This window comes from Garra rufa, chromosome 8 (genome assembly GCF_049309525.1).
Source record: "Garra rufa chromosome 8, GarRuf1.0, whole genome shotgun sequence".
Classification (NCBI taxonomy): domain Eukaryota; kingdom Metazoa; phylum Chordata; class Actinopteri; order Cypriniformes; family Cyprinidae; genus Garra; species Garra rufa.
In genome coordinates this window covers 14,926,107-14,988,050 of record NC_133368.1, presented here as the reverse complement: position 1 = coordinate 14,988,050, position 61,944 = coordinate 14,926,107, and the positions used below count along the sequence as shown (strand labels likewise).

The following is a 61,944-nucleotide window of genomic DNA, read 5'->3' as shown; positions in this document are numbered from 1 at the left end:
CTCAGATCAAGTACACTGAGTCTACATTGATGGAATACAAAGTTGTTTTCATTGCTGCTCTTGGTATTTATTTATCATGTAAGTGTTGCTGAATAGTAAAGCAAATATTGTATGAATATTGTTGCTACACGGCAGTGTGAAAGTTTTTGTGTGTGTGTGTGTGTGTGTGTGTGTGTGTGTGTGTGTGTGTGTGTGTGTGTGTAGCTCAGTGTGTCCAACTGTGTTCTGAACAAGTATGCATCAACTACTAGTATGCATCAGTGCCAAGTTGAATGTATAATGGGTTAATGTATTCTATGATTTTTTCATCGTTATAATGAATACAGTAACACTATATATAAAAGTACATATTTATCATTAAGTATGAAAAGAAGCCATATATTCATAGAATGCATTACAAAGGAATGGACAAAGCACAGTAAAATGGAGTAAAATCAAACACTGAGCAATAGATTTTTTTCATTTGTCATGTATTGTTATTTTACATTTTGTATACAAATGTGTGATTTATGTTTGTGTAAGCAATATGTTTATTATAATTTATTTTGGTGCCATGAATATATGTACTGTGGTAAAGTGAGTGATATCAAGTGAACTCATAATGAAGTGATTGTTGTCATAATGCATGAACGCTATATTGAAAATATGTATGTGAACACTTGCTTCATGAAATAAACCTTGATGTGGTATAAATGAATAATGATGCTGATAGTAATCAAATATAATTGTGCTTCTCATTAATTGTGCCTACTCATTAGTAGTAAGTTGCTAAGTCAGACAATAAAGGGGGGGGGGGGCATTTTCTGCTTTGTAAACAAAATATAAACAAAGTACTTAAACAAATTACTTGCAAACCAATGATTTTAATATTAATTATTTTGGTAAAAGTAATATAATTAGCACATAATACGATTAATATATATATTTTTTAAATATAGCATAATATTTTGCATGCATCAAGATGTCTGAGGATATCTTTTAGGGACTAATTAGCTGTCTTAAAATGTTTAACTGCAGAGAGTATTGGAGCCTTCACAAAGCAAGCATCAATTATCGTTTAACGACTAGTTTCCCAGGTGAACAATATTTGATGTAATTAGTCATTTGCTCTAATTGGACTGGTGAAGGCCTATAAAAAACACTTACTCCCAGCTACATGTATGCTTGGATTTGTAGATTCTCTGTGGTGGTTTGAGTATCTGAACATTGGGGTTTTAGAGCACTTTTGGATTTCTGCCATGGATCAAGGGTGGAAAAGGTGAGTTCATTCATTCAATCTGTGTTTATAAGTGACTTTGCAAACACTTGCTAATGTGTTTTTAAAACTTGTAGGTTACCCTTGCTAGTGATCTTCTTGCTTTTTTGGAGAAGTGCTGATGGATTTAATGGTGAGTTGTATTTTCTTTTCTTGATTTGCAAGGAAGCTTGTTTATTGGGGCTTGTATTAAGTGTTTTTTTTTTTTTTTTGTAGGTGGATCTTATTTCAATGCCCATAATCGATGGGATCTGCCTTCTGACACATTCTCACCTCGTGCCGCCCAGTCTTCTATGTCAGAGGCCCCTGTAACTGGGACTTGGCCTGTTGAAGAAGTGGGCTCCAGTTTCTCTAACAGACCACTGAGAACAGGATCAAAGCTGAATCTGTACCAGTCTGTCAAAGGTGGTCACAGTATCTCCCAGTCGGCATCCCCTGCCCAATCTGCCCTAAGCAGCTCTGTCTCTGCTTCCTTGCCTTTGCCTGTAGTTGCTCAACCTTCAAGCAGGTTGACTGCCTCTGGATCAACCCTTCAAGGTGCTGCTAGTTTGCAACCCCAGTGTACTGCAAGTGGTTCTGGACCTGTCGTTTCTACCCAAGGAGAGAGTAGTAGCTACCCTGCCGAGCTTGTTGTTGTTTCTGGCCAGTCCACAAGTGGTCAAAGTTCACCTAGTGTGTCTGTGTCAACTACTCAATTAGCATCTAGTAGTTATGTCCCTGTACAAGGAGGTAGTAGCTCTCCTAGTTTATCTCAGGGTACTCTCAGTGCTCCTATGTCTGCACCCCAAGCTATTTATAGCCAGTCCTCAGGTAGTGGGTCTTCTAGAGCAGTTTCAAGGTTTGGTTCTCTGTCTCAAACCGGAGCTTCTGGTCAGTTTACATCTCAGGGAGGGACCCGTTACGTAAAGCCCATTTCCTCACCCCAAAGCACTTCCGGTCAGGCCACTAGTGTCTTGAGTTCGCGTAAGCAATATACCTCTGCCTCCCAGGGTAGCTCTGGGGCTCAGTTTGGGGCCTCTTCTGGTTTGGCCTCACAGGGAATAAGCAGCTCCTACAGTGGTTCTGCCCAGTCTCAAGGTACTGCAAGTCAGTTTGCCCCTGGATATGCAAGTGGATCTCTGTCCTCACCCCAAGCTGGTCCATCCACTTCTGTCCTGGGTTCTTGGAAATGGCCTACTTCTACCTACATGGGCAGCTCTGGCACCCAGTCAGGATCCTCTGCTCTCTTTACCCTGCAGGGAGGCACTGCTTATGGTGGATCAATTCAGCCTCAACGTACTGCAAGTCAGTTTGCCCCTGGATATGCAAGTGTGTCACTGTCCTCACCCCAAGCTGGCCCTTCTACTGTTAAGAGTTCACGGAAGCAGCTTACTTCTACCTTTACAGGCAGCTCTGGGGCTCAGTTTGGGACCTCTACTGGACTTGCATCAGAAGGAGTGAGTAGCCATTACAGTGGCTCTGTCCAGTCTCAAGGTACCGCAAGTCAGTTTGCCCCTGGATATGCAAGTGTGTCACTGTCCTCACCCCAAGCTGGCCCTTCTACTGTTAAGAGTTCACGGAAGCAGCTTACTTCTACCTTTACAGGCAGCTCTGGGGCTCAGTTTGGGACCTCTACTGGACTTGCATCAGAAGGAGTGAGTAGCCATTACAGTGGCTCTGTCCAGTCTCAAGGTACCGCAAGTCAGTTTGCCCCTGGATATGCAAGTGTGTCACTGTCCTCACCCCAAGCTGGCCCTTCTACTGTTAAGAGTTCACGGAAGCAGCTTACTTCTACCTTTACAGGCAGCTCTGGGGCTCAGTTTGGGACCTCTACTGGACTTGCATCAGAAGGAGTGAGTAGCCATTACAGTGGCTCTGTCCAGTCTCAAGGTACTGCAAGTCAGTTTGCCCCTGGCTATGCAAGTGGATCTCTGTCCTCACCCCAAGCTGGTCCATCCACTTCTGTCCTGGGTTCTTGGAAATGGCCTACTTCTACCTACATGGGCAGCTCTGGCACCCAGAAAGGATCCTCTGCTCTCTTTACCCTGCAGGGAGGCACTGCTTATGGTGGATCAATTCAGCCTCAACGTACTGCAAGTCAGTTTGCCCCTGGATATGCAAGTGTGTCACTGTCCTCACCCCAAGCTGGCCCTTCTACTGTTAAGAGTTCACGGAAGCAGCTTACTTCTACCTTTACAGGCAGCTCTGGGGCTCAGTTTGGGACCTCTACTGGACTTGCATCAGAAGGAGTGAGTAGCCATTACAGTGGCTCTGTCCAGTCTCAAGGTACCGCAAGTCAGTTTGCCCCTGGATATGCAAGTGTGTCACTGTCCTCACCCCAAGCTGGCCCTTCTACTGTTAAGAGTTCACGGAAGCAGCTTACTTCTACCTTCACAGGCAGCTCTGGCACCCAGTCAGGATCCTCTGCTCTCTTTACCCTGCAGGGAGGCACTTCTTATGGTGGATCAATTCAGCCTCAACGTACTGCAAGTCAGTTTGCCCCTGGATATGCAAGTGTGTCACTGTCCTCACCCCAAGCTGGCCCTTCTACTGTTAAGAGTTCACGGAAGCAGCTTACTTCTACCTTCACAGGCAGCTCTGGCACCCAGTCAGGATCCTCTGCTCTCTTTACCCTGCAGGGAGGCACTTCTTATGGTGGATCAATTCAGCCTCAACGTACTGCAAGTCAGTTTGCCCCTGGATATGCAAGTGTGTCACTGTCCTCACCCCAAGCTGGCCCTTCTACTGTTAAGAGTTCACGGAAGCAGCTTACTTCTACCTTTACAGGCAGCTCTGGGGCTCAGTTTGGGACCTCTACTGGACTTGCATCAGAAGGAGTGAGTAGCCATTACAGTGGCTCTGTCCAGTCTCAAGGTACTGCAAGTCAGTTTGCCCCTGGCTATGCAAGTGGATCTCTGTCCTCACCCCAAGCTGGTCCATCCACTTCTGTCCTGGGTTCTTGGAAATGGCCTACTTCTACCTACATGGGCAGCTCTGGCACCCAGAAAGGATCCTCTGCTCTCTTTACCCTGCAGGGAGGCACTGCTTATGGTGGATCAATTCAGCCTCAACGTACTGCAAGTCAGTTTGCCCCTGGATATGCAAGCGGAGCAGTGTCCTCTCCCCAAGCTGTTGCTGGTCCAACTATTCAGAGTTCCCAGAAGCAGTTTACCTCTGCCTCCCAGGGCAGCTCTGGGGCTCAGTTTGGGACCTCTACTGGACTTGCATCAGAAGGAGTGAGTAGCCATTACAGTGGCTCTGTCCAGTCTCAAGGTACTGCAAGTCAGTTTGCCCCTGGATATGCAAGTGGAGCAGTGTCCTCTCCCCAAGCTGTTGCTGGTCCAACTATTCAGAGTTCCCAGAAGCAGTTTACCTCTGCCTCACAGGGCAGTTCTGGGGCTCAGTTTGGGGCCTCTACAGGTTTTGCCTCACAAGGAATGAGTAGCTTCTACAGTGGTTCTGTCCTGTCTCAAGGTTCTGCAAGTCAGTTTGCCCCTGGATATGCAAGTGTGTCACTGTCCTCACCCCAAGCTGGCCCTTCTACTGTTAAGAGTTCACAGAAGCAGCTTACTTCTACCTTCACAGGCAGCTCTGGCACCCAGGCAGGATCCTCTTCCCCATATGCAAGTGTGTCATTGTCCTCACCCCAAGGTGTTGCTAGTCAGCCCAGCCAAGGATATCAAGGCTATTCTGTGTCCCAAAGCCAGAAGTCTCAAAGATGGCAGCCTTCAGCTGCTCGTTGGGCACAAGGTATTCAGACCTCAGATGCTGCTACATCACAGGGTAGCTCTTCAACTCAAAGCTCTCCGATGGAGTTCTCTTCCCTGTCATCTGCAGGTGGCTCCTCTTCAGGAGTTTCTGGCCCGTTTGTTTCTGCACAAGGTGGTGGTGCCAGTTATGGTGGCTCTTTCCGATCTCAAAGCCTGTCTACCAAGTATACCCCTGGCTCCCAGCTCAATGATCCAAGTGTTGCCAGTCAAGGTACATCCAGTGCTTCAACTTCTGAGGTCTTAAGTAGCTACAGTTCAATCTACACCCAGAATGCTCCTCAACCATCCCGCAGCTCATCTTCAAGCCACTTTTACTCCCCTAAAGTATTCTAGAATTGAAACCCTAATAAATGTTTGAATCAAAGCAAATTCTTTTGTATGTCTCATATTTGTTTTTGGGTTTTTCAAAACATTTAAAGCCTAGAACTCTTGCTAATTTAGTTGCTGTAGTTGTCAGGGTTAAGGTGCTCTTCATGGTTTAAATGACTCTTGATCGAAAGGTTTGGTTTAATATGCCTTAAATTACTGTGGCTCTTTGTTTCCTTTAAACTTTAAGAAAGAAGATCTTAAAGTATCTTGATACAATGGAAAAAATTGAGCTGACATTTAAATTAAGGTTTATTTTATTACATTAAAATGTACCCGTAGCTTTTACATGTTATCTATGTGATAACTGTTTAGGCAGACTATGATTGTGCAGCAGTGATGTGTCATCCAGTTGAAAATGTTATTTATACCACAGGACGAAATCATGTGCAGCCACAGGTCTGCATATCAGTTGTTATTATAGGATAGTTTCTTAAGCAACTTAAATCAGAATTTAAGTCTGAACTATTATGACTAAGTGTTGTGTGTGGGGTTTTTTTTTTTTTTTTTTTTTTTTTTTTAGACCTTACTGTAAAAGACTCAGGAAAATGTCAGGATGAAGACTACCTCCTGTGTTTGACCTAGAAGAATATTTGTTTTAGGTTTCAACTTTTGGGATCATTTTCTTAAATCTCACTCTTGAGTTTTTTTTTTTTTTTTTTTTTTTTTTTTTTCCAGTGCTTCATGTTTAAAGAGCTTGTACATGATATTGAGAATCCCACCACAGAGTGGTGCTGTGGTCATTAAAACCAAATGTTAACCTCAGTACCGCCGCTCCCTATACACAGTCTGCGTAGGGCACCAACTCCCAGGGGGGCACCATCCCAGCTGCTCCAAAAAAATCGTTTTTATATATTATAATTAATATTAATAAACATATACAGATAAACAAAAATATAAACGTATATATTGCATTTTACGGTAAACGCAGAGTAGGCTAGTAAGCACACGTGATGACGCACCCTCACCTCTGTTTACGGCTGGCTATTTGGCCAAAAATGATAATAATTGATGAACAATATGCCTGCGGTCCTGGAAAGACATCCACAGTCCGGCGCCGAGAAACGAAAGAAAAAAAAAAAGCCCAAGATGAAGTACATCACTTTCAGGAACGTTCATAATAGATACTGTGAAACTTTATTTTATTCTGTCGACGTTAATGTGTTTTAATGTCGGTAATAATTTCACGACTAACGCATCTTTCTTAATATGAATACAAGCAGATAAACAAAATGACTTAAAATGCATTATATTAAAACACAGATGCAATTATGATTATTGATTAATAATGACCATATGGTGTCATTAAATAACAGTGTTAAAATACATAATCTAATACAAAATTAACAGTTTACATTACAATTTTAATAGAAATGCCTGAAAAGGGCACCAAAGGCCTGGTTAATGCAGTTGTTACACTTACATGATCATCGAATTCCTTGTTTGACCAAACATTTAATTAAAATATCCACATAATCTTTCCTATCATTTCCTCCTCAAAAATATGTGGACATCATAACCCTTGTCTGCTTTATTGTCAAAACTGTCACATGTACAGTGCATTGAAGTTTCGTTTCTCTCACATCCTTGGTGCAAACAGGTAAAACCACAAAATAAAAATATGTTTTAAAAAAATACAGACAAATACAAATATTATATATTCTATAAAACACAATTTACAAAGATAGATAAAAAGGCAGATAACCATGGTTTTATCATAGTAAAACTGCTTAATTTCCTTTTGTATGATTCTGAGACTATTAAATCAATCAGACAACTGTATTAATAAAATCATAGCCATGTAGCCAAGTAACTCTTTGTTGTTGATAAAACTGTTTTATTACACCGATCTTGCTATTTCGCTCTTTATTTACCTTTTTGACCAAAAATAACTGTTTATTTAAAAGTGCGCTCAGTAATTCTTCGGATAATATCTTCTGCTTCATTTAATGCAGGGTCAATATTGAAATTTGTTAGGAAAGAGGATGAAGTGGTACCATCAAGCATTGATCCAGAGGGACTTAGCAGCTACACTTTTTATTTAAAGTGTCATTTTAGTTTGTATTTTTTGCTGTAGAGCTACAATTGTAATTTATAAATGAGACAATTTATTTATGTATTTAATTTTATTTGAATAAAGTTCTATTTTGGCCCCTAGTAGGTGTTTTTTTTTTTTTTTTTTTTTTTTTTCCGTAATATTTGGGGGAGGGGGCACAAAAGTAAATTTCTGCTTAGGGCACCCATTTGGCCAGCAGCGGCCCTGGTTAACCTACTGGTGACCTACTGTCACAAAAACCGTTTGACTCAATCAACCAGCCGATATAGCGTCTGCATTCCCCCAATGCCGGTTAGTGCATATTCGCTACAGACCTAGGAACCTTTTACAAGCACTTGTTTCTAGTGGGACCGTAAAGTGACGGACTTATTTCGGTCGCGAAGTTATGGATATGAGTCGGAAAAGTTTGATCTTTATGGCCTACTGTCGCTAATATGCTACAAAGCTAAATATTACAATAACTTCAAAAGTACTTGTCAAACATATTTCACCTAATTACGTCGAGTGTATAAGCACACAATAAGCAGGTTAATATTTGTATCTTAGCACAACTTACCTTATATAAATAAGTAAAAAAAGGGTGAATATATAAAACATTGTTTTTTGTCATTATGCCTGTTGTCGCAAATTTGCAACACACCAAAATTTCTATTTATTTGTTGTGCAAAAGTGAAATTGATAATCTCAACATTATTTACCATCTACTTAAAGGCAAAAACACACATAAAACATTTTTTTATATACAGCTATATAAATTCAGGCGTTAAGGGGTTAAAAAGAATCCATTTCTCATTGGGCTGTCTTGCCCCTTGAGACCGTTTCTGAGACGTATTAGTGGGCAACAGTGTGGATAAACATGGCATTGTATGTATGAAATTATGCAGCTCTGGTATTGATTTGATAAAATAACATGACAATGTTAACGCCTGACGCTATTGTGATAACTGTACAATGAACAGAGAGAACTTGAGATGATTTTAAAAGCTGAATCCTAAAGAATGCTGTGTATTTACTAGTGATTTGACTTGTGATCTGGTTCAGCCCTGTTTTCTCATATTCATGTCATGCTCTTCTGTCAAAATACTGTTTTACAGGACATGCAGTGTACTGTATGTTTTCCTTTCTGTCCAGCTGTGTGTATGAAATTGCTGGCGACTGAAATGTGTGGGTTCAATGTTTGAGGCACTTTCCTGGTAGAAATGAAATATTTCCACAAGTTTGTATCTAAATGATACATCAATGAAATGGTATGTCATAATGCACAATGCCATTTTCAGCATAACCCTAAAATGTATTACAAAAAAGCACCAACTTGATGATCAAGCATGTTGGTGGAGGGTGATGATTTAGGCTTGTTTTGCAGCCACAGGATCTGGACTGCTTCCAGTCATTGAGTCCACGATGAGCTCCTTTGTTTTTTTTTTTTTGTTTTTTTTCAACTCTTTATTTTCATTTTCATTTAGAAAAGCTACATACATACAGTACCACCTAAATCTTTACAAGAAAGAAATGGACCATATATCAAAGTTCTCTTGGAAGTAGCTTATTACAAAAAGGAACTCAAAAACCCCATCTCCCACCCCACCCTTCTAACATTGATCAAATTGTTTGTGGAAGGTTCATAAAATAAAAAATAAAATAAAAGGCATATTATACATGAATAACATTTATAATCGTAAGCTTTATTATAATCGTGGAGCTCCTTTGTATACTAAAGTATTCTAGGGACAAATTTGAGACCATCTGTCCAACATCTACAGCTTGGCTGAAATTGGTATACAACAGCAGGGTTTCCGCGGGGTCTTAAGTCTTAAATTCGCTGTTCTAGGTCTTAAATAATTTCACACAGGTCTTATTTTTCCGATGTCCATGTAACGCTACCTCTAAAGCTCATTTAAATTCTCTTTTTGTTGTTTCCGTGGTGTTGTAGTTCTTTATTTCACTATTCCAAATATAATTTGCTGTATTTAAACTACAAATGAGACCAACATGCAATAGACCTTTTTCACAGAAACCGGAAATACGCAATCGCAGGGTATGCAGACTTCCTGTGTAATGTCAACACAGCAGAAAGCCGGGTAATTTAAAATTAAAATGTAGAGAGTCTACACAACTTCCCTCACTGGTTTGCCAAAGATAACTTTTGCCGACCTGATAAGAGTCGTGGAGGAAAACTCCATCACAAAGAGGAACAAATTGGATAAAGGATATAAATAGGGTGACCAGACGTCCCGAAATCTAAGCTGCTGTCCCGAATCCCGCTCTAATTGTCCCGAAAATTAAACTGGTCCGCAGCGAAATCAAAGTAAAAATGAATTTAATGACTTGTGCAGAGTTCCATAAATACATCCTGGGAAAGACGGGAGTGCTGGCAGCAGTGAAAAGCTCTGCAAAATATGCTGATATCGACCTCCACAACCTCGGTAGGCTATATAGCTCAAGTGTGAATTTAAAGTTATATTGTTTCTATTAATTTATCTAGGCTATATGCACAAAGACAATACGACCTTTTTGCTTTATATAGAGTAGATGAAGAGAGCGCAAGTTGCAGCAGCCGTTAGGACAGTTGAAAGTGCAGGCAGAAGTCGCGTGAAGAAGTCAGACCGGTTGAGGGCGAGGCACAGTGTTCAAAATAATACTTCTATAGCCTACGTATTAGGCTATATCAATTTATGTAAATGTTAAAAATATGATTGGTTCATTAACTTCAGTTTGAAGTATAAAAATGCCTAACGTTACTTCTATATTATATGTTGGCTACTTACATTAATAAAAACATGAAATTCTTTATTATTCATGACACCCCCCCTCCGTCCCAAATTTCAACCAATCTCATCTGGTCACCCTAACTGAACCAGATCTTAAGGGAAGGGTGTCTAGAAGACCTTTTGAGAACACAAATTTTGTGAACCAAAACAGGCCCAATGGTTGATGCACCAAATGACTGAAGGTAGATTTGGAGTCACAATTGATCTTAACATGGCAAATAAACGAGCAACTTTAGGTAGCTTGGCATGAAACTCTGAGACAGTGTAAGGTTCTACATGGTTTATTAAAAGACAACTCAATCATACAACCAATCTCACTTCTCCACTGGAAACAGTTTGTCCAATAGTGGAGGTCCTCACAGTAACATCTCTTCCTAAAAAGGAGAAAAAGTAGTGAGAAAGGCCACGAAGTCACAAATCAAGTGGAAATAGTTACTGCGTACACTTACTCTTCCTGCCACAGCTTTGCTCGCAGGAGCCAGAAGAGGGATGGCACACCGCTGTACTGCAATGGATGAAGATCTGAAAGAGAAAAGGGTTAAGCCATAGAATCCATTAAAGAGTAATATTAGGGGTTCAGGAAGAGCTGAGAGCATACGGTTTCCTGCAGAGGAGCCAGTGATGCTGGATCAACAAACGTGAACATCTTGACAACGAAGCGCTTGTAGTGGGTTGGGAACTGAAGACCAGACGCTCTAGTCACTGGAACCAGTGCGGTCAGGTAACGGTCATCATAGTAAGGGCATCTGAAGAGGAAAGAGGCAGTTAGAGAGTTCCTCACAGCAGACTAGCTGGATCAAGACTGTCGGTAGACTCACCCATCAATCAGAAGATCCCACTGGGGTAGACTGAGTGGACTGGGGGTTGATGTCGCCCAACAACGTCCCAGCATCAGGACAAGGTTGGGGTCAGTCCTCTCCAGAATGCGCACCTCAACATACACAGGCTCTCGCAGGACTTTCGTGACGGGATAATCAGCAGCACCGTAGTAGGACGTGTAGGCCTCATCCCCTGAGGAACACTGGGGTTTAACCACAGTCCACTGCAACCTGGACTTTAAGACTGAAGACAAGTCTTACCTTCTGCGCAACCTTTGGTGACACATTGGCCATTCGCCAGTCTAAGCTCCACTCTGAGAGGTCCAGGAGCAGCTACTGGTGGAGGTGCAGGAACACTGTTGACCTCCACAACCAGAGCTTCCACAGCAGTACCAGAGTACCTACACTGGAAGAGAAGCCTGGACAACAAACGGTCAACTTGTAGAGTTTGTCAGAGATGGTACTTAAGATAAAGGGTATGAGTCACCTACTCAAAATGGCTGTCTCTCGTGATGGAACCAAACGGACCAACGCCTACTTCATACGAGGAGGTCATTCTGTTTTCATACACCACATATCCACTGTCCTCCTGCAAATGTGAACACTGTTGGCATCCAGCCCATCATAAGCCATGCAGAATAAAGCCAGAAGCATCTCCTCACCATCATGCTCGTGCCACATGCGGTGACAGGGAACTGGTATATAGCAAAGAAAGGTGTAGAGTCCACAGGAGCGCAAGGTGGTTCACTTCCACCCACTAGACGGACCGAATCCAGACTCAGTCGAGGCAGCGTAACATCTCTAGCCACCACTACCACAAACTGACCATCTCTAATACACTGGACAGTCACTGGAATGACATACAAGAGTAGATTAATGTAGGTAACAAACATTAACCAAATTTCATCAGATTCGAAACTCTTACCTGCTTTCCCATAGTAACACTGTTGTCCGTTAAAGCAGCAGTTGATAGCCTCACACTCAGCACCACTGATACCAGGTTGTCCACATTGGATCTGCTCATAATCAGCTACAGCACATTTGTCAACAGGCTCGGCCTTCACTGGCTGCTGAAGCTGAAACTTCTGAGGAACCTGCTGAGCAGATTGTTGTTGAGCTGACTGTTTAAACCGATGGTCAGACGGCTGGAACATCAGAGCTTGAGGATTCTGAGCTGGAAAACCCATTTGAGGAAGAGCACTGCAAAAAGAACAAGCCAAAACACATAGTGTTTGGAAATAACATAAATGCCACTTTCCTGCCATTACTAAACAACTGAGCATAGTTTCAGGAGGCCTTGGACTGCTATTTATACTCTGCAAATGAATAGTCGTTATCAACCACACCCCCTTTAATCAAGAACCATTACAGCTGCTCTGACTAATTAACTTTAACTTCACATTTGATTGGATGTTCTTGAACAACAGTGGCTGCATCTTACTTAGTATTTTTGTCTTGATTCTAGTGAAAATTTCTACAAATTCCTAAGTTAAGATGCATTTAAAATGCATCTTGATTTAAAAATATTTTACTTACCCCATTGCCAGATAATTTTAACTGTTTCCAGGGAGAAAAAACTAAATTAAGTGCATTTTGCAAAAAACAAGATCAAATATCTTAAATACATCTTACGGGCAAAAACGCTGTTTTTTCATGTGGCTGTGAAGTTTGAGATTTAGGCCTTTGTGTTTTTTTCAGAAAACAGCCAAACATCACTGATAAGTGTTTCTTTTATAGCACTTTATCTATTTGTATCAATAGATTTCAATTACAATACATATTTTTAAGGCCAAGAGTTTTTTTCTCCTACACTGAGCCATAAATCTCCACTTCAGCAGCACTTACACACACCACACTTTACATTTGTATTCTGTCTATATCCTGAAGGTTTTTACAGAGGGATTTGTTCATATTAGCTTGATTTTATACAACATTTTCTCCCCAAAATGGTAAGAAATACATGTTTTTTGTCTGTTCAAAGTTTTTTCCTGAATTATGGAGTGATGAAATGATATACCCCAAATTCCCTCTGTAAAAGCATTTGACACTGTCAAAAAATTAAACAAGAATTTTGAAACTGACTTCATCCAGTGTTTAGATTTCTGGACTAGAAATGTATGCAAATAAACACATATTTCATATTATCAATGTAATCGATTAACTGGGTCAGTAAGGCGATAACTAAGTTGTCTTTTTTACCCTATTCACTGGCAGTGTCTCGCCTTAATCGCCTTTTTTTTCTTTTTTAAAAGATAGCCATCTCATGGGGGGTGGTGCAGATGTAGCCTACATACCACTGCAGTTTCCAACAGAAATGAACACTAGAGGCAGTAAAACAGCACTTGTAATCGTTTTCATACACATGTATGATTACAGCTCCATATGTTTCACTTTCTGGAAGTAAAAAATATGCTCTGTAGCTCGTAGCGGTGCGTACGAATCCTGTGAAAAACAACTCATGATGAAAGACCTGAAAAATGAGAGTTCAAAAAACAGGCTAAAACTACATTCTTGCAATTGCGTTTTTACATCACATTCACTTTAGTTCATACTATTTTGTACTATTTAGGTGTAGTACAGGTGGTACGTTATTTTAAAACATCACGGAGCATTAGATTTACAACGGACATTTCAAGTAAGAACTGTGGTGACACATACAAAACCAAACTTAAAACGTAACATGTACATTCATCTGTTCCAGGTGAAAAACACTCTTTTAGCGCCACTCAGTGGACATATCTGTTGGAAAATGCAGTAATATACTTATTGATATGTATTTCGCGTCTAGAAAAAAGTTCCCACAGGTTAAGTGTCATTTTTTAAATTAAGATTTCATCATCTGAATAAATCAAAGTTGAATAAATACGCGTTTTATTGATGTATGGTTTGTTAGGACAGGGCAATATTTGGCCAAGAAACAACTATTTGGAAATCAGCAATCTGAGGGTGCAAAAAACTCTAAATATTGAGAAAATCGCCTTTAAATTTGTCCAAATGAAGTTCTTAGCAACGCATATTACTAATCAAAAATTTAGTTTATTTACGGTAGAACAATTACAAAATATATTCATGGAACATGATCTTTACTAAATATCCTAATGATTTTTGGCATAAAGAAATCGATAATTTTGACCCATAAAATATCCATGCTACTTATAACTGGTTTTGTGGTTTTGCTGCCAGAGAAAAAAAAAGAAGAAAAAAAGAGAAAAAAGAAAGGAAGAAAAACCTGTTAATGTTTAACAACAAAAAAAAAAAACCCCACAGCATGTGACGTAAAATGACCCCTGTCTTTTGTTGTGACTTTTATTATGAAATCTGTTTCTGCGCGTTTATTCGGTTGCTGTGTTGTTCATGTGTGCTGTCGTTAAGATATCGGAGTAACGTTAATATTATTTTGACCGTATCTGCACACAGTATATTTACTTGGTTTTTGCTATAAACGTCAGTTTTCTTAAGTTGCTTGCTGGCTAAATGCCTAATACATTAACAGTACAAATTTGACAGTACAATATGGACGAATCTAACCGAGCCTCTTCGTATCTGGACGAGCCTCCAAACAGTCGGCTGTTCCTCGTTACCAGTAAATCCATAACGGAGGAGATCATACGCGAGCATTTCACAGATTTCGGGGAGATTCAGGACATATGGGTGGTGAAAGACAAACAGACGAAAGAGTCGAAAGGAGTGTCGTTCGTGAAATTCGCCAAATCCTCGCAAGCCTGCACAGCGATGGAGGAGATGCACGGCAGATGTCTGGTTGAAGGAACCAAACCTATTAAGGTACTTTAATGCAACTCCTAATGAGCCACAATTGCAGTATTAGTATATCCATCAGTGTTGGATGTAAGTTAAGCGTTTTGTGCTCGTCTAGGTCTTCATCGCTCAGTCCAGATCCTCTGGCAGCCACAGGGATGTGGAGGACGAGGAGCTCACCAGAATATTTGTTATGATCCCAAAATCCTTCGCTGAGGACGATTTAAAAGAGACATTTAAGGTATTTTCTGATGGAAACGCATGCTGAGTATGTAAACGTAAAATGTTTGTACAAAATTAACAGAAATGCGTTGTGTATATGTGTTTTCAGGATCAACATATTATGTTTTTCTTCCAGTAATAACAATAATGTAATGCTAATAACATGGCTCGTGTACACCACCAGTCAAATGTTTTTAATGTCTTCTGCTCACCAAGCCTGCATTTATTTGATCCAAAGTACAGCAAAGGCAGTATTGTGAAATACTTTGAGTATTTAAAATAACTGTTTTCTATTTGAATGTTTAAAAATGTAATTTATTCCTGTGATCAAACTGAATTTTCAGCATCATTACTCCAGTCTTTAGTATCACATGATCCTTCAGAAATCATGCTAATATGCTGATTTGCTGCTCAAGAAACATTTATTATCAATATTTAAAACAGTTAAATACATTTTTTCAGGATCCTTTGCTGAATAGAAAGATCCAATGATCAGCATTTATCTCAAATAAAAAGCTTTTGTGACATTATACACTATACCTTGCTTGCTATCAAAAGCTGAGTCTGTATAACAAATATATTTTTAGAAATAAATACTTTTATTTAGCAAGGATGCTTTAAATTGATCAAAAGTGATGATAAAGGCATTTATAATGTTATAAAAGATTTCCATTTTTTAGATAAATGCCGTTCTATTCAAATGCTGAACTTTCTATTCATCAAAGAAACCTGAAAAATTCTAATCAGCTGTTTTCAACATAATAATAATAAATGTTTTTAGCAGTAAATCAGAATATTAAAACGATTTCTGAAGAATCATGTGACTGGAGTAATGATGCTAAAAATTCAGCTTTGAAATCTTAGGGATAAATTACATTTTAAAATATATTCAAATTGAAACAGTTTATTTTAAAAAGTAAAAATATTTCAAATTTTTACTGTTTTTGCTGTACTTTGGATCAAATAAATCCAGGCTTGGCGAGCAGAAGAGACTTCTTTAAACCACATTAAACATCTGTTGATTGGAAGTGTAAGTAAAGACAATTTGGATGTGGAACACTTAACACTTCTGATGGACAATTTGAAAGCATGTATAAAAACATGGCAGATTTGACCCCCAAATTAAAAGGAAATAAAACAAGGAAAGTAATAGCATAAAGATGAAGAAATGTATTTCCATGACAAGTATGTCAAGGGTTATTATTATTATTTTAATATGAGATTATTAATAACAGTTAAATAATGCAACATTTTACCTAAAATCAAAAGAAAATGATGTTGCAAAAATACATGTGTTTTTAGTTTGTTAACAGTAATAGAATTAGTAATTGAGGGGACAATTCAATTAGTTCTCATGAAATAATGCATGATCTTAAAAACGGGTTCAGCAAAACATCATTATTTAGTCTTTCACTTGATTTTTAGGTCAACTGTGATATTTGAGCGTGATATTTTTTGACATATTCTCTCTCTCTCTCTCTGCTGTCTTTTCAACAGGCGTATGGAGATATAGAGTACGCTATTATTATAAGAAATAAGACCACAGGTGAAAGTAAAGGTCTGGGATACGTGAGATTCCACAAACCTTCACAAGCAGCCAAAGCCATAGAAAACTGTGACAAGAGTAAGTCCGTCATTTACCCTACTTTATGACTTGTTGGTGTTTTCAGATGCATTCATAAGCAGTCTCTCTCTACAGATTTCAGAGCTATTTTAGCTGAGCCCCGAACCAAAACTGCATCAGCAGACAATGATTATTTTACCAACCCCAGGTCGGAGCACTCTGGAAACGATCCAGGCTCCAACTCGTACGCTTTTGGTGAGTATCAAACCACTTAAAGTTCACACCCATGCTTTTGTTTGAAAGTGGCAGCGCCGTTTTTGGGTGCCTGAGGTTTGACTTGATCATGGTGTGGCTTGTTGCAGCACATGAGTCTGGCAGCTACACCACAGCGGACACGTGGAGCTCTGACATCATCACCCGGTGCCTGATGGTGTCTTCACGGGTTGCGGTCACACAGGAGCAGATCTATGGTCTGTTTGACCTGATCCCAGGGATGGATTTCTGTGAGATGCAGAGAGATCAATACGGCTTCAGCAAAGGTTATATATACCACCCACTGCTCTACAATGTTTGCACAACCTTACTAAACTGTTTTAAAGGGTTATTTTTTCCCAAAATGACAATCTTATCACAGTTTATGATTTCATTTTTTGTATCATAGTTTTCATAACTGGAAATGTAATAGTTTATTTTTTTGACCAGGAACACCACAAGTTACAAGGTGGGAAAAAAATCCCCCCAAAATACTTTTTTATACCCCTTTATACCCTGTGTGAGCAAAGTCAGTAGGTGTAATAATATTTCGTTACAGTACTTAAGTATTTTTTGGCAACTGTGAGAAAGTTTTTGAAACCGTATGAAATAAATTCTCACAGAAGCATTGTGTTCGATCTAGAAAGTGCTTGCTCACAAAAATATTGCCTTTCCCTCAAAAAAATTTCGCATTTGCATTAAAACTTTTCTTTCACCTCTTCATTTCTGTTACAAAAGTTTTTGTGAGTTCATAAGTCATAAGTCAGAATTGTAAATTTTATCTCGCAATTCTGACTTTTTTTTTCTCGCAAATGCGAGTTTGTGTCTCGCAATTCTGACTTCTTTTCAGGAAATTCAGGCTTTTTTTGTCAGAATTGCATGATAGAACTCAATTCTGGCTTTTTTTCCTCAGATTTGGGTGATATAAACTTCCAACTGCGAGAAATAAAGTCAGAATTGTGAGATATAAACTCAGAATTCTGACTTTTTTTCTCAGAAATCAATATAAACTCGCAATTGTGAGAAATAATTTTCCCCACAAATGCAAGTTTTGTATCTCGCAATTGTGTTTTCTCGCAAATGCGAGTTTGTGTCTCGCAATTCTGACTTCTTTTCAGGAAATTCAGGCTTTTTTTGTCAGACTTGCATGATAGAACTCAATTCTGGCTTTTTCTCCTCAGATGTGGGTGATATAAACTTGCGATTGCGAAAAATAAAGTCAGAATTGTGAGATATAAACTCAGAATTCTGACATTTTTTCTCAGAAATTTATAGAAACTTGCAATTGTGAGAAATAAAGTCAGAATTGTGAGGAATAAACTTAGAATTCTGATTTTTTTTTTTTTTTCTCAGAAATTGAAGATATAAACTCGCAATTGTGAGAAATAATTTTCCTCACAAATGCAAGTTTGTATCTCACAACTCTGTCTTCTTTTTAGGAAATTCAGGCTTTTTTTTCAGAATTGCATGATATAAAAATTCAATTCTGGCTTTTTTTCCTCAGATGTGGGTGATATAAACTTCCAATTGCGAGAAATAAACTCAGAATTCTGACTTTTTTTCTCAGAAATTGATATAAACTCGCAATTGTGAGAAATAATTTTCCCCACAATTGCAAGTTTGTATCTCACAATTCTGACTTTGTTTCTCTGAATTGGGTGATATAAACTCACAATTGTGAGAAATAAAGTCAGAATTGCTATATAAACTGATCATTTTTCTCAGTAATGGATGATATAAACTAAAAGAAAATAGCATTTACTTGTACTTTTACTAAGATTAAAAAAAAAAAAATGTTGTACTTAAGTACAATAAATATCACATACTTTAAGACTTTTACTCAAGTAATATTCTAAATGGTGACTTCAACCTCTACCAAAGTCGTTCTGGTAAGATATTTGTACTTTTACTTAAGTATGGCTTTCAGGTACTTTATACACCACTGGTTTTAGTTCACTGTGACATTAACAAGCATTTTTGAGAAAAAAGAAAAAAGTCAAAATAACTGCAACACAATATGAGGCTTAAGAAGATATTTGACTTCTTGTTTTACTCCACTTTTGACTCTTTCCCCACTAGCTGCAGCAGGAGGTTTTGTTTTATGGCGGGACAGTGGCGTAGCTGCATACTCTTTATATGGCTTGATCCACGCCCTGATTAAACAGCATTCTTTGCTGTCTGACATGCATTCAGAGTCAGAAGCGTAAATGCGCAAAATGCGGTCAGAGGACATAGCATACAGTCAAAATGCACCTGGTGTTTTCCTTAGCCTCTAATTTAGTCATTGGCAGGTGAAATGTAGTTTAGTCAGTGGGTAATGACACATAATTTAGTTGCCTGGTGCAAAATTTGCTTACGCATGCAAACGATTTGCAGTTTAGTGGGTTGTAAAATGATCCTGTTAAAATGTGCTGTATTAGCATGTTAGAATGATTTCTGAATCATCACAATATATTAAATATATTAAAACAGAAAGCAGTTGTTTTAAATTGTAATAATTCTTCATAATATTACTGTTCTTACTGTATTTTTTAGCATAAGTTACTACTTTCAAAAACAAGTCTTACTGACCTCAGACATTTGAACAAATTTGTATACAGTGCCCTCCACTAATATTGGCACCCTTGGTAAATATTAGCAAAGGTGGATGTGAAAATAAATCTGCAAAATTTATCATTTTGTCTTTTATTCAAAAAATTCACAAAATTCTAACCTGTCATTGAGGTAAATCAATAGAACCTAAAGGTGAAATCTCATTATGAAATGTTTTTCTCTAGTTCACATTGGCCACTATTATTGGCACTATTATTGTCTATTGAGTTTGGAGAACACCTGAGCAAAGGTCAGAACCATTCCTTCATACAGCATCTCTCTAGATCAGGGGTTTTCAAACCTGTCCTGGAGCCTCCCCTGCCCTGCACATTTTGCTTGTCTCTCTCATCTAATACACCTGATTCAAATCATCAGCTCATTAGTAGAGACTGCAAGACCTGAATTGGGTGTGCCTAATAAGGGAGACATACAAAATGTGCAGGGCAGGGGAGGCTCCAGGACAGGTTTGAAAACCCCTGCTCTAGATTCTCCAGAATGTCTCTCTTCCCAGTTTCATGTTGGTGGTGCTTCTCTTCAGTTTCTATACAGGGTTCAGGTCAGGAAACTGGGACGGCCATTGTAGAAGCTTCATTCTGTGCTAAGTCACACAATTTTTGTGTTGATTTTAATGTTTGTTTGGATCGTCGTCCTGTTGGAAGATGCAACCATGGCCCATTATAAGATTCCTAACAGAGGCAGTCAGGTTTTGATTTTTTTTATCTGCTGAAATTTGATAGAATCCATGAAGCCATGTATCTAAACAAGATGTCCAGGACCTCCGGCAGAAAAATAGTTCCACAACATTAAAGACCCAGCAGTATTTATAATCGTGGGCATAGGGTACTTTTTTTTTTTTTTTTTTATCCCTGTCTGCAGGGTTAGCTGCAAAAAGCTAATTTTTAGTTTCATCTGAACATAGAAGTTCTGGACATAGAAGTACCTATTTGAAGTTCCAATCATGTCTGACAAGTGCTGAAGTTTGTTTTTGGGTGAGCCAGGAGGATTTTTTCTTGAAACCCTCTGGAACAACATGTGGTGATGTAGGGGCTGTTTGATCATTTTATTTCAGGCTTTCTGACGCCAAGACTCAACAGTTCTCTGTAATTCTCCAACTGTGATCCTTGGAGAGTCTATGACTACTCAAACTCTCCTCCTTATCGTGCATTAGGATGATATAGACACACATCCTCTTCTAGGCAGATTTGTAACATCTTTATTTGACTGGAACTTCTTAATTATTGGCCTGATGGTGGGGATGGGGATTTTCAATGCTTTAGCTCTTTTCTTACAGACACTTTCTATTTTGTGAAGCTCAACAAACTTGTTCTGCACATCAGAACTACATTCTTTGGTTTTACTTCTTGTGATGGATTATTAAGGGAATTTGGCTTTTGTGTTCCTCATATTTATAATCCTGTGGAACAGAAAGTCATGATTGGAACATTTTTTTACTCCTAGCCACTCTGATGTGCTAAAAAGAATTTAATATTAATGGGAATATACTTTAGAGATATTTTACTTCAACAAATTTCTAGGGGACTATCTATAATAGTCTTCTGACAGTATGTATATGTTTTACAGGTCATGTGGTGGTGCGGTACAATAATCTGGGCTCTGCGGTTTATGCTAAGGAGAAGCTGAATGGGTTTGAGTATCCGCCTGGAAACCGCCTCTCTGTAACTTACATAGATGATGGGGAGGACAGGACGAGGTAGAGTTTTACATTCATTCTGACTTGAAATGTAAATGGAAGTATGTACTGTACTTCTGGGGCCGGTTTCATAAACATAGCCATTATCTTAAGACTGTGTCTAAGAATAAGCCTGACCAACTAAATCAGTGGGGAAAGACTGTTGCATAAAATAAGTACATGGTTGTCTTTAGTAAGACAGTCTGATTTGCACTGCATTGTGGGAAAAGTAAGACGCTGAACAGCTTAAACAAAATGGCCGACAGTGGGCGCTCGTCGCAGTTTTCCTTTGCTGAAAATATTTGCATATTGGAGGAATACAATGCTGCAAAATCGATTTTAATGAACAAATTTAGCGATTACAATGCAAACAATGAAAAACACAAGGCTGTTGAATCGCATGTCTTGGAAATCTCAGTTTTTCAAACAGTTCCTTTTCAGAAAGAACTTCCAGTGGATTTGATCGGTCTTTGAAAAACCTTTCTCTTCTTATTGCATGTTCATAAACCCAAAGATTAAAATTTGCCATAGCACAAGACAAACAAAAGTCTACGCCGTTTAAAAATCTGTCACAGCTGACAGTTGGTTTCCATTGCAACATAGATTGTAAGGAAAAGTTAGCCATGGGGTAATCAGTCTAACACCGCAACAGCTAAAGTCTGTCTACACTGGACGAGACAAAGCGACCGTTGCAAATAGGGGTTGACTGATTATCGGCCCGACCGATTATTGGCGCCGATATTAAGCATTTTTATGATTATCGGAGTCGGTTATTTTCAAAACCGGTTTGCCGATGAAAATAATTTAATTTTGAAATGCGCTCTTTGTCAGAGCTCATCACTCTGTGCCCTAGAGCAGTCTCCGCCCACCGCGCATCTGATTTGTTGGGAGTCACGAGTCCGACCAATCAACTCGAAGGACGCATTCTGATCGGATGTTTTCCATGTTTTTTTTATTAGTAAACTCATTTGTAAAAAAAATTACTTATTTGATTAAAAGATAAATTAATGTTTTTATGCCTTCATTTGCACTGTACTGTAAATTAAAACTAAAGGAAATGTGTAGTGTCACATAGGCCTAGGTTAGGATAACAAAAAATGAGACATTTAGGCTATGGAACTGAGTGTGCCTATAATAGGCTATTAATGTTATAGTTTCATGAAAAGGTCTTCTTAATATCTTCTAAAATGAAGAATCAAATTACACATTGTGCGTTTTTAAGCTAATCAATTGATGTGCATTAGATGATGAATTGCATAGTCACCTCATTGGATTTAGCCATCAGAAAATAATTAATGAGAAATTATTATAGCTTATACTATTACATGAACATTTCTAACATGTAAATAATTTGAAGCCAAATAGTTATATTTCCCCAAGCTGTTTAGCTTTAATACAGTATGCATAGGCATATGACAAATTAAAATTTTTATTCTAGACACATATCGGTTCAAAATATTGTTTATCGGTGCATTTGATCTGTAATAATCTGCATCGGCCCTGAAAAACACATATCGGTCGACCCCCAGTTGCAAATCATTTAAACTTTGTGTGAGCACTTCTTAAATAGAACGCGGCATCAGATTACTGTCGGGGATTTGCCGTGTCGCGCAGCGCCGCCCCGCGCCGCATCCAGTGTAGACAGCATAATAGGTTCTAATGTATTTTGTTGCGTCCGGTGTAGACACGGTGTAACTTTCTGGTCTTAAATTAGACCAGTCTTAGATTTTATGCAACTGGCTTACAAAGTAAAGACCCGTCTTAAAGAAAAAAATTAGATGACTAACTTGTAAGACCAGTCTAAATGTTTTATGCAACCAGCCCCTGGTGTTGGGGAAGTACATGCTGCTTCATTAGAAATGCAGTTTGATTCTACAGATCCTCAGTTAGCCTTCACTTGTTATAATTATCTAGATACACACATATGTTATGTACACAAAAACTTTAATGTTTAATGTGATTAATCATGACTAATCATTGCCCACTACTAAGATATTCATTATTACTTAAAACAAATAGTTGACCCAAAACTGATCATTCTGTCATTATTTACTCAGCCTCAAGTTGTTTCAAACCTGTTTGAGTTTCTTGCTTCTGTTGAACATAACAGAAGATTTAGGTTGCTGTTTTTGGCAAACTTTCACTTGGACTAAACTATTATATTGTTAGAGACTGTAATTGCTCAATGATATTAAATATTGAACTGAATTGCAAGTGCAGATGTTATGTGTTATGCTGTCTGTGTTCAGTCCCGTGGGGAAGATGGCGATGCAGCTTGTTGCCGCTCAGATGATGTCTATGGTGTGGAACGGCCCCTCTGGTGCACAGCTAATGAAGACTAGCACGGTGGGTAATGTGTTCATACAATGAGACATTTCTTAAGATTGCGTAGTCATCTCTGCCATGTTTCTAAATTTGTAAATTGTTCTACTTTTTTGTGTTCTGTGAAGGACAGAAAGTCTTACAGTTATGGAACATCCTTTATAAGCCATAGTTATCACATTACAATTTTTGTACATGCTATTCTAGTTATGTGATCCTCAGTGTTAGCTCCTATAATGTATGTCAAATATACACTGTCGTTCAAAGGTTTGGTGTCAGTATGTTTCTTCAATATATAAGAATGATTTCCAAAGGATCATGCGATACTGTAGATCAAGAGTTTACTGATTATCGGCTTAGCTGATTATTGGTGCCGATATTAAGCATTTTTGATAACTGATATGCCGATAAAATAATTTAAATGGATTTAAATAAAGTTTTTGTCAGAGCCCTTGTTGTTTGTATTTTGACATTAATTGTAGGGCTGCAACGATTCGTCGACGTTGTCGACAAAAATCGATAATAGAAATAGTCGACAATGAATTTCATTGTCGATGTTGTCGCCAGACAACCGAGTGAGGCATCTTTCTGCCGAGAGTCGCACATACGCAGCTTCTATGCTGAGCGATAACATACAGAAATGGCGGCGTCCAACGCAGCAGCTGCGCGTACCAAAACACGTCCGTTTCACACATACTCCGTCTGCAGTACGTTTTTTTTTCCACACCCATGTTAACGGATTAGAACGTTCACAGTGTACGGACTGCAAATGCGTTCTGTGTGAAAGCAAAACGAGTCTGTGCTTCTTCTGCACCGCATACGTAACGCACACGGACTGTAGACGCACTGCAGACTGAGTATGTATGAAACAGGCGTAAAGTTTGGGAGCATTTTAGCCTGCTACGGCGAATTAAAATATTACCTGCATGGTTTGTAAAGCAGTCCTTGCGCATCACGGCAGCACCTCTGTGATGCACGAACATTTAAAGAGAAAGCACGTCGGACAGTTGAATGAAACGGAGTTTGGCTGGCCTCGGTAAGATTTAAATAACATGGAAGCCAATACGTTTTGTTTTGGATATACATTTTTGTTTACTGTTTTATTGCTGCTGATGGTTTACAGGAAGAAAATGTTTACTTGATTTTAATTTATTTTTTCTTATAAAACAAATGTGCCTGTCCATTAAAAAATTATAGAGTTTCTTAATTTATGCATTTATGTCTGTACTGACCGAGCACTGTGCCTAATTGGTTTTAGACAGGGCATTTTTATTTACTTTTAGTATGAATTGGCCTATCAGCAGCAAAATATGCATTTTTCATTGAAGTACCCCCTTCTTTCTTGTGTTTACTATAATTTTCCACATAATTAAAGCAATCTCATGCTAAATTTGAGAAAAATTGAATAATTATCCGATTAGTCGACTAATCGTTTCAATAGTCGGTGACTAGTCGACTATTAAAATAGTCGTTAGTTGCAGCCCTAATTAATTGTAATTTTTACCCCAGACATATATATATCGATTCAAAATATCGGTTATCAGTCTACTTGATCTGTAATAAAAAACATATCGGTTGACTCTTACTAAAGACTGGAGTAATGAAAGCTTTACAGAAATAAATTACATTTTACAATATATAAATATTGGTTTAAAATATCAGTTATTTGTCTACTTGATCTGTAATATTCGGTGTCGACATGGCCCCTGCAAAACATACTGGTCAACCCCATTGAAGACTGGAGTAATGATGCTGAAATTTCTGCTTTTGCCTGAAGAGTCAGTTTTTTTTTTGGTCTTTGCTATGATGACAGTATATACTATTTCACTAGTTTTGCAAGATACTAATCCTCAGTCTAAAGTGCAATTTAAAGGCTTAGAGCATTAATTAGGATAATCAGACAAGTTAGGTTAGATAGTAAAGTCACTGGTGGTCTGTTCCGTACCAATCAAACAGATAATTTCTTAAGGGGGCTAATAATATTGACCTTAGCAGTTTTTTTTTTAATATATATATATTTTTTATTCCAGGCAAACTGAAATAAATATGGCTTTCTCCAGATAAAAAATATAATAAGAAATACTGTGTTAAAACCCAGAACACACACCCGGAGCAATGGGCAGCCATATTGCGATTGCTGCAGTGCCTGGGGGCAGTTGGGGGTTTGGTGCCTTGCTCAAGGGACTCAGTCGTGGTATTGAGGGTGGAAAGAGCGCTGTACATTCACTCCCCCCACCTACAGTCCGTGCCGGACCTGAGACTCGAGTCCAACTCTCTAACCTTTAGGCCACAGCTGTATAATCAGTATCGACATTGGCCCTGAAAAACACATATCAGTCAACCCCTTGCGCAGACTGGAATAATGATGCTGAAAATTCAGCTTTACAGGAATAAATTACATTTTACAATATATATATAGTGGTTCAAAATATCGGTTATCGGTATATCTCTAATAAATGGCATTGACATGGCCCCTGCAAAACATATCGGTCGACCCCTAATAAAGACTGGAGTAATGATGCTGAAATGTAACTTTACAGGAATAAGTAACACTTTATAATATATATGATTTCAAATTATTTGTTATTGGCCCACTTGATCTGTAATAATCAGTATTGACATCTGCCCTTAAAAAACAAATCAGTCGACCCCTACTGAAGACTGGAGTAATGATGTTGAAAATTCAGCTTTATATAAATAAAATAGATTTATATATATATATATATATATATATATATATATATCGGTTCAAAATATCAGTTATCAGTCCACTTCATCTGTAATAATCGGTATCGACATTGGCCCAACACATATTGGTCGACCCCTACTGAAGACTGGAATAATGATGCTAAAAAATCAGTTTTACAGGAATCAATTACATTTTACTATATGTGTATATATATATATATATATTTCAAAATGTTGGTTATCTGTATACTTGATCTGTATTAATTGTATCAACACGGCCCCTGCAAAATATCTGTTGACCCCTACTGAAGACTAGAGTAATGATGCTGAAATTTTCAGCTTTACAGGAATAAATAACATTTGTACGATGTATAGCGGTTCAAAATATCAGTTGTCATTGTACTTGATCTGTAATAATCAGTATCGACATCGGATCTAAGAACATATCGGTCGACTCCTACTGAAGACTGGAGTAATTATGCTGAAAATTCAGCTTTAAATTACATTTTACAATATATATCGGTTCAAAATATCAGTTTTCTGACTACTCGATCTGTAATAATTGGTATTGACATGGCTTTACAGAAATAAATTACATTTTACAATATATTACAAAAGATGCTCTACATGTGTTTTTTTTTTTTTTTGGCTTGAGAGACGTGATGAAAACGTTGTTGTAGATCAGAAGTCAAGACAAACTCATTACTGACAAGTGTTTATTGTGTCCTGTGTTCCTGTAGGGCTATACAGTGCCCCCTGTACCTCAGAAAGCACGTGTGCAGACAGATGTAGCGCTCCCTTCTCTAAAGAAACTGGCAGCGTCTGAAAGTGTGGTCAAGGAGAGGCTCTTTGTCATCTTCAACCCCTCACCTCTACCTGTGGATGTGCTGGAGGATGTGTTCTGGTGTGTGTGTGTGTGTGTGTGTGTGTGTTTGTCTTCATGATTGATTTACACACTATCTCTGATATATGTAGTATATTATGAACTATGAAGGTATATATTTTCCTTAATTGTTGTTCCACTACTGACAATAACACATTTTTATACACTGGGTGAATATAAAATGGTATATGTATGTATAACAATACTTCCAAGTAGATTTTTTTAAAGAGTTGTTATAATTGTTAAGTAACAATGGTTTGTGAACAGTTTAGACTTATTTTTCTGTGGTATTTAACAGTGTTTGTCTTCTCCATACAGTCGTTTTGGCTCCCTGATGGAGGTTTACTTGGTTCCGGGCCGGAATGTGGGATACATAAAGTACGCAGACCGGAAACCTGCTCACGAAGCCATAGCGCTGCTGCACGGTAAAGCGATTAACGGCGTCAAGATGAAGGTTATGCTGGCAGACCCACCAAAAGAGGAATCACACAAACGCCAGAGAACCTACTGACCTTATGACAGACAAAGGTAAGTCAGCTCAGTAGGTAAGACAGACAAACTATTCACATATTTATGAATCACCACAACATTGTTCAATGTTGATTTATCAGTCATGACAAAATTTGTTACATGTTGTTGAGGGAAATTGCTCCAGAATAAGTCGATGACTTGAGACACAATGTAACACTGACAACTAAACTGACTGCTTACATACTGAATGGAGATGCATTCCTTCTCAGAAATGTTTTACAACTTCATCTCTTGCACAAATGAAAGGATTTGTTTGTCTTTCTGTACCAGTCAGACCCATAATCTCATGTCAGTCAACAGAAATAGTAAATCAAGCAAAGCATGCAATGCTTTTAACGTCATATCTGCCCTCTACCAATGAATTGAGATTCTAGAATTATGGCATGACATGGCATTTGAACTTTTTATGATTTGTTTAAACGTGCAGCGTGTCATTTGACGGACACTAGTGGCAGAAAATGGAATTACACTTGTTTTTTTAGCATCTTAAACTTATATAATCTATAATATGATAAAACAGTTTTATTGAGAATTATCATAACAATTGAAAATAACTGTTAGCCACTTTGCTCTAATGAAACAAAATGACAAGTACAGGATGCTCATTAGGAGTATAATTGATGCTTAATTTGTGTATATTATAATTCATGTGCTGCCACAGAAATTTAGCTGTCATCCCATAAACTGGCTAAATGAATAATGTTGAAGTTTTGTACTTAGTCTTCATCAAAAGCACAACAAATATGTAAAAAAAATTAGTAAACAATGTTCACAATTCAAACAATGATGGTCAATGTCTTGACTCTGATATGAAGAAATAACCTTATATAATTCATACACTACATGGCACAAGAATTATGGGTAGAATTATTACTGTAAGTACATAATGTTTAAGTTGCATTGTGTATAGTGTTTTTTTTGCGATGCAACTTGGGACTCTTTTTTTTAAATAACAAAACGAAAACCATTTTTACTTCAGATGTTATTTGGGCATGCAAATTCACATTCACATTTATAAAGCTGTTGATTTTGTAAGTGAAGTCTCAGTAGATGCTGCTTCATGCATCGTTACACTAGTGGGCAATTAAACTATTTTTTTAAACTAGTATTTTTCTAGATTTTAGCAAAGTTTTGCTAATGTAGCCGTGCCTTTATTTTGAAATTTGATACCATACTGTAGTAAAGTCGGTTTTGAGGGTAAGTCCTAAATTGACCTGTGATTCAAATTCATTTTCAGCAGTTCCTCAGATTTGTGGACGTCTATAACTGTGACTATGCTGTTTTTGTTCTTACAGAGGTTTAGATGACATGACGCATGACCCCGACATGACAGGACGGCTATTTATGATGACACGACCTCGTAACGACGGACACTGACTGCCAAAACAGCTGTTTCAGTTCTTTATTAAGTGTTTTTTTTCTTGTTAACTGTTAGCCAACTGCCAGCAATTGAGACACCTAAAGTGATAGTTCACTTACTATTTACTATTTTAATTTTTATCGACAAACTGTAAGGAATTCTTTTGTGTTGCATTGTCATACAGGTTTGGATGGACAAAAGGTTGAGTAAATGATGATGATGATGATGACAGAAACGTTTCATTTTTCAGTATCACAGTTAAAGGTGACAAACAAAACTTCAGAAGAGTTTGAGCTCATGCATGGCCTCTGTTTGTATCTGATGTGTATGGAATGAGCCAATAAAAGAGTATGACAAATGAAGCTGTCTTAAATGGCCTTTTTATTTCCTGTTGGTAGTTAAGTACTGGTGCTGTCTCAGCGTTTGAACTTATAGAACAGTTTAAAATACCATGGAGTGTATATGGAACATTCTACAGAATTGCTGCAAACTGCTGTCCCACAACCAAAAAAACACATTTAAAAAGCATTTAAGTAGATGTTTTCTATTATCTATTGATCCCCTCAATAATATTTAAAATATTAGTAAGTTAAATATATCTAAAATCATCATTTATTGCTTACTTTTTTTAGTTGGGAGGTGGCTGTCCCAAAGCCTAAACCCTACATTTCAACTTATAAAAAATTATGTTGAATTAATTTTTGCATTTTTTTATTTTTTTTATTTATCTTTTTTATACTTTTAAAAAGTGAAGTTCAAAAAATATATTTTTTAATATTTTCTTTGTAAACAAGGAAACTTTATATAAAAAAGTAACAACCGAAAGTGTTTTAGTCCGTTGGCCAATACTGATTTTTACTACATCCTTACATTTATGAGAAGGAAATATTTATGTCTTTGAGGTTTTTTCTCATAGCTACATGGTAAGTAGTAAATCACTGAAAAAACAGCTAAACTGGTTGGCTGGTTTAAACTGGAAATAGCTGGTTTTAGCTGGTGGTTTCCCAGCCTGACCAGACTGGGAAAGTGGCCAAAACCTCTCTAAAACCAGCCAACCAGCCTAGGCTGGTTTTAGCTGTATTATTTTTTATTTTATTTTTTTCACCAGGGAGGCCCCATCATTTTGAGGTAAGTGTGTTCAAAAGTATAAAAAATATGTGTGTAACTTTAAGGAACGTCATGACTAGGGTTACCACTTTTAATACAAAAAAATAAGGGACTCATACTATTTGGAGGAGGAGGGGAGGGGGGGGGGGTTGATGCCTGAAAATCTCACACTCATCCAGGCCATCCCAAAAACCCACAACAAAAACCATGAAACCATGGACTATATATATATATATATATATATATATATAGACCATAGTTACTATAGTTAAACTATGGTAACCACAAATTAACAAAGGGTTTGCTACACTTTATGGTAACCATAGTTTAACTATAATAACCATGTTTTTTGGTTTTTAGTGAAAACATGGTTAATTTTTGTAAGGGCCATATTGTTGCTAGCCATAGCTCCCTCTAAACTTGTTATAAAACAATGTGAATATTTGTCTGCTAAGTTCCAACTCTTTACAACAGTTATGTAATTTTGTTAATTTTACAGCAAACTGGCTGGTATTGATAATGTTTGCAAGCAGTTTAATGCTTAACTAAGTAAACAAATACAAAACTACAATAGTCTATTTACAAATGTATCTGACCAGTAAAGATACCCCCCTCTCCAAACAGTATGCGTCCCTTATTTTTTTTTGTATTAAAAGTGCTAACCCTAAGTATTACCCAATCAAAAGTAGTTAAACCCATCCCGTATTGAATCAAAACGGGACGCGCAATTTCATTCTCAAATACGGGACGATTCTGTATTTTAAGGGACGGGCGGCAACCCTATGACCGAACACCTTTAGGAGTTATTCCATTACATTTAGTTTTTATACGTGTATAACTGTTCAGAACTGTGCTAGCTAACCATGTGCTGATTAGCATCATTGAGCTAGCTCAAAGTCCCTTTAAGGCAAGTCATGTCACTCGGCGGCCATCTTTGAAACGCTACTCGGGCAGGCAAGTGCAGCTCCTATCTCTTTGAATGGGGAAACATCAAATTCTCCAAAACTGTTCACCAAGTTTAGGATTAAATTTCATATTTTAAATCTCCAAAGAAATCCAACAAGAACTACCTCATAAATATGGTTCCTTGTGCTCCAATAGCGTAAAAACGCTTATTTTTCTGGCTAAATGAGCCAGTGCGCATGCGCAGTACTGAGCGCATGTCTTAGAGCAGTGGTTTTCAATCCTGGTCCTGGGGACCCATTGCTCTGCACATTTTGTGTGTCTCCCTTATTTAACACACCTGATTCAATTAATCAGCTCGTTAGGAGAGAGCTCCATGTACTGAACTAAGCATGTCAGATAAGGGAGACATACAAAATGTGCAGAGCGGTGGGTCCCCAGGACCAGGATTGATCGTTTCTATAGCAACCGGGACTTCTAATGGCAGCTGCAGTGACGCGCTGACTTTACTAATCAACGATTGGCTTTTTCACTAAGAAGGCGGGGCTTCGCGGCCATAATGAACGTTGCATTTTTCTCCATTTAAAACTACACGAGTGACAAGTCATGGGTATTCTATAGTATTTGGCTAGCTTCAAAAGTATCTAAAATTACCAAAACACTCACGACCCAAACATTAGGTAGGAGTTTCAGTCACGACATATTCGATTTTTTGGGTGTATGCCATAAATTTGTAACAATAAATTCAAACAAATTATGTCATCATTGTTTCGGTAGTGATAAAAGGGAACACATAGGCTAATCCTCATATTTGGGGGAAATAAACATTTTAGTACAATGATGCATTTTATTTATTTATTTATTTTTTGTATTTCAGTAGTTTTAGAATGCAAGTTAAAAATCTGTAGCCTAATGTGATGCGATCCATAGATCGCTACCAAAAACATTTCTGTCACTACCGAAACATGGGATGTTTTGTCAAAAATAAAGTATACTGAACTAAGTTGTTAAGATAGTTTTTGGTTCAATATATATTCAAACTAATAAATAATTAACTCTTGACATCAGCATGATCAACATTTTGCCTTTCGCAAAAAAACAAAAACAAAACTTTGGATTCAAAATACAACAAATCCACTTGAAATATTGTTTTAAATGTAATTATTGTATAAAATACCAAACAATGTATACTTACAATGTAAATATAAGCTAAATCTTAATATGTCAATATTAATTCTAAATAAATTATATTACTGTTTCTGAAGTGACAAATTGGACAAACAGAGGTAATGTTAAAGGATAACTATTGCCAAAATGCAACCTGGGCTGTTTTTTTTTTTTTTACTGTAAACGATAAACTTATATCTAAAAGCATAATTACGACAAACGAGCCGTTTTTGAGATTGACCGTGATTTAGTTTTGTGGTCAATGGCCGGTGAATGGGAGTATAGGGGCATAACTTTGAGCGCATCAAAATCTATATTTTTACAGAACTAAGAAGGCTCGACACACCATGAAACTTTGCTCGAAGTATCGCCTGGGTCTCTACACATGAACTCCAGCATTGAGAACATTGTTTGTGTACACAGAGTTTACTAAAAAGAAAGGTTTTGAACAACTCACTTACACTGTTTGGGTTTCCGCTCGCAGCCGTCTTGCCAGTCAAGAAGTGTCGATCTCCGAATGTGAATGAACGGACTCCATAGGACGAAATATTAGGCTTATATGAGGCTCTTTTTACAACTAGAAGGTTAATATTGTTTTTCGCTTGCGACAAAACAACAAATTAGCCGTGCATTTATATGGAAATATGCTTTAGGAGCTATCCATCTTTACTCTCCTTGCACTCTGAGATCGACACTTCTTGACTGGCAAGACGGCCGTGAGCGGAAACTCAAACAGTGAAAGTGAGTTGTTCAAAACCTTTCTTTTTAGTACACTCTGTGTACACAAACAATGTTCTCAATACTCGAGTTCATGTGTAGAGACCCAGGCGATACTTCGAGCAAAGTTTCATGGTGTGTCGAGCCTTCTTAGTGTTGTAAAAATATAGATTTTGATGCGCTCAAAGTTATGCCCCTATACTCCCATTCACCGGCCATTGACCACAAAACGAAATCACGGTCAATCTCAAAAACGGCTCGTTTGTCGTAATTATGCTTTTAGATATAAGTTTGTCTCGTTTACAGTAAAAAATAAATAAATAAAAACAGCCCAGGTTGCATTTTGGCAGTAGTTATGCTTTAACGCTAATTTGGCCCAGTCATTGCAGCAGAATCTGCATTTTGCAAATGTCCCGCAATGGTGTTCTCTGTCCAGCAGGTGGAGGCATTCTGATGGTTTGATTAAAGCTTCAGTAATAAGCTGTCAGGCAATTTTAAACTGAATCAGATTGAATGTGCTGTTTGATCTGCTATAATTGGAGAGATTTTAAATCCATGGAATATTAGCTTTGAGGACCTTTCACAATAATCCCTCTATTTAATCATTTTACATCAGCCTGGTTTTCATTCAAGTATATTGGATTTGGACTTTTTGTGTATGACTGTTATTATTACTATTTTACATTAAAATATAATAATGATAATAGATTAGAAATCAAAAGTTAGTAATACGGTTAAATTGGATAATTCTAATAGATTTTGTCTTCAAATTAAACAACTTTCATTATTCAAAAGAGCTTGTTACAGTGCCATACCATTGTAATGTTTTCACAGAGCTCAGTATGAGAGCTTGCATGTATTATACAGTAACCATAGTGAAACTAATGCAGGTCTTGACGACTTTGCTATTTGGTTAGGCCAGCTGAAAATGAATGTTATTACACACAGTTGAACAGAAAAGATTTGTTTCTGAAACAGTAGCCGCATGGGTCATGTGACCATAGTGCACACTGTTATTTGAAACTTAATCACTGAATATTGCATCATGTTTCATATATCTTACTATTTTTAAAAATGTTACTTGGTACAATATGTACTGCACATATGCAGGAAAACAATATTCAGTTCAAGATAGCCACTGATATTTTTTAGATTTCAGATTCACATCTTATTAGATTTTTATAATACTTTAATATAAATATAAAATATAATATAAAATATTGTTTTTACTTGTGTTTTATTGTTTTATTTATATATTTAGTATTACAGTACCAGTCAAAAGTATTTGGACAGCAAGATTTTTAATGTTTTTTTTTAAAGAAGTCACTTCTGCTCACCAAACCTGCATATATTTATTCCCAAATGCAGCAAAAACACTATATTATACTAATATTTAAAATTACTGTTTTCTATTTCAATATGTTTTAAATTGTAATTTATTCCATTAAAATTTTTAGCATCAATACTCCAGTCATGATCCTTCAGAAATCATTCTAATATTCTGATTTGCCACTCAAACATTTATTATTATTATTATGTTGAAAACAGCTGATTTAAAGCAGCTCAATTTAAAGCATCCTTGCTAAAAAAATGCTGATCTTTGGATACTTCTATTCATCAAAGAATAAAAATGTCCTCAACTGTTTTAAATATTTATAATAATAATAAATCGTTCTGCAAATCAGCATATTAGAATGATTAGAAGGATCATGTGACGCTGAAGACTGGAGTAATGATCCTGAAAATTTAGCTTTGATCCCACACTGTAAAAAGTTTTCACCAGTTTCAACTTAAAAATGTAAGTTCAGCAGCTGCCTTTACATTTTAAGTTAAATCAACATAAAACTACGAGTAATTTCAACGCATAAGTTAAATCAACTTAAAAATACAAGATGTTTTAACTCATTTTATTGTTGTGAGTTGAAATAACTTGAAGTTTAAATGTTGATTTAACTTAAAATTTTAAGGCAGCTGCTGAACTCAAGTTTTTAAGTTGAAACTAGTGAAATCTTTTTAAAATATATTCACATAGAAAGCAATTATTTTTAAATAGTAAAAAGATTTCACAGTATTACAGCTTTTGCTCTATTTTGTATCAAAGAAATACAGGCTTTGTGAGCGGAACACTAAAAAGTTTTCACCAGTTTCAACTTTAAACGTGTAGCAGCTGCATTAAAATTGTAAGTTAAACCAACTTAACAGTACAAGTCATTTTAACTAATTTTATTGTCGTGAGTTGAAATAAGTAATAGTTTGAAGTTGGTTTAACTCTAACTTACTTTTTAGGCAACGGCTGAACTTATGTTTTTAAGTTGAAACTGGTAAAAACGTTTTACAGTCGAGATTAAAAAAAAAAAAACATTAAAAATCTTACCGTTCAAAATTTTGATTGGTAGTGGTACTAATAGTGTAATAACTTATTCAAGTAAAAACAAAGTTGCCAATTATTTAGAATGTATGTGATTTGCACAACATCATTTTTTGTGATAGGATGTTTGCCTTTGCTAGGTATAAAATACGGTCTGCGGTTTGCATGTTTGATTGGTCTTTTATGTTGTTGAACAAACCTTAGAAGGCTATTACATTCTTAAAACACAATTCCAGACTGAATCCATCACCGAAGTTCAGGCTCCTTGTTTTACGTCTCACCAGCGTCCAGCGTTTCGGGATGAGCTCCAGTCCAGCCTTTACCGCAGACCTCAGTCACCGTTACCGCAGCATCCGTCTAAACTGCCTTCAAATCTAGCCATACACAGCACTTTTCCTCACTTTCTTCACCTAATACACCTAACCTTGACATCCTGCTCCAATTTACCTGTGATTATCTGCGGGGACCGAGCGGGGGGAAACCTTTAACCGCGACTACAGCTTCGCTAATTCTCAGCATCGGGTTTCTGCGCCAAGAAATGATGTGGACACCGAACCGCTGGTACGTACTTGCTTCCGTTTCGTGTTTTTTGTTTTATATACACCCCCTCAATGGCTAATTTCAATCATTATCGAGAGGTCCAGTCGCCGGTGTCCTCTAGATATTGATAAGCTGATTAAAATGGATGAATGGCAGCCACGCATCTTTGCAGATGGGGAAAGTCTCCTCTAGAGTTATTCCTCCGCTTATTACGGTACATCACTCATATTCACGAAGCCTGTAGCTATTGTGAGTGTCATATGCTGTGTTTCCTCAAGACTATTTGAGAACAGCCGGTCCTATATGAGCTCATTGATCCGTCCGAAACACAAAACCCTTGCTAATCTAATCGTGCTGTACTGAAATGCTGTTATGCTGCTTGTGTTAAACACCTGTCTGCTTGAGTTTTAATGCTCCAGTCCAGGCTTTAGGACAGGAGAACAGCAGGCTGGTAATACCTGATTAGGCGTCTGGCCCGGTGAACGTCCCCTGGAAACCGGACTCTGCTGTCCACGACCGGGTGACTTTTTTGGGATCAAAAACCCAAGGTCAGGCGGTGACATTGTAGTGTGTCTTATAGAGACACTAGTACTTCCTTAAATTAAGTTGTTGTGGTCAAACTGATGTTTTGAGCAGTTGCTAAGATAATTCTAAGATGGCTAGTTTGACTTTATAGTCAGTATGGTTTGGTGAGTCCTCTAGTTTAACTCTGTGTGATCCACACTACAGCCGCAGCGTCAAAAACTCAACACACTGCTCTTTTATTAGAGTTTCTGTGTGTTCAATTTGGTAATTACTACTTCTATCCTGGTATTTAAAGACTGTAATCATATACTCAACCTCACCCAGGATGGTTCTTCTATGCAACACAAAATGAGATATTTAGTAGAATGTCCAGGCTGCTCTGTACAATGAAAGTAAATGTGACCCTGGACCACAAAACCAGTCATAAGGGTCGATTTTTTGAAACTGAGATTTATACATCATCTGAAAGCTGAATTAATAAGCCTTCCGTTGATGTATGGTTTGATAGGATATGGCAATATCTGGCGGAGATACGACTATTTGAAAATCCGGAATCTGAGGGTGAAAAAAAATCTAAATAGTGAGAAAATCACCTTTAAAGTGATCAAATGAAGTTCTTAGCAGTGCATATTAGTAAACAGACATCAAGTTTTGATATAGTTACGGTAGGACATTTACAAAAATCTTCTTGGAACATATTTACTTGATATAATGATTTTTGGCCTAAGTAAAATCAATATTTTTAACCAATACAATGTAATTTTGACTATTGCTACAAATATACCCATGTTACTTAAGACTGATTTTGGGGTCCAGGGTCACAAATAGGTGCTGTCAAGCTCAACAAATATCATAAAAAAAAAAGCACATTAAAAATGGCCCGAATGATTGTATGGTCATATACAGCTTCAATGGTAACACAATTACCATTGAATTAAACAAACAGTTTTGTGTTTATTATTTATATTTCTATTTAGCTTAAAATTTTCTTTTAATTTAGTATTTTTAGTTAGTACTTTTTTTGTACTTATGTTAGTTACCAAGACAACGTTTCATAATATTTTTTAAAAAGTTTTTCAAATTTATATTTTATTTCAGATTACCGAAACTGATTGTTATATTTTTACGTAATTTTTATGTAAAAAGTATTTTGAATTAGCTCTTATTTTTATGCTTTTCATTTTTTTTTTTTTTGTATTTTCATGTTTATTTCTTTTATATTTCTATTTTGCTTACATTTATATTTTATTTCGGTTTTAGTTTCATAAATATTTGTACTTATTGTTTATTATTGCTTTTGTACATATGTTTGTTACCAAGAGTATGTTTATACATTACATATTTTATTATATATATATTTTTAAAGTTTTTCATTTTTTTTATTTTATTTCAGATTTATTTGTTACTGAAATTAATTTTTATATTTTACATAGTACTTTGTATGTTTACATAATATTTTTATGTAAAAAGTATTTTGAATTAGCTCTAATTTTCATACTTTACATATTGTCAATTAGCTCTTATTTTTATACTCGATTGTTTGTATTTTTGTGATTTTATTTTTATAAAATATTTAGCTTACATCTTAATTTTATTTCAGTTTTAGTTTTATTATTTGTTTTTAGTGCCTATTTATTTTAGTTACCAAGACAGTGTTTATAAATGTAATTAAATTTACAAAAAAGTTTTTATATATTTTATATTATTTCAGCTTTATTTCAGTTACCGACATTACATATTTTTACATAGTATGTTTTCATACATTTTTTATGTAAATAGTATTTTGAATTAGCTCTTATTTTTATACTTGATTTTTATTTTTAGCTTATTATTTTTCAAAATATTTCCATTTAGCTTATATTTTCCAGTTTTAGTTAAAATTATTTTGTTCCTTTTTTTAGTTTTATTATTTATTTAGTAATTATTTGTTATTTACCAAGACAGTGTTTACGAATTTCATTACATTTTAAAAACAGGTTTTCATATTTATATTTTATTAATTTTTTTTTCATATATATATTTTCTTTTCTTTTTTTAATAAATAAATGAATAACAGCACTTTCAACTTCATCCCAGTTTGATGGCAAGGCAGTGGTGTCAAACTGTGCATGCTCAGATTACATTGCGAGTTCCTACAATATGTTAATTAAGAATATAAACTCTGTCATTTACATTCTGCAAGTCTTTTATTTCATAAGTGCATTATGTTGTAATAATTATGTAATTAAGGCTCCTTTTGGATGTGGTGTGCACTGCATGTAGGTGGACCTCACAGCGTTAGTCATTCAGGAAACACTGTTCCTCAGTCATCTGCACTAGTAGAGACGTGCCGACGGCATCCCGCTCGACTATTAAAAGACCCTCGAACGGTTGTAAACTGACCCAGTGGTTGATGCTGCCAATTACAGACTCCTTTAATTATGCAGGACGCTGGAAAGGAATGTTATCGTCATGGACACATGTCTGGGCGGCCAATCGCAGAAGCACCTGTAATGGTGACGGTGCAAAGTGTGGAGAGTTGTAATTCTAATCGTTTGGAGAAGTAATTGCACACCTCAACACGAGATTCTACACAAAAGGTACTTGGCAAAATGTCTATACAATGGAAGTCAGTGGGGTCCAAAACAAAGTTAGAATGCTACAAAAATAGCTTCTGTTCAACAATATTTATTTGTACATGGGATAAAGAGATTTTTCCCAAAAAAATATGAAAAATTTCATTGCATTTTTGTTTTTGTTTTCTGAGCAAAAGATAAATAAACATTTTCCCCTACTTTACAGAAGACGCCCACTAAAATTGTCTCGTCAGGCATATTTACAACAAAAATCAATTTATGACATATTAAAAGATGAATTACTTTCACCCCAAATAATAATTAGTTTTAATTCTACCTTTTTAAAATTTGAAACTATCCTAGGTTTTGCCCAAATGTCAGTAAGTATTTTTTTACTCATTTAAAACACAATAAAATTGAATATGCTCCCTAATTCTTTTATATGTTTTAATATGTACAAGTCAGAATAAGCATGTTCTTTGAATTTTACATAAAAAAATTGTTGAAATGTATGAAAATGACATTTTATTCTCAAAAAACTTATTTGAAACCTTAAAAGTACACTTTACTTATATTTAACCTGCTTTCTATAGACATGGACATCTTAACGTCTTTGACCCAAATCTTTCTGTGCTTTTATGTGCTTTTTTTTTTTTTATTATGCCTTTTTAGCTTTAATTCATTTTTACTTAAGTTTTAGTTGTAGTAATTTTAGGACTTTAACTAAAGCTGGCTGCAAACTACACTCTTAAAAGTAAAGGTGCTTTGAAGGGTTCTTCAGGCGATGCCATAGAAGAACCTTTTTTGGTTCCACAAAGAACCGTTCAGTCAAAGGTTCTTTAAAGAACCTTTTTATAATCTGACAGGGCTCTAGAGTGCGACCAATTTGGTCGCACGTGCGACCTAATTTCTCAATGGTGCGACTAAAAAAAATCAAAGGTTGCACCGGTGCGACCAGCCGTTCGAGGGAGAGAAACTCCGTCACTCTTAAAGTCTCCCTGTTGCTCAACAACAGACACACATTAGGCCCATATCGTGGTCTAAACCAATCAGAGATAAAGGACGGATCCCGCCCCCCCCCTCTGATTGGCCGTGGTCCAGATATTCCTGTACGTGTGTGTACGTTTGAAAATGCATGTGATGCAGTCAGGCTGTCTCTACTTAGTCAAGCGTTTACAATGCCTCCTCCGCAAAAACACGGACTGGATCGCGGACTCCATTCATAAAAACCGAATTTACTATGGCGCGGAATCCCACGTAATACGTCGATTTTTGGATTGATAAATCAACAGTTGGTCTGTCACTTAATTCAAATCGCGATATGGACTAGTGTCTGTGAAAACTGAAAGGCAAAAAGACCGTTTAATATTAATCCTGCATGTTCCGTTTGCCTCTATGTATGAATGCTGGAGACGTGTATTTTTTTTTTTACTACACGCTGTAACCTACTGTGCATTAAAAACCACACGAAGCCGGTTACCATTAACAAAAAGGGTTATTATTAAAAAGGAAGAAACAACAAAAGAACGATTAGGAGGAGGATTCCTCACGCATGAGCGCCGTGCAAGGGAAATTCCCCGAAAAACCCGAGCCTTAAAGGGACAGACACCCAGACCGTTACAACGCGTAGGCTACTGAAGCACGCGTGACGCTCCCGCTAATTTTTGGCATTTGCATCTCACATGAACATATAAACTCAATCTCCAAAGCTGCTGTGAGTGTCACTTTTACTGTTTCATTTGAGAAAACTAGCATAATATTATACTTTACACACAGAAACTTCACGGCAACCTGTCAAAATAAAAGTACGGTTTAACATGAAACAGAACAATATTAGTCCTGTATTACTTTTGTACAGTATAATGTAGGTGTTTATATATTCCTATTTATAAATCATATATATGTTTGCCAAAAATTAAAAAGGTTTATTTTTCATTTGATTAAAAATAAATAAATGTTTATGCTTTCATTTGATTATGAGAAAAATTAAAACAAGAATTTCTAAAAAAAAAAAAAAAAAAAAGATTGTAGAGCCCTAATGTTCAAAATGTTAAAATAGAGAGTTTTGGACTTATTTTTTCACTGAAATGTTTTCGTTATTACACAAAGTAGGGTAAAGTACCAGGGAAAAAAATATATATATTTTTAAATATTTTCTTTTTAGTTAATTATCTTGAAATTTTTTAAGTTTGAATTTCAGCTCAGTAAAGCACTTTAAGCACCAACACTTTTTCAGTAAGTTGCCTTTCTTGTAGAATTGTGCTTCAAATAAAGAACTTTATATTGACCAGATTGTTAGTTAATCATTTACAAGTCAATATTGCCTATATGGACAGGGATTAAAAAAAATAAAAAAAGTGAACTTGAAAAACTGCGGTGTTAAATGTGATGCGGTTGAAAATTTGGGTGCACCTAACTTTTGTGCTGGTGCACCTAAGAAAAAAAGTTAGGCGCACCAGTGCAACCAGTGCAAAAAGTTAGTCTAGAGCCCTGTCTGAAGAACCTTCTTTCGCCACAAAGAACCTTTTGTGAAACAGAAAGGTTCTTCAGATGTTAAAGGTTCTTTATCGAACCATTTAGACAAAAAGGTTCTTCTATGCCAGTGTTTCTCAACTCCAGTCCTCGGGACCCACTGCTCTGCACATTTTGTATGTTTCTGAGTCTGACACACTCAGTTCAGTTCATGAATCTTTCTACTAATGAGCTGATGATCAAAATCAGGTGCCTTAAATGAGGAAGACATACAAAATGTGCAGAGCAGTGGGTCCCGAGGACTGGAGTTGAGAAACACTGTTCTATGCCATCGTGAAGCACCTTTAGTTTTAAGAGTGTAGACATTTTTTAAAATCTTAACTGATTTTAAAACCATGGGAGACCACAGACATGAAGACTGTTTCTAACGATTTTTAGCCTTATAATGCTCGGAATGCGCACACTAGATGATTCGAGCAGACTGCGAGACCACACACTTGTTGACTGTAGGAACGATTTCACAGTGACAAGAGATCTCACAGAGACTTGTGAGATCAAACAAAGTATAAAGAAGAATATGGGAGATTAATTCTGCTTTCGTGGCATTTTTGTGGCTGTCAAATTTAGAAGGACATCTGGTAAGTGACACTTGCTCACTCTCATTGGCTATCATGGGTATCACGTCAGAGGCAGCCCGATGAAGACTCCTAAATATCAAACATGTTAAATATTTATGATTTGAGTTTGGGGACGCTTTGTCTTGGTCGGGAGCAGTTAAACAATCGTAATGACAGGACAAAACAGGATTTTTTAACTCAAAATCGTTTGCGACAAGCCTCGAATCAGCCTCAAAAATCGGCCTTAAAATCAAGTGTGCAGCCAGTTTTAAACTTTGAATCCTAGTTAGTACAAGAAAGTAAACATGCAGTCACATTTAAAGGGATAGTTCACTTTCAGAACAAAATTTCTCTCCATATAATGGGCTTTGGAATGGAAGCATTTTGGAAGTTCAAACTCGGGGGCACCATAGAAGTCCATTATATGGAGGGAAATCCTGAAAAGGTGTCTCAAAAAACACAATTTTTTTTATGACTGAAGAAAGAAAGACATGGACATCTTGGATGACAAGAGGTGAGTACATTATCTGTAATTTTTTGTTTTGAAAGTGAACTACTCCTTTAACATTTGTCTGCAAATTTTCATTGGTGAAATTTAGTTTGTGCCAAGTTGGTTGCACCAGTTCTCTGGACTGTTTAAAAGAAATTTGCTTGGTTTGAAAGTTACTTCTTTGCAACCTGTGTTTAACTTTTTTTGTTCGTGAAATTCCACCAACATTTTATTATTTCAAATTTTGGCTAATGTGATTGGAACAATGAACTTTGCTTTTAAAGGGTTAGTTCACCCAAAAATGAATTGCTCACTCTCATGTCCTTCCAAACCTGGAAGACCTTTGTTCTTCCATCTTTGGAACACAGATTAAGATATGTTTTAATAACATCCCAGAGCTTTTTGACCCTGAATAGACTCAATGTAACTAAAAAGCTTTGTAAAATTACAGTTGAACCACTGATGTCACATGGACTGTCTTAACCATGTCCTTTTAAGTTCCTTTGGTTGCAGTTGCATTGCTGTCTATGGGTCAGAAAGCTATCAGATTTAATCAAAAATATCTTATTTTGTGTTCTGAAGGTCTCAGAATGAAGGTCTTACAAGTTTGAAATGTCACGAGGGTGAGTAATTAATGACAGGATTTTCATTTTTAAGTGAACTATCCCTTTAATTCTTACGGTTAGGGATAATACTGTAGTATGGAGGCTTGTCTTAGCAAACACTAATTAGTTTGCTGTGTTGGACTCTGTGCGTGTATTTTAAGCTGAGCAGCAGTGGTTTTTATAAATGGGCTGCTGTAGTACTCTGGCCATCCCACGCTCAATGTTGAGGTGGGGGTGTTCCACTTAAAAGAACAAAAGCTACATCCTAATCAGTAAAAGTAATGAGTTTTATCTCCAGTGCACTGCGTGCTTGTCTGAGTGTGTGTCGTGTGTTGCCTCGCTCTAATCCAGAGTTTTCATAGAAGTGCTCGATTCTTCCTGTATCTTGGCTGGTGTCTTTCACGGGACATTATCCTGCTTTACAGAGGGCTGCACTGAGCTGGGTTCAGCAGGTTGATTAGTGTGTCCATCTGTTCACTGTCTGCTATTGTGTTTACTGGAGTTTTTACATCCTCTGCCAGTGAACTCCTCAGGCAGGTTGAAACAGTACATTAAAGGAACACTCCACTTTTTTCGGAAATAGGCAATTTTGAATTCCATTCAGCTGCTCTCCTGTTCTGGCGATATCACTTTTAGCATAGCTTAGCATAGATCATTGAATCCTATTAGACCAGTAGCATCGCATTCAAAAATGACCAAAGAGTTTCAGTATTTATCCTATTTAAAACTTGACTCTTCTGTAGTTATATCGTGTACTAAAACCGGCGGAAAATGTAAAGCTGCCATTTTCTAGGCCGATAGGATTAGGAACTACACTCCCATTCCGGCGTCATAAGGGTCAGTTTTTTGAAGTTGAGATATATACACCGCCTTTTTATAGTTGTTCGAATTAAGTTCTTAGCAATGCATATTACTAATAAAAAATAAAGTTTGATATATTTACGGTAGGAAATGCACAAAATAACTTCATTGGACATGATGTTTACTCAATATCCCAATGATTTTTGGCATAAAAGAAAAATCTATAATTTTGACCCATACAATGGCCCCATATACCCATGCTACTTAAGACTGGTTTTATGGTCCAGGTTCACAAATGATTTCACATCAATGGTTTCACTGCAAATGCTGTTTGTTACTGCCAAATTTCAATTCTTGAGTTGTTTGGGACATAGTGTTGCTACTGTCTGACAGTACTGTCTCATTGTAAAATATGTGCCAAAATTTTGCCATTTGAGAGGCCCTTAAAAGATGCTATTATTCATTATTCAGTGAGAAGACTTTCTTTCTCCTGTGTATGATAAAACAAGATATTTTGAAAAATATGAAAGATGGATTCATGATTATTTGCAGCTAGCAGGTTACATTGCCTTTGGTGCTTGCAAAAATGTGTTTGATAAATTAACAAAAATGTGAAATTGATTACCATATTAACTTTAAAAAAATCTTGTTGACCCCCAAAAGAACTGCATTTTTTGGTTACGCTTTATTTTAAGGTGTCCTTGTTATATATCTAAGTACTAAGTAATATTCAGGATTATGGTTTGTCTTAAGGTTACTTGCATGTAATTATGCATAATTTGTTGTTATAATAATGGTAAGTACATGTAACAAGGACACTGTAAAATAAAGTGTTACCCTTTTTTGTCAAATGGTTTTGTCAGGAGTGGATCTGTTGACCTCTGTTGTTCCTAATAAGCCTCCTAATCTTTGAATCCATTGAACCTCATATAAAACAGCATTAACTGAATTCATTGTGCTTAGAACATGTTCCTTTAATTCGTGAGCTTTATCCACTTGTTTATCATTGGGCTTGAAAACTGAGAAAACTGGACATGCTGAGGAAAATAACTAAATCAAATATGCACTGCACTGTAAAAAGTTTTCACCACTTTCAACTTGCAGCTGCCTTAAAATTTTAAGTTAAATCAACTTAAGTCATTTCAACTCACAAGTTAAATCAACTCATTTTTATTGTAATAAGTTAAAATGATTTGTAGTTTGTAGTTTTTAAGTAGTTGTAAGTCCCACTGTCTTGCTGCTTTGACAAAGACATTTTTCAAATGTAATATTTTTCCTTTCCTTTTTACGTAGCCTTACAACCATATAATTTAGTTGTTCAAAATAGTTTTTTATTCCTATTCAGAAATCCATAACAGAACTTTGCTGCACTTGAAGGATAGTTCTAGTGATGGGAATTTCGGCTCTTTTCAAAGATTCGGCTCTTTTGGCTCGGCTCCCTTAAAAGAGCCGGCTCTTACGGCTCCCAAATGGCTCTTTATTTAGTATCACTCAGAGCCTATTATTTTAGCCCAATTTATCAATTGTGAATGTTTTGTGTATTGGTAAGCAACTTTTTAATTCCTTATTTTTCATTTGAAAAAATACAGTTACTATTATTTACATTTTAATTGAACAATGAACACAACCACAACAAACAAATCAAATAACCTAAATAAAGGGAAAAGTCTTAACATATATAATAAACATATATAACAAAGCACTTTTGTCTTTAGTGCAGGTTAGCATTGAGAAATATGAGATTCTGCACTCAGCTTTGCAGTCTCCAACATCATTGAAATGCAGCCAGATGCTGCTTCTTTTTTGTTTTTCACTCATTTTTTCACTTTCTCCCAATGGACTCGCATTAAATGCCGTCTCTCCCGCTTCTTTCTGTACCTGGCCTGTACCACTACACTCGCTGTCTTTAAAGCATGCGCCCCCTTTCCTTCTTTCACATAATGGTACGATCCTAGTGGGTCCTACCATGTGATTAGCCGCATGGTGTTCCCAAATGAAGCCCCGCCCTAACTTACGGCTGAAGATTCGGCTCTCCCCGACGAGAGTCAGCTCTTCTCGTTCGCTACAAAGAATCGGCTCTTAGAGCCGGCTCGTTCGCGAGCGACACATCACTAGATAGTTCACTTCTAGAAAAAAATCCAAGACGTTCATGTCCTTCTTTCTTCAGTTGCAAAGGAACTAAGGTTTTGAGGAAAACATTCCAGGATTTTTCTTCATATAGTGGACTTCAATGGAGGCCAATGGGTTTAAGGTCCAAATTGCAGTTTGTATGCAGGGTCAGAAAGCTCTTAGTTTTAATCAAAAATATCTTAATTTGTGTTCCAAAGATAAACAAAGGTCTTACAAGTTTGGAATGACATGAGGGTAAGTAATTAATGACAGGATTTTCATTTTTGGGTGAACTATCCCTTTAAATCTAATGGTGAGGGATATCAACACACCCCTACACTTAAAGGAGTAGTGTACTTTCAGAACAAAAATTTACAGCTAATGTACTCACCTCCTTGTCATCCAAGATGGTGGTGTTTTTTGAGTAAAACATTTCAGGATTTCTCTCCATATAATGGACTTCTATGGTGCCCCCGAGTTTAAACTTCCAGAATGCAGCCTCAAAGGGTTCTAAACGATCACTGCCGAGGAAAGAAGAGTCTTATCTAGCAAAACGATGGGTTATTTTCTAAAAAAAATTACAATTTATATACTTTTTAACCTCAAATGCTTGTCTTGTCTAGCTCAGCAAGACAAGCATTTGAGATTAAAAAGTATATAAGTTGTAAATGTTTTTAGAAAATAACCCATCGTTTCACTAGATAAGACCCTTCTTCTTCGCCTGGGATCATTTAGAGCCCTTTGAAGATTAATTTAAACTACAGTTTGGAAGTTCAAACTCGGGGGCACCATAGAAGTCCATTATATGGAGAAAACTTGAAATGTTTTCGTCTAAAACACCATTTCCTTACAGCTGAAGAAAGAAAGACATGAACATCTTGGATGACAAGGAGGTGAGTAAATCATCAGGTAATTTTTATTCTGGAAGTGAACTTATCCTTTAAGTATTAACATTGTGCTTAGAACATATTCCTTTAATTCATGAACTTTACCCACTTTCTTTTCATTGGGCTTGAAAACTGCGAAAACTGGGCGAAATGAGCGAATTCTCATTGCTTCGCTAGATGAGACCCTTATTCTTCGGCTGGGATCATGTAGGGCCTTTTGAAGCTGCATTGAAACTGCAATTTGGACCTTCAAACTTTATCCCGATTGAAGCCCTCTATATGGAGAAAAATCCTGATATGTTTTCCTCAAAAACCGTAATTTCTTTGAGACTGAAGACAAAAACACATGAACATCTTGGATGACATGGGGGTGAGTAAATCATCAGGTAATTTTCATTCTGGAAGTGAACTTATCCTTTGAGGTGTGCTCACATTTATGGTTGTTCTGCGGTGCTGCTTGGTTTGAAAATAAGTTTATGCGTGAGCTGTGCTTCATGCATCGCTGCACTGTAGACAATAGACAATGGACCCTTTTTGCCAGGAAAAGTTGGTTGAAATTCTACTGACTGTGTGACTGCACCTTTACTCAGTAGGAAATATCCTTCAGTGACAGCAGTTTAATATCTTTGCAACATCTGCATTAGATTAACATTACCAAACAGTAGCCAAACTAATAGTATTATCCTCAGTGATTAGATAAGGTGAGTTTCTGAACACCTATTAGGCAACATTGACATGTATTCTGCCCTACAACGGCAAAGTGCAGTAACTACACCAACACTGAAACTGAGAAAATGCCTTTAAAGTTTTTACACCATATACGGTATTAGTTTGGATTTTGTAGTTACTGCGATTTTGACAATCTCGTTTCTCTAAAACAGGACCAGGAGTGAAAAAATTGAACCAGGAGACTTTGTCACAAGACAAAACAGTTGTCAAAAAGCCCATTTTAAAGGATAACTATTGCCAAAATGCAACCTGGGCTGTTTTTTTTATACTGTAAACGAGACAAACTTATATCTAAAAGCATAATTATGACAAACGAGCCATTTTTGAGATTGACCGTGATTTCGTTTTGTTTTCAATGGCCGGTGAAAGGGAGTACTAGGGGCACTACTTTGAGCGCATCACAATCGATATTTTTACGACACTAAAAAAACTTTTGAACAACTCACACTGTTTGAGTTTCCGCTCGCGGCCGTCTTGCCAGTCAAGAGGTGTCGAGAGTAAAGATGGATAGCTCCTAAAGCATATTTCCATATAAATGCACGGCTAATTCGTTGTTTTGTTGCAAGTGAAAAACAATATTAACCTTCTAGTTGTAAAAAGAGCCTCATATAAGCCTAATATTTCGTCCTATGGAGTTCATTCATTCGCATTCGGAGATGGACACTTCTTGACTGGCAAGACGGCTGCGAGCTGAAACTCAAACAGTGTGAGTGAGTTGTTCAAAACCTTTCTTTTTAGTAAACTCTGTGTACACAAACAATGTTCTCAATGCTCGAGTTCATGTGTAGAGACCCAGGCGATACTTCGAGCAAAGTTTCATGGTGTGTCGAGCCTTCTTAGTGTTGTAAAAATATCGATTTTGATGCGCTCAAAGTTATGCCCCTAGTACTCCCATTCACCGGCCATTGACCACAAAACTAAATCACGGTCAATCTCAAAAACGGCTCGTTTGTCGTAATTATGCTTTTAGATATAACTTTGTCTCGTTTACAGTAAAAAAAAAAAAACAGCCCAGGTTGCATTTTGGCAATAGTTGTCCTTTAAAGGAACCGTATGTAAGAAATTTATTTCAGTTAATCATAAAATGGCCCTGACATGTCACTAGACATTAAGAAATCATGTTCATTTCAAAAACTTATATCACTGACAACAGTGGTCCGGCCAGGATATTGTCATTTAAAAGTGAGAGTTGCAGCCCATGACTGATGTTATTGTTGTCATTTTGTGTTTTGGTCTGAGGCTCCACCCTCCAGCTATCTACCAATCACGAAGTCAGTAGAGTTTCGTCCTCCGGGTTGCCAGCTCTGCTCTAGTTACAGCTGCAGCTATGAACGTGTCGGATAAAACATGTATAACGTTACGAAACCTAAAAGACCTTGTTATGAATCCGAAATACGTCGTGACAAAGTCCGAAATAAAACAAGGATTTGTATAGGAGATGCCTTTGAAAGATGGAGACGGCTGAAAACGGAGAAGAATTTGAAGACAGACGCCAACGTTGCTAATTTTATGTTTGGCTTACTTTGCTTCCATACACAGTGGATTTTCCACGGTCGCTCGTACTAAATGCGTTCATAAAAAGCTTTATATCGCACCACTAGCAGGGTATTAAAACAATCTATGTTCCGACTGAAATGTTGTATTACAGTACATCTTTACGAAATATTAGAATTTTTTTGCGATACATAATTACTTTCAGCCACGGGCAGCCGTGGCCTAATGGTTAGAGAGCCAAAGGTTGCAGGTTCGAGTCTCAGGTCCGGCAGGGATTGTAGGCGGGGGAGTGAATGCACAGCACTCTCTCCACCCTCAATACCACGACTGAGGTGAGTCCCTTGAGCAAGGCACCGAACCCCCAACTGCTCCCCGGGCGCCGCAGCAATGGCTGCCCACTGCTCCGGGTGTGTGTTCACGGTGTGTGTGTTCACTACTGTGTGTGTGCACTTGGATGGGTTAAATGCAGAGCACAAATTCCTAGTATGGGCCTCACTTCACCTCCTTTCCTTACTTCGCAAAACATCGCTCGTGAAGCATAAACAAAATTAATAGAAGAAAAAAAATACTGTGTAGGACTCGTCACTTGCCATTGGAAGCTCCTTGTAGCAGCCTAGGTTCCTGCTGAATCCTGCAGCTTAGCTGGCAACCTCGAGTCAGGGGGGAGAGGGAGGGGATACACCATTCTACAGTATTTTGAAAGTGATTGCAGTACCAGTTTTGGCCACAATCCTACATACGGTTCCTTTAAGACTTAAGTCAATTTTGACCAAATGTGTAGTTACTGCGCTTTGCCTTTGGAGGGCAGTATTGTAAATTATGATATTTGTCAGATGAATCAGATTATGAAAAAACAGTTTCTGCAGCTCAGTATTGTTAACTTGACTTGGAAGAAAGTTTTGTTTTCTTAAAATGTGTTTAACTCTATCAAGAATGCATCTTTTTTAATCTAGTTTGGTGACCTTCTCTAGATGGCACCTCATACATCATCCATGGTGTGTTGCTTCATCCTGTTTCATCTGTTTCTGTTTGTTAATCTGCTCCTCAAGAGAACAGCATCTTAACATCAGGTATAAAATGCCACCTGAAGCATTTCCTAATCTATCCCTGCCATGGGATTCAGTAGGCTACTTGATAAAGGGCACAACTGTTTCATTTGCTAGAAGATGCAGATGAAGCAGCAGGAGATCGGTGGCCCTGCTACACCTCTGGTGGTGGGGATTTTACACATCTCTCATGGGAACATACCTCACAAATCTGTGCACTTTATGTAACAAACTGGATAAAATCCTGCTACCGATCTAAACGAGCAAGAACCTTTCCATTTCTTCTGTCCTCAGTTCTTGACAGTGCACAGTTATAAGGAAATCTATATTTTACAGCATTTTTAAATAGTGTTGTATTTTGGTTAGCATCTTCGGTCCGCCTGAAACGTGTGTGGGAGAGGCTTGCTGAACAGATAATCACGGTGAAAAAGGAATCCAGAGGCCTCCCAGCTCCAATTACGGCTGATTATAAGAAAGTGAACCTAAAACAAGATGTGCATTAGAGAAGAAAACACAGACTGCATACATTCTCATGCACCCTAGTGGGATTCTACTGGGCCAGTGCAGTTAATCTCATTCAAACATACACAGAGAAATGAACATCTGCTGAGAGAGATGTCAGCGAAACCACATTAGTGCAAAAAAAATGCTGCTACCACTTCCCAGACTGACGTCAGGTGTTTTTGAAGGACATTCCCAAAAGAGAACCAGGTTGGATGCAGCATGATAAATCTTTTGGTTGATGTTTGGCATGGGAGCTCCAGCAATGACAAAGAAGCACCATAAATGTATCTATACAGAGTATGCTGTATAGAATGCTGCAGGCATTACATGTTTTTGTAGGCCAAAATCTGGAAGCGCATTAGCTTTGTAGCACTTGCAGTTTTATCAAGCCAATAGGTTTTTGAATGGGTTTTTTGGTTAAATGCCTGAGATTAGGTCTGCACTTAGTGTGACGTTTCTATATTTCTATATTTCCTAAAATATCCAGGTTTTGGCTTTGTTTTTCTGATTTCATACTAACTGATTGTATTGATCGAAATGTAGTTTGACCAATAACATGCAGGCGTTGTACATAATTAACCAATCATGGCACATGAGAAAGTGGGATCTACACAGAACAGTCAAAGTGATGCAAATGTGCTATATTAGTTGTGCACAGATTGATCAGTGTTTGACATTAAAGTACTATGAGAGTAGGGCCCTATGAAATCTGATTTATGTTTTCCCAAATTCCGTTTTACTTTTTTCCAAATTCCGTTTTTTAGATTTTCATTTTTCTGGATTCCTATTTTTCCATTTTATTTTTTCTAGACTCTGTTTTAATGGTTCAATTAAAAAAATGTTAATGAAAAGGCATGTCTGATTTATTAAAATCATGAAACTTGCACAATTTAACAGCAATTTATTAAATGTTTAACAAAAAAATACATTTTGAAAGGCCCTATATATATTTTTTTTTTCTTTTTTTCTTTTTCAAATTAATTTATTTCATTTTCCATTTAATTTCCTGGATTCCATTTATAATGGTTTCATTAAATTGTAATAATCCAAAACATGTTTAATTAATTAATTAATTAATTAATAATTATTATTATTTTATTATATTTTTTCCAGAAATAGTGTGTTGTGAATTTACATTTTTATGGTAATTTATTTCTGGTAAATAATTTTTCTAATATATATTCCTTAAAAAAATTGTAATAATAATAATAATAAAAGTTTTAATAACAATTTTATAAGTAGTAGTAGTGCTATCATTACATTAAGTAATATATTTCTGTCACAGTTTATTCAAGTTAAACCAAACTCTTATTTTGACAGGTTTCTGTGAAGTTTTTTAAGGATGTGTTCACACTTGTAGTTCGGTTTGGTCCATTTGGTCCGGACCAAAAAGGAAAATAATACATTTGGTCCTGGTCCACTTTAGCGTTCACACTGGCATTTTTGCCAGCGAACCTAAAGATACCAAACCTAAAGGCATAGTGATACATTCACAACCTGATTGGTCGAGTTGAGTGACATATAATTCGTGACGTAACTTGCCGAACACTACAAACAAAAGGAAAAGATGTGTTCAACATAAGTCGAATATACATAATGCCATCTGCTGGACTAAGCGTGCTCATTGTTGCATGTATATGATTTTATTTTCAACACTTGCAAACTCACAAAGAGCTCATAAAAGGCACTTTCCTTCCTTCACGTTTGCCCTCTGCTTATTTGGTTTTGGATACCGCTTGTTCTCTTCGTGAAATCATGTCGCATAGCGTCTCATCTTGTCATTACTTCCTGTTTTTCGTTAGTTTAGAAGTATTTTGTCCATGTCGTGTTCATATTTAATTTGAACCGCACCAGAGTTTGTTTGAAAGCAGAGCGGAACCCATCTTTTTGGCGGTCTCGGTCCACTTATTATATCGGATGGCAGTGTTCACACTTACTCAAATAAACCACGCTAACAGAGCAATCGCACCAGAGCTAGTTTTAATTGAAACAAACATGACAAGTCTGAACACACCCTAAGTTTCTGTTCGTGTATGATATGGCGATTAGTTTTTCTCAAAATAAATTGTATAATGCTCATGAAGTGAATCTCAGAGCAGTTCTAGAATAATGTTTATGTGTTCCGTGACATTCTGTGATTCTGCCCATGTTTTCCACCCTATATTTGTGAGAAACAGAATGAAATTTCTGCCAGATCCTCATGCAGAGCTGTCTCTGCTATGATTAAGTTTTATGGGTCTCTTTCATGAGGCACTTTTTCATATTTGGAGCTTCCGTAGTGAGTATATGAAGACTTAGTTTTTGGGTGAACTATCCCTTTAAACAACTTTGGAGGACATCTACAGCAGTGAAGTTCCTCAAGCAGTCAGCTATGCGCAAACTGAAAAAAGTCGCTAAGGGGGTCTAAAAAGTCGATAAATTGGCAACACTGGTAGGGCCTATGAAATCCGATTTATTTTTTATCCCAAATTTCGTTTTTTCCGTTTAAATTTTTCTGGATTCCTTTTTTCCCCATTTTTTTCTAGATTTTAATGGTTTAATAAAAAAAAAATGTTAATGAAAAAGCATGTCTGGTTAATTGAAATCATGAAACACATAATTTAACAGCAATTTATTAAAAGTTTTACAAAAAATTAATTTTTAAGGCCCTGTGAAAAAGTCATTTTTTAAAATTTCAAATTCATTTTTATTTTTAACAAATTCTGTGTTTTCCATTTAATTTCCTGGATTCCATTTGAATGGTTTTATTAAATTGTAATAATCCAAAACATGTCTAATTCAAATTTTTTATAAATAAATAATAATTATTTTATTAAATAGTAGAAATAGTGTGTAGTGAATTTTAATTTTACGGTAATTTATTTCTGGTAACTAATTTTTTAATGAATATTCCTTAAAAAATAATAGTTTTAATAATAATAATAATAATAATAATAATAATAATAATAATAATAATAATAATAATAAAAGTTTTAATAATAATTTTATTAGTAGTAGTAGTACTATCATTACATTAACGAATTTCTGTCACAGTTTATTCAAGTTAAACCAAATTATTATTTTGACAGGTTTCTGTGAAGATCTTCAAGGGTAGTTCGGTTCTGTTGGTCCATTTGGTCCGGACCAAAAAGGAAAATAATACATTTGGTCCTGGTCCACTTTAGTGTTCACACTGTCATTTTTGCCAGCGAACCTAAAGATACCAAACCTAAAGGCATAGTGATACGTTCACAACCTGATTGGTCGAGTTGAGTGACATGTAATTCGTGACGGAACTTGCCGAACACTACAAACAAAAGGAAAAGATGTGTTCAGCTTAAGTCGAATACACCTAATGCAGTCTGCTGGACTAAGTGCACTCATTGTTGCATGAATATGATTTTATTTTCAACACTTGCAAACTCACAAAGAGCTCATAAAAGGCACTTTACCTCCTCGTTGCTCTACATTTGCCCACTGCTCATTTTGTTTCGGATGCACCGCTTGTTTCCTTTTTGAAATCATGTCGCATCTTGTTTTTGGTTCATTTGGTTCATATTTCATTCGAACCACATTTGTTTGGAAGCAGAATGGGACCCATGTTTTTAGCAGTTTCAGTCCGCTTGTTTGGTACGCACCAGGGTTCGGATGGCAGCGTTCACACTTATTCAAATGAACCACACTAACAGCAATCGCACCAGAGTTAGTTTTAATTGACCCAGACATGACAAGTGTGAACACAACCTATGTTTGGGCACAGGAAATGGTAAAATGCTTATGAAGTGACACTCGAAGCAGTTCTAGAATAATGTTTGTGTGTTAATGTTTTGGTAAATTCCATGACATTCCAAGTCATACAGTAAATTACATTTTTATGACTGGATTCTGTGATTCTGCCCATGTTTTCCGCCCTATATTTGTGAGAAACAGAATGAAATTTCTGCCAGATCCTCATGCAGAGCTGTCTCTGCTATGATTAAGTTTTATGGGTCTCTTTCATGAGGCACTTTTTCATATTTGGAGCTTCCGTAGTGAGTATATGAAGACTTTGTTTTTGGGTGAACTATCCCTTTAAGCAACTTTGGAGGACATCTACAGCAGTGAAGTTCCTCAAGCAGTCAGCTAATGCGCAAACTGAAGACGGGAATCATAGCTGCCATGGGGGCTGTTATGAGAATCTAAAAAAAAATCCATTTTCAGCTAATGACCCTTGGAGGACCGCAGAGCAGTTCACTAGTGCTCAAGAACAGACTTCCAACTGACAGGAAACCGCGTGAGGATGAGATGGTGCACGCCAGCGCTGGAACTTCTCTTATCTCTCAACATAAATGACTGCACCTCAGCTGACCCCTCTGTACAGCTTGTGAAGTTTGCGGATGACACAGCGCTGATTGGCCTCATAAGCTACGGTGACTAATCTGCTCGCAGACAGGAGGTGGAACAGCTGGTGAGCTAAAGCAAACATAACAGCCTGGAACTGATCAAAAGATGGTGGTGATAATAGACTTCAGGCGGCTTCCTAAACCCACAGCTCCCCTCAACATCATCCACTTCAGTGAAAGTTCTTAGAGACACAGGTCGAAGGCACAATTAAGAAATAATTGAAATAATTTAGTCAACAGCTTATCATTCCCATATGACCCTGAATGACATCTTTCATCTGGAGAACACAAAAGATGTTTAGAAGAATAATCACACTGTTGTGGTCCACAAGGTCTCTGAAGCTATAAAATCTGTGATGAACAGAAAGATTTTTGTTGAATTGTCACATTTGTGCTTTCATATGTTAAAAACTTTCAGTCATAGCTTCATAAAGAAATAAAGTCTTATTCATTTAGGTAGAAAAAAATCTAAATGACTAATGAAAAATGATAATGCCAAACCTGGTGAGCGATATTATTGCAAGCCTGGCAACACACTTCGTTCTTAATGAGCAGAACATCTGTTTTCGTTCAAGGGGAAATGTCATTTAAGTTTAAAGTGATATTAGTAAATGATGTTGAGATATTTGTGTGTGTACCTTTCCTTTAACAAGCTTTATTATGGGCTCAGTCGTTGGCTACAGTCTCTGGTTTTCCAGGTCTTTACCCTCCAAAAAGCAATTTAGAACAATAAAAAAGTCAGGCAGAAAAACAGATTTGTCTCAGGCAGTGGCCCCTGTGAACTACATATCTGCTGAAGAACAACTTCAATCTTTAGAAATATGCTGCTGACATTCAGCATCTGAAACAAACGCCACAGTTATATATATACACAGCAAATATTGGGAATATAGTCACAGCTGATGGAGTGCAGGTGGAAAATGCCATTTATTAATAAGGACATGAGTCATTTTTGCTTGATTAAATACCAAAATGTACCAAAAAAAATACACTACCCATAATCCTCAGGTGAAACTCGCCAATCAAAACATACCTGTGAAAGCATTAAAATATACTATTTTCATACTTTCATAATCAGATTTTAGTAACTTTAACTTTAGATTAGGGAACACTACTAAATAGTTTTGCATTGCACCATTGTTTTCAATTCTATTTTGTCAATTCAAGTTTTTAATATGCACACAGTCTGTAGCTTTGAATGTTTTTTTTGTGTAATGTTGAAATAATGTTGTGATTCATTATGGAGCTTATTGGTTTTGTTTTATGACCTCGAATATTTATTGGAGAAGTTAAAATCCCTGTGGAGAAAGTGTTGGAAAAGTATGCAGTCGCTGTTGGACTTTATTGCGGAATTATTTTTCCAGACCTTTTGAGGTGATTTCTTGATTTTACAAATTTCTTATTAGTTCAAACTACTTAATATTTTTTGATTTTGATTTAAAATATGCACATTAGACCAGGGCTGCGTTTCCCAGAAGCATCGTAAGCCTAAGTAGATCATAGACCCATTGCCACCAATGCCCTATGGGCCCTATGAAATCCATTTTATTTATTTCTAAATGCAGTTTTTTTTCCATTTTAATTTTTAAAGACTGTTTTAATGGTTAAATTAGAAAAATATTATGCACAAAGCATGTCTAACAGCAATTTATTAAAAGTTTAACAAAAATGACATTAAGGCCCTATGAAATTCAGTGTTATTTTTTACCAAATTATGTTTTGGATTAATTTTCTAGATTCCATTGTAATGTTTTTGTAAAGAATTAATTTATTATTATTTTCTTTGTTTCTTTGTTTCTTTTTTTTTCCAGAAATACTGTTTCGTGTATTTACATTTTTTTTTCTTGGTATATCAATTCTGGTAAATATTTTTTTCTGGTAAATATTTCGTAAAACATAATGTTTTAACAATAATTGTATTAATAGTAGTAGAACTATCATTACATTAAGTAATATGTGACCCGTACTGCCAAAATGAGTCGAAATGAGCAAATTTTTAAAAATGAGTTATTTTTATTTGTATAATTTTGTTGGAATCTGACAAAAAAAAAAGACAGAGCTACAGCCGTTTGAAGGCGATAGAGTCAGCAGAGTTGATTTTTAGAAAAACCAAGTTAAACTTTTCTGAAGATTCCAATGCAAAATCTCCCTGGGATCGCTAGAAAAGAGTTTAATGAACTAATTTTTGTGAAAACCTCAAATTTGACCAAAACTGACATTTTTTACTTTTGTCTGTAGCTCAAATTTAGACCATTCCTATTTCATTTAATTTTGCCAGCATGTGTCGCATATTTCTGTCACAATTTCTTCAAGTTAAACCAAACTTTTATTTTGACAGGTTTCTGTGAAGACCTTCAAGTTTCTGTTTGTATATGATATAACAATAGTTTTTCTTAAAAGAAACTGTAAAATGCTCATTGAAGTGACTCTCAGAATCTAGAGAATATGTTTTTATGTACTCATATATTGAGGCGGCAGACACACAGAACATGCAGGATTCACATTTAAATGGTATTTTTGCAGCCTTATATTCACAGACACTAGTATATATCACATTTTGATTTAAGTGTACTAACCTATTTTTGATTTATTCATCTCAAATTGAGCAAATTCCAGTGACATTCCAAGTTATACAGTAAATTCCATTTTTATGACTGGATTCTGCAATTAGGAAACCATAGGGCCCTACCAGTGGTCACTGTGATTAACTTATGATTGTTTTGAGAAACACAGCCCTGTTTTTTATCCATTTGAACCGGACAGGAAATAGAGTCTTGTGACTAGTATGCGTATTGACTCCTGTACTGTTGATTGTTGCTAGCGCTGACTCATGGTGACATTTATGAGGTCTTAAATGACTGGAACTCACAACGAAGCTGATCTGTGCGCAGTATGGGGGCATGTGGGCCCCTCACAGACCTCACACCAAATGTGACCTAGTCATTGTGTGGGGGTTTGCTCAGTACAATAATCTGGCAGACACGCTTGAGTACAACAACATTCTCTAAAGGTCTTCATCAGTCTCCTTTGTTGCTGAGGGATAGTTCACGGAAAACCTGTAGGCTAAAGTGTGAGAGAAATGAAAGAATGAAGCCATTTCCTTTAACAGTGTCAGTCAGGTGGGGGAAGGTTTTCCCGTTATTCCAGGCTGGGAGGATTGTGCTGAGTCAAGGGAAATCTACATCTGATGCTGTGATGAGGGCCGAAAGACTTTAACTGTTACTAGTGCATTGAATAAAAAAGGGAACGTTAAAGGGATAGTTAGCCAAAAATGAAAATTCTGTCATTAATTACTCACCGTCGTGTCGTTCTAAACCTGTAAGACCTTCGTTCATCTTCAGAGCACAAATTAAGATACTTTTGTTTTGATGAAATCCGAGAGCTTTCTGACCCTGCAGAGACAGCAAGACATGTTCAAGGCCCAGAAGGACATCGTTAAAATAGTCCATTTGACATCAGTGGTTCAACCATAATTTTATGAAGCTACGAGAATACTTTTTGGTTCACAGAGAAAACAAAAATAACTTTATTTAACAATTTCTTTTCACAAAAAAAATCTTAATTTGTGTCTTGAAGATGAACAAAGGTCTTACAGGTCTGGAACAAAATGAGGGTGAGTAAACAATCACAGAATTTAATTTTTTGGGTGAACTGTCCCTTTAAGATGTTTTTGTATTCCATTTTGGGAAAGGGTTGGAGATGTGAGATGTTTTTCTGATCGATCAATTAGGTTACAAAATGTGATAGCTGGACAAAAGATATCTAATTTTGCTTTAATTGCAAAATAATGTTATAATCAGGTTTTATGACTATGATGTAAAGTTTATTTGATTTTAATTAAATAAGTATATAGTCTGATATTTCTGCTTCTTTCAGAGTTAGGAAATACAGTAAATTCACAGTAAACACAGTATTCATATTGAGGATTCAGTAATATTCAGGAAAAATAGTACTCTTGTGTGTGTGATATTACTTATGTCATATCATGTAAATATAAAAAAAAACATTGAGGTATATTTTCTTTATAAAATGTGTTTCTGATCTATAAATTAGGTTACAAAATGTGATAGCTGGACAAAATATATTTAAAGGTGCCATAGAATGCATTGAAACAATATTTTAAATTGTTCTCTGACATCTGCATAGAAGGTATATGGCATAGAAAAGAGCAAAAAATCTCCAGAAATGGTTTTATAGGGCCTATTTACAACCCTAGGATTTGTCCCTAGAATGAAATGCTCTGTTATTGCCTTATTTGGAAGCTTTGTGAATATTAATGAGGAGCTCTGCTCTGATTGGCTGTTTCACAGAGCGGCTCGCTCACACAGCTGGAAGGAAACACATGGAGGAAATATATATTTAATTACGGCCGCTTTATTTATTTAACTCTAACCGCTTTTAATATGCGTTTTGTTGAATCTGCCGTTTTGAATCCGCAACATTTTACTCTCTCTCTGCTGTGATCGCATGTGCTCTGTGTAACGTTATACTGCAGCGAGGTAGTATAACGTAAGAAGGACTTTTGATGCTTTAGTGATGCTCAGGATCTGTAAATCATTGGCCATCATCAGTGCACTCATCCTTACTCTGTTTATGTTAATTGATTATGAAAATGTGTTCTAATCAGGTTTTATGAATATGATTTATGTATAAGCGAAAGTTTATTTTGTTTAAATTAAATAAGTATGTCTGACACTTCTGCTTCTTTCAGAGATAATTAAATACAGTAAATTCACAGTGAACGCAGTAAATGCATTAACCAAGTATGCACTATTACACTTAAATTTTCACAATTTCCAACATTTTCACACATTATTTATTTATTTTGTAGTGAGAAACATTTAAAGGATATCTCTCTGCCAAGGATGTGCGATATTGACAAAAATGATATCTAAGATTTTTTCAATAACAATAATTAAACAATATTTTACTTTGTGTGTTTTTATGCCAGTACCTTGGCTGGGTTTGACCAGTTATTGATAACGATAATAAATCTGATACTAAAACCGCCAGTAGGTGGCGACAAATCTTAATGAGTGATCAATGAGTTCATTGAATCATTCATTCAAAACAGATGATTTATTTAAAAATGAAGCAAGTGGCTGTCCTTATGAATGGATTATTGAATCACTGACTCCTTCAAAAAGAGAGTCAATCGAGAACAATACCCCGCTGTGTGTTGCGGTATTACCAATATTAACTTCTTAATTGAAGATTCAATAATATTCCGTAAAATGACACTCTTGCTTGTGTCATATCACGTAAATATAAAAAACGAAAAGCCCTAGAGGTATATTTTTGGCTTTCATAACTTGAATTATATGGACATTTTAATTCCAGACAGCAGGGATGTTGTGGAAATGTTTCCCTGTGGGATTTCTAGTTTAAAGTTACCACTCACTTTTATATGCGTTTTAAATGATCTTTATTCAGAACTGGTTCCAGTCCGTTTCGCGAAGTAATGACATGTGAGCTGATTCATTTTAGCAGATTAGTCCAAACCACTCAATCTCAAAGTCTCCGACTCATCAGTCACAAACGGCTCACAGTCGGAGCTCTCATTGAATTAACATCTGACTCCCTCAGTAAACCGTCATTACCTTGGGTCATATCCGATCTGAAACCAAGAGCCATTACTGTGTAATGTCGTAGAAGGACGATGAGATTCAAATCAATCTCATTACGGAGTGGAAATGAAACGCTTCAGAATGGTGAACCTGATAAAAGCCAAACTCGCAGAGCAGCTCCTGAGAAACAACGTTTCAAGGATGAAACCTTTCTGGAGTGCTTGGTGGGAGAAGCACCTGAGGTGGATTTCATTTCAAAAAGCCCTGAAAATAATCATAACTGCAGTACCTGGTCGGGCAGCAGGAATACTAACAGGGAATCTCTCAGGACGCGCTTCTGAATTACACCGTACCTAATTCACAGGACAGACCTGGCACATTAATATTTAACATTTTCTGTGAAACCTGTGAGCTACTCTTAGTAGCTTATATTTCGATGAGGCAACAAATGTTGTACTGTTCAGGGTTTATCTTAGGTTAATTTCATAAAGACATGTTGTAGACTATTAAGGGCTTCCGTTTAGTGAGCTAGTAATTACCACGTTTGTTGCATTAATTATAGGCTAGATGGCTGTCTGCTTGTGGAGAGGGGCTGTTACAGATGTAATTGAATACTTGGATGTTTAAGAAGGAGCTTTGTGTTGCATCAGTTTGATGGACAGGTCATTTGCACCCGTTATTCACATACTCTGTAAATGCCACAAACCTGAGTGATCTTTTCGTCTTTTTATAAATGTAAATGCATGTGCAGTGCTGTGGAGAGGTGCTGGGATCCGTGTGGTTTTGCTGAGCTCAGTCACTGTAGGGTCTGATAGGCTTGACTGTTCTTTTCCGGGCCTCAGGTAACCCTACACACCATGCATTTCAATGAGACACTATTACCTAAAACACTTTCAAGCATTTATTTTAAACATTCACATAGAGCTCAATCATGTGGACGCAGATAATGGCATTATTTACTTTTGTAAGTTGAGTTTGGTTTGTCTTTCTTTCTTTCTTTCTTTCTTTCTTTCTTTCTTTCTTTCTTTCTTTCTTTCTTTCTTTCTTTCTTTCTTTCTTTCTTTCTTTCTTTCTTTCTTTCTTTCTTTCTTTCTTTCTTTCTTTCTTTCTTTCTTTCTTTCTTCAGAACTTAAGGTTTTTGAGGAAAACATTCCAGGATTTTTCTCCATATAGTGGACTTTAATGGGAGCCAATGTGTTGAAGGTCCAAATTGTAGCTTCAAAGGGCTCTACACAATCCCAGTCAAGAAATAAGGATTTTATCTAGTTAAATGATTGGTCATTTTCTAAAATGGACTAAAATGTATTTACTTTTTAACCACAAATGCTTGTAAACTAATCATTTAATGGTCGGGTTAGAATTAATCATGAAAAAATAAGTATTATTATAAATAATTAATGTCTTTGAAAGTGCATATCACATTTTATCAAAGTTTAAATGGACAAATAATACATTTTCATTTTCGTTTCATTCGTTTTGTTTTCTTTCATTTCCACAAGTAAAACAAA

At 36.6% G+C, this 61,944-nt stretch overlaps 2 protein-coding genes across 2 annotated transcripts; one reads left to right on the top strand and one right to left on the bottom strand.

The window, feature by feature from the left end:
• Positions 1–11,003: 11,003 nt before the first annotated feature.
• LOC141340469 (zona pellucida sperm-binding protein 4-like) lies at positions 11,004–12,447 on the bottom strand. Its single transcript, XM_073845449.1, has 5 exons — positions 11,938–12,447; positions 11,675–11,862; positions 11,504–11,601; positions 11,274–11,431; positions 11,004–11,205 (listed from the first exon to the last, which is right to left on the bottom strand). Exons 1-5 carry the CDS (start codon positions 12,293–12,295, stop codon positions 11,009–11,011), a joined length of 999 nt encoding a protein of 332 aa, XP_073701550.1. The 5' UTR covers positions 12,296–12,447; the 3' UTR covers positions 11,004–11,008.
• Positions 12,448–14,360: 1,913 nt separating this feature from the next.
• rbm45 (RNA binding motif protein 45) lies at positions 14,361–29,234 on the top strand. The gene is made up of 10 exons (XM_073845911.1): positions 14,361–14,795; positions 14,887–15,009; positions 16,488–16,614; positions 16,690–16,809; positions 16,917–17,093; positions 20,980–21,109; positions 23,338–23,434; positions 26,839–27,002; positions 27,300–27,509; positions 28,808–29,234. The coding sequence occupies exons 1-9, from the start codon at positions 14,526–14,528 to the stop codon at positions 27,490–27,492; spliced, it is 1,401 nt and encodes a 466-aa protein (XP_073702012.1). The 5' UTR covers positions 14,361–14,525; the 3' UTR covers positions 27,493–27,509; positions 28,808–29,234.
• Positions 29,235–61,944: the final 32,710 nt, after the last annotated feature.

What these genes read in the sequence shown, in the direction of transcription:
- LOC141340469 (XM_073845449.1), bottom strand. Translation starts at nt 12,295, where the DNA reads ATGCTCAGTTGTTTAGTAATGGCAGGAAAGTGGCATTTATGTTATTTC. An exon ending in GTGTTACTATGGGAAAGCAG is followed by an intron (nt 11,863 to 11,937) that starts GTAAGAGTTTCG and finishes ATGTCATTCCAG; the next exon opens with TGACTGTCCAGTGTATTAGA. An exon ending in ACGAGAGACAGCCATTTTGA is followed by an intron (nt 11,432 to 11,503) that starts GTAGGTGACTCA and finishes TTTGTTGTCCAG; the next exon opens with GCTTCTCTTCCAGTGTAGGT.
- rbm45 (XM_073845911.1), top strand. Translation starts at nt 14,526, where the DNA reads ATGGACGAATCTAACCGAGCCTCTTCGTATCTGGACGAGCCTCCAAAC. An exon ending in GATGGGGAGGACAGGACGAG is followed by an intron (nt 21,110 to 23,337) that starts GTAGAGTTTTAC and finishes GTCTGTGTTCAG; the next exon opens with TCCCGTGGGGAAGATGGCGA. An exon ending in GTGCTGGAGGATGTGTTCTG is followed by an intron (nt 27,003 to 27,299) that starts GTGTGTGTGTGT and finishes TTCTCCATACAG; the next exon opens with TCGTTTTGGCTCCCTGATGG.